Here is a 71146-nt window from a genome sequence, read left to right as displayed (position 1 = left end):
TTCTGTTTGGTTCCGCCATTCTGGCTTCTGAAGCGTTCTGGGGAAATTTGATTGGGGAGATTTTCTACCTGTGATGATAAGAACGGGGCAAGTACAATCTTTTGTTTTCTAGATCTGAGGTATTTTTTGAGTTTGCGATCTTTTTCTTCCGTTTGTAGCGCCTCGGCTAACCGCCGAGTTCTCGGATGAGTCGGATCGTTCTCAATCGCAAATTTTGGCATCAAGGATACACCCGCCCTGTGGCAGGGTCTCATAGCTGGGCAAAGCAGCACATGATGAATGGTCTCCCTTTGGGAGTGGCGCTTAAGCCATTCGTTTAATTACGCCAATGCGATCCGACCGACCGCCTCCGGTTACATTTGTTTTTTTTTTTTTTTTTTTTTTTTTATCCCAAAACCCAGTGAAAACCTCCTGGTCGCTTTTTATTGCTCAAACTGCAGAAAACTGTTCATTTCGATCGAAGTGTATTTACATCGTGGGGGGTGTTCACAAAAAACCGGTTTGATCCCAACGGGATTCGAACTGCGACCATCTCGCTTGCAAGCTTCTTCGGTAAATTCGTGTTCATCTTCCTACTGGCGCCTTAGCCGTCTCGGCTAACCTGTCTCTCTTCCCTTTCCCTACCTATCCGCCCAAGTGCACGTTTTGGGCTGCGTGCTTTACGTGTGCGTGTTCATTTGCGCGGCGCGCGCTTTTCATGGGGTACCCTCAGGGGCTGTGATCACATGCGCATGGATTTTGGTACTACTCACGGTCTGACCTGTTGTTGGTTGTTACAGCAGCGGCGTCGGGAATCCCCGACGGTCGTTCAGCAGATCCGGGTTCGGTTCCGGAAGTTGTCGTTCCTCGATGATCTCCCACGTGGTCCGGATGGACGTGTTGGACCCGACGGGATGACCTAAAGCGCGTTGGTGACGTCACGCTTCTTCCGGCACGTGGCGACTTGCCGGGTCTTTTTGCCACCGGGTGTGGACGGCGGGTTTCTCCGACGGACGTTCGAAACGGATGGGTTGTAGCGCAGCAGCAGATTTCGAAGACGCCGGATAGAGTACCTGGCCAACTAGTCTGTTGGGTTGGTGAGGTTAGAACACGCACATGGCACGACACACACAACACACGCATTTTACCTGGACTTGTTTCGCCAACAATCCACGATTCTACCTTGCCAAACTAACTAGCCTACTCTGTCGGTGATTTGTAGCACCTCACGATCTAAGGGAAAGGGTTTCGAAAAAAGTTAACACTGAACTTGGTCAAAACGTCACGTCCTCTAATTACCATCCAAACTCTAAACTAGCAATCACTCCCGCTCCTACCACGGTCGGTGACAAAGTGGACGAGTCAAAGTCAGGAACCCTCAGATGAGGTGCCAGAATCGAGACTTTGGCTATCGGAAACTACAAACCCGAAATTTCTTCGTTCTTTAGTTTTTACCAAATTTGTCTTCTTCTGTCGAATTGTTGAGTTTTTCAGATCAGTCCATAGCATGTTCCCTTCCCTCTTGATGTTTTGAAATCTAGCCATCCCGCTTGCCCTTTTTTCAGAAACCACGAAGTTTGCCCTTCGTGTATAGAAATCTCACGAGGCTAGGAAAAAAAGATTGTAAAAGTTCTGATTTTGTGAGTGCGCGTCGCGAGAGTACGGTGTCCGGTTTAGGACGGTAGCTCATAGTGAGTGAACGAATGGCTGAGTTCGCGAATGAACTCTGCCGTGAACTTGCGGGAGCTTTCGAAAGGGGAATTCATTTCCTAAACATTAATCAAGGGGTTCTTCGATCGATTTTTTCTGTAAAAGGGCACCTTATTACATCCTTCCCTACTAAATTTTCGAAAATTTGATTGGTTTGGAACTGAAATTGAAAAGGAGACGGAAGTCTCAGCGCAGAGGAAGAAGCTGTTCGAAGACGTGAAGAGGAACCTGGCGGCCGCGTATCAGCGCCACGCAAAGCAGTACAACCTGCGATCTAGCTCGAATTGCCCGAAGTACGCCGTGGGGGAAAAGGTCCTCAAGAAGACATTCGACCTGTCCGACAAAGGAGCAGGGTTTTGTAAGAAGCTGGCCCCTAAGTACGAGCCGTGCGTGGTGAAGAAGGTTCTGGGAAGTAACACCTACGAGTTGGAAACTGACGAGGGAAAAAGAATTGGAGTTTACTTCACAGACCAGCTAAAAAAGCTGAAATCTGCTGACTGATTTTGACGAAATTTGTAAATAGTATGACCCAACAAGCTATGTAACTTTTATCACCATTCAAAAGTGACCACAGATTCTAAAATGAACGAATTTTCAAAAATACCGTTAATGGGAAATTTTTAACCACAAAAATCCACCGATTTTGACTCCTGTCGAGGCAGATGATTTGATAATGGGAGGTTAATTCGATCAATTAAACCCTTGAACGCGGGAAAGCTTTTCATTCCACAAATAAGATTGAGTTAAGTCGATGACCGGCCCAGAGTAGTGAACTCGATTCATGACTGTTTAACGGGAGACTAAACGATGATATCGAATGAGTCGTGGCCTGAATCAGGCGAAAGAAGTAAAGCGAGTACCAAACGATCGTATTGACCGAACAGCATCGAAAATTCACGCCAAAACGACGGAATTTGTACAAATTTGTAAATATTTAGACATAATTTAGTTAGTAAAAGTATAGTTAGTAGTGTACCTAAGTTAATTCTAGTTTTAGTACTTATTCTATTGAATTTTGTTAGGAAACTTGAAAACTATTCACGGTTTTGCACAGGGGACAGTGTGCAGCTGTTTGTTGATTTTTCGAAGTTTTTCCATCTGATTATTTTTTTCCTTGTAAATATTTCTCATCCTTTTCCATTTTGTACATATTTTTCCATTTTGTATATTTTTTCCGATGAATTTTCTCCAGTGGTGGTCCAGGTTGATGTTCACCTAAAACTGACACATTCTGGCATTAGTTTTTTGTAAATATTGAGTGAATTGTGCTAATTAGTACTCAAATTACCTTGCTTTTCATTGAATTTTCCCTCGCAGTAAGTTTTTCCATCGGAGGTAAATAGTTGCTTCCATAATATCAGCATAATTTCTAATTGGTGTTGATTATGGTCGATGAAGTAGTTTTGTTTACGTAGAGCGGTTTGCTTTACCGATCTTTTCTCCTTTGCAGTTCTTCTGGATCGATCCTCTTTTGTAGTTGTAGGTAAACATTGTATTTTTTTTTTTTTTTCATTCGTGCCGCAAGTTCACGTTGCAGAGTGAGCGAAAGCTCTACTTTGCCGACAAGCATCTGCGCTATTTTTAGTATCATTCTTTTTGGTCCGCGTGTTCATCCAGGTTTTGTGGCCGCCTTCTGCAGCCTGCGCCTGAAAATAAAATAGAGAAAAATACCTTTTTTACAGCCAAACACAAGTAGCGACACATTAAATTTCACTTTCCTTTTCGATTTTCCACCAGTAGAGCAGTTTTTCCGAGCACAAAACCACTTTTTTCCGCGATAAAGACATTTTTTCCCGACACTTAAATTTTCATTACACGCACTTTGTTTACATCCCGTTGACTGGTAGACTGGTAACAGGGTGAACGTGAAAATGAACACTTGTTCATTCAGGATGGACGAGGGGTACGTCAATGCAGTTTTTTATGTTTGTTGTTTCATGAACAGTTTCGTAATTAATGCAAATTAATGTTAGAGATTGTTGTGAATTTGAGTTTTAAACTTCATGAAAACGGTTTTTTGGGGTTATCCCGAGGTAGTTTTCTGTTGCTTAGAACAGACCATTTTTTTTAAGACAAATTTTATGATGTTCTGTTTTCTTGGGAAATTTTCTTCTGAGGTTTGAACACTCGTTAAATTTGTCGGATAATTTTTTTTCACTTAAGGTGATAGTTTGAATAGAGCGACTCTTTGGTTTTTGGTGTTTATCACTGAGGTAGAAGGTCGTTGCTGATTTTTTTGGGTATGTTTTTATGGTGAGATTTTTTTTGATGATTGTTAGAATGTTTGCGATGCCAGCTACCAGGATACGTCAAAGTCAGTTCTCAATATGTTTTTTTTGGTTTTTTTTTTCAGTAAAAGATCACTTGATGATTAATTTTGTAAACAGTTTATTTTTTGAAGTTGCAGTTTTTTATATCATTTCCTCATGTAATATATTCTTTTTTAGCTCTTCTTTATTCTTGTACATATTTTTGCCGAAGTTTTGTAGATATTATTATAGTTTTATTTTAATGAATTTTATATGAAGTTTTGGATTTTCTTAGTAGCTTCTGCTGGAGACCGGAGTCTAAAAACGTTGATGGTCTAGTAGCAGGCGTAGTTTTTGAAATTACGTGCTGGAAACAGAGAGTGAGCCACTGGCGATGACCCTATATGACCCCGGAAGCGAAAGGTTATTCAGAAATTCAGATAAATTTCAGCTTCGAAAATTTGATTGGTTTTGGGTAAGAAATTTTCAATTTCAGTTCCAAACCAATCAAATTTTCGAAAATTTAGTAGGGAATGATGTAGCAGTACCATCAGTACAACCCTCTGCCGTAAGAACGGCAGACAGAAAAGATGAATTCGCCAATATTTTATCGTGCCATAATTATGGTTGGCTTATCTTCGCGCGCTACGCCTCGACCTAATTATGTCATGGGTTGAGCGCCACCCTTATGGGAGACTTGCAAAATACTTTGCCTTGACCTGTTATGAGATCCGCACAAGAAGGAAGAATCTTCAGATGCTAAAGTTTGCGACAAGAGCACTTTTTGACTCAAACGGGAGGTCGATGCACTCCAGTTCGGCAGTCAGAGATTGCAAATTCTTAAGAGATGCTTCGGCTAAACTCGCGCAATTATTGCAATTGTAATGTTGCTCGAGTTCTAGAGAACCGAAGTTGTTCTAAGTGCACCTCTACTGAGGGTTCTAGGACTTCGACTCGGTCACTTTTACCCTGATCGTGGAGGAAGCAGGAGTGGTCGAAGGACCGTTTTGGAATCGTTTTTAGGAAGTTAGTTTAAAGTCGTGGAAGTGTTTCAGTGGCAGAGGTTAATTCTGCGATTTTATTTCTAGAGCTCGCGGCTAGGTAGAGTTAGGAGTAGGGTAGTGGCGGAACCGTTTGAAACCCTGATACTCCAGGTAACGTGGTTAAATTGTGGTTACCTAGTGCGTTGGCTCATTTGTGGGGAATTGGTGGGCGATCTTCTCGGCACAGGTGGCGACCGGCATCATCCGTAGCAGAGCGACCACTCCAACCGACAACCCAGCGCTTCTGGACTCCATCAAGGGGTCAAAGTTCCGGGGTGAACCCCCAAGCAGCTCGTCCGTCAACATACGAGCTGGGCGGCGTCCGTCAACACACGCCGCGGTCGAACCCTCGACAACCAACCGACCGGACCGGGACGGCCTCGTGGAGGCCTAGGTCCACCGCCAAGTTCCCGCGCGCACCCGCGCCGTCGTCGCAACCGACGCTATCATCGCAGCATCCTAGCTGCACACCTGTGCGCCCCCGCACACCGGAAGTGATGCTGAGCACCCGCCGATAGTGCCAACCCGTCTGCTGTTAGCCGCCGGCGGAACCATCTCGCCGTAGCCGAAGCTGTAAGCGCGCCACCACCTGATCGCCGGATCGCCAACCAACACACGTAAATCCATGGTCGTGTAAGTACAAACCCTTTTTCGACATGCGCATGATCGATCGTTGGCCAGTTCTTTTTCAGCCAACCCTGTGGGCAACATAAGCCACCCCCATGTTATGTTGCGTGATCGCAAGCCCCCAGTGAATGAATTATAGCGACCCCGAATGAATTTCGCCCCCCAAGCCAACGCACACCCTAGCCAAGCAGTGCACTGCAAATGAACAGGTAGAGAGACAGGAAAACTCGAGTGGTACCGAGGTACCGTGTAGGACTAACATGCTGAAGATCTGCGGATCGAATCTCGTAGGGCCCGAAGTATTTTTTTGTAATTAAATAAAATTGTAGCTACGAAAATGCGAACCTGAATATACGATTTTTTGAGTTCCTAGAGTAATGTTGTGGTTTTTTCTAATGTTTTCTGAGGCATCTTTTCACGACTTTCGCGGTAGTTTTCTGTTTGGTTCCGCCATTCTGGCTTCTGAAGCGTTCTGGGGAAATTTGATTGGGGAGATTTTCTACCTGTGATGATAAGAACGGGGCAAGTACAATCTTTTGTTTTCTAGATCTGAGGTATTTTTTGAGTTTGCGATCTTTTCTTCCGTTTGTAGCGCCTCGGCTAACCGCCGAGTTCTCGGATGAGTCGGATCGTTCTCAATCGCAAATTTTGGCATCAAGGATACACCCGCCCTGTGGCAGGGTCTCATAGCTGGGCAAAGCAGCACATGATGAATGGTCTCCCTTTGGGAGTGGCGCTTAAGCCATTCGTTTAATTACGCCAATGCGATCCGACCGACCGCCTCCGGTTACAACACTAACCATTTGTGACGAGACCGTCGATGATGCGTTGCGCGAAAGTCGTCGCAAATACACGCCAAAACCGTCACGCTACCATCGCTACACTACGTTCGTCGCACGACGGTAGTCTTTGACGTTAAACGATGATGTTCATGCCGAATATCGTCGTTCCTGTGTTCCTGTACGGGAGTGTCGTTGTTGACAAAAGCTTCAGTTAAAGAGAGTGTGAGTGCACTGAGATAAGAGACCATCCATAAACCACGTGGACACTTCTTTGAAATCTCAGACTCCCCCCGCTCCTCGCCCCCTCGTGGACAAATTCCATACAAAACAAATATGTTTTGTATGGATCGTGGCCAATTGCTGAATTCCCCCTGGGCCCTTGGGAGGTGTCCACGTTGTTTATGGATGGTCCCTGACGGGATTGTCGAGAAACCACCTCAGGGGGGGGTGGTTGTTTTTTTGAAATTTGAAATTAAATATGTCTTTATTGAACTTTCTTATAATAATTACATTTCTTTTACATGCTAAGTGGTATGGCCTAATGCTCTTCATCTTTGTTGTATTTTTCGTTTTATTATTAACTGATGACATTTATTTTATTTACTTCAAATTGTTTTACATTATTGCATTGAATCGAATACATTTGCGTAAAAAAGAAAAAAATCACTTTAACAACTAATTCTAACTTAAAACTAAAAATAAATTCATTGAAATATTCAAAATCACTAGAACGAGTAAACTACGAACTGTGTTTTAAGATGAATGCTCCAAGCGTTCTTACTTGTTCCTGGCGAGTTTTGCAACCACGCAGTGTTGTTGTAATCTCGATGAAAATGTTCAGAAGTTCTTTCGGTGAAAACAAGTCACTGCTGCCTTCTCCCGTTGATGCTGGTTGGTTTTCCCTCGGTTGCTGACTGAAGCCTGGAGGTGTTGTATTCTCTGCAACTCTTTGCCGCTGATTCAACGGCAATGGCTGCAGATTTGGAACCACTCTAACAGATCCTGCTACTGGCGACGCCAAAGCAGGAAAATCCACGTCCGTGTATGCTGGTGGTGTTTTGCGACGATTTGGTTGGTGCCTCGTCGTCACTTGCTGCCGAATTTTTACAAACTCAGCACGTTTTGGGCAGCTCCGATTCTTGGTAGAATGGTCGCCGCCGCAATTGAAGCATTTCGCTTCGATGTTCTCGTTGATTGTTTCGCAAGCTTGAGTTTTGTGCTCACCTCCGCAGGTTGCACAACGACTCTTGATGAAACAGTTCCTTCCACCATGTCCAAACTGCAAGCAGTTCGAACATTGCGTCACGTCACGGTGCACTGGACGATAACGTTCCCAAGTCACGATGATGTTGAAAATTGCCCGAACTGCTTTCAGCTCAGACGGCGTTGTCGATCCTTTCTCGCGATGAACCAGGTACAGTTGATCACGATCAGGCCCGTGATACTGACGTAGCATGCTGAAGCCGCCACCAAATGTTTGGTGGCGCTGTTTCGGGAATAACATTTCAGAGGGTCACAAATCAAAATATAATAAATCTTATTTATTTTTATTTTTGGAAAAATAAATCCTGTAGCTGCTCAGAATGATTCTTTTCAAGAAAATAAACCAAAATGCCGCCAACAACAATATATGTTTTGCATCAGGTCTCAGGCAAAGCTTCCCAGCAGGTGTCTTTTTCAAATCCTCTGAAATTTCTTCCGCAAATTCTTATTTGGCAAATGAACTTACGGATCATCATGATGTTAATTTAAATCTATAATATGTGAGCTCAACCATGTTGTTGGGAAACCTTAAGAGCGAGTCCACGAACAGGGCATAGCCCATTGTTAGGGACGGGTCTAGCTCATTTCCCGAATAACATTTCCCGAATGCCATTTCCCCGAAAATCATTTCCCTAATTGGCCACATCCCCGAATACCACTTCCCTAATCAGCCTCATCCCCGAATGCCATTTCCCGAATATCATTTCCCTAATCGGCTATATCCCCGAATGCCATTTCCCTAATCGGCCATTTTCCCGAATGCCATTTCCCGAAGTGACACTTACGCCAATTGCCGTTTATTTAAATTTAAATTTTCATATCCCTAATCATCATTTTCACTAAAGCCTTTTTCCATGACTAGCAGTGAACCGGCTCCGTGGCTTAATGGTTACGGCTTCTGCCTCACAAGCAGAAGGTTCAGGGATCAAATCCCGGTCGGTACCTTTGAAATTTGGAATCAGGAATTTGAACTTTGAATATGAACAAAAACGAAATTGAATCCGGTGGGATTCAAACTCACACCTTTGGATTGGTGGTCTGGGACGCTAAGCAGTCAGCCATCAGAAGGTTTACACTCTAGCAGTGAATTGGTCCGTAGTGTTGAAACATGTTATCTTCTCATATTAAATACGCGCTGATCCCTGATTTGCCTGACGGGATTGGAAGTCTAAATATAGATCGAGTTTCCTTCAGATGCTTGCTTCTATGTTTAGGCGGGGCCGAACAATGCCCAGCGACCTCGGAATTGGACCGCAAGGAGCTCTGTCATTCTGAAACGGGTCGTTGGAAGCAGCGCGAGGGTTATCAACACCTAATACCCGGGACTGAGATAAGTTGTATCAGCATTCGGCATATACAAAGTCTGATACAAACTATACTTTCCCATAATTTCGCTACCGGTTAGCGGGTATTGGATTGGACCACACACACACACACACAGCCTTTTTCCATGACTAGCAGTTATTTTCTTTCTCAATTTTACCGAACAAACAGTTTTTTCGGGTATGCTGTTGATTAAATGTTGTAAATTGGGTAGTAAAGCCCTTTGTCAATTTTTATGAACAACGGTATGAAACATGATTAAAAACCATTTCTGATACGGTTTTTTTTTTCATTTTTATGCAAATAAAAAGTAATTGGCCAGACAACATTTTTTCGATGGATCAACTATGGTCCCCTTGGCACGAGCTGTCAAGTAGAAGCTTTTCTGCCAAGAAGGGCCGTGAAGTGAATTTTTAAAAATTGAATTGAAAATCCATTTTAAATCCTTTGCGGTCATTCAAAGTTTCATTTTACTTAGAAAAATAAGCCTTATCGTTGTGAACAATAATATCACAAATTTAAGCTTAATTTTAGGACCCAATTACAGTCCAGACTCGATTATCTGAAGCCTCGATTATCCGAATTTCGATTATCCGAATTTCGATTCGAAGGTTTGTATGGGACTTCGAATAATCGAAACAAGAACAAAATTTTGTTTTCGTTTTTTTTTTCTTTTTCTTGTTTTAAACATCAAATTTGAGTACTGCAACCCCATTTTAGTCAAATTTGAATAGTTGATTGCCTATTAAATGATAAAATGCTTTTTTCAATATTTCAACACCGCCATATTGGCCTTGGATTTAAAAGTTCTAAATCACTTTAACGTAGTTTAGGGGACATACGCTCGATAATAAAAAATTAGGCATCAAAAAAAATTTTTTTTTCGTGATTCGATTATCCGAAGTTTTGATTCTCCGAAGTAAAATTTTTCCGAAGCCTTCGGATAATCAAGTCTGGACTGTTGTAGCCGTTGCGATTCGATCGGTTGCAAACGGTGCAGCTTATGCGCCACTCCCGTGAGGGAGACTGCCCGCCATGTTAAATTTGCCCGGTTTGAGACTCTCGAAGAGGTGCTCGGTTGAACTTCTTCCCAGGGAAGAAGCAAGATCGAATCGGCCAGCGTACCAAAGTGACCCACAAGAACGGTACGGAAAGCTCAGCCTCCCGAAAAAGCTCCTCAGCAATCCGCCAGTATAGGACCCCCCGTGCCCGTATGAATCATCATGGGTAGTACCGACACCCGCCACCAGAGAACTTCACGAAGCATGGGAAATACGCAGAACTTTTGCATTGGGGAGGAAAGGACTGGGAACGGACCCTAAAGTGACGGAAGCAGCGCTCCGGATCGACCAGAAAAAACTAACACGTGAGCTCATTTTAACTGCAGGGACTTTTATTGAACTCCAAAATAATCACACAAATATTGCAGGTAGGAAATCAAAAAGATGCTCATTTTATTGGACTAGTCTAAGGTTTTGTATTTCATTCATTGTTTCGTCTTCAACGTCTACCTAACCATCTTCCTACTGTGTGCGTTTGCTCTCCCTACTTCTACTGTTTGTTCTTCTGTTACCCCGTGCTTTTGTGCTCAAACCTCTACCAAATCTTCAGCTCGTCAGCTGGAACAGCTGATCGCTGACGTCACCGGCAGTCAAGCGGACTGCGGCAGACAAAAGGCACTAGAGTGCGATGTCGTGGACGTGTGGGGCGAGTCAAAAAGGCCGTCACACTCCGAGCGCATGGCAACACGCGCTTAAACAAAATGGACGCCGTCCATCAAAATGGCGTCCGCTCTACGGCCGCAGCCGGAACGGAAAAACGTTCGTGACGCCTTCTGTGGCCGTCACCCTTCACCCGAAAACTAGAACGGACTGTGTTTGAAAAGGAAATGGGTGACCAGTTTGAGGTTAATGTTCGTGACAGTATGAAACCCACTGTGAAAATCATCAACATCAGTGAGGAGTTTAATGAAGACGAACTGAAGGCTACGCTTATTGAAGACAATGACGTTTTCCATGACTTGAAACATTTTAAGCTCCGTAAGTTTTACAGAAATGAAAAAAGAAGTTATGCACAGTTTACAGCCTTAGTAGAGTTAGATGCGACGACCTTTTTAAAGTGATGGAGTTGGAAAAATCTTTGTTGGATGGGATCGCTGCAGGGTTTTGACGGACTTGAGGTTCCAAGATGTTTCAAATGCTGTAAGTATAACCATAAAATTGCAGAGTGCAAAGCAGAGGTAGACACATGCCCCAAATGTAGCGGGAATCATCGAGGAAGGACTGTAAGTCAACTGTAGAGAAATGTGCTAACTGTGAAAGAGATCGTGTTGAGGGAATCTGGACGTTGAAACGGATCATGCTGTATGGAGTACCAACTGCCCAGTTTATCAAAGGTTTATTAAACGTCTTAATAAGCGGATTGATTACACTGCATAGCAACCAGACAAGCCACATGATGTATTGTATTTGAATATTGCGGGACTTCCAACGCATTTCGATGAGCTTCAGTTGTTAATTCAAAATCAAAAACCAAAGCTTGTAATTTTGACGGAGACGCATTTGACCGCTAGTCACGATCTTGCCCGGTTTGCGGTACCTTGTTTTGAAATGGTGAATTGTTTTTCTAAATCTCTTCATACCGGTGGAGTCTCGATGTACATCGACGATCGTTTGACTCATGAAATTGTATCGAATAAAACCGTTGGGGCAAACTGGTTTTTGTCGGTTGATATAAGCAACAGTAGTTTCAATGGAATTTTTGGCGGTGTTTATCACTCCAAGCAGCAGTGATAGGGACTTCGTTGAATGTTTCGAAAGTTGGCTGCAAGAAGTGGTTGTGGAGGACAAAACGAATGTAATTGCAGGAGATTTCAATATTCGTTGGGGGCAAGGTCCGTACTCTCTCGAGCTTAGAAATGCAACGGATGTAGCTGGATTAAAACAAAAAATAACAGAATATACTCGTAGCCACGGTGGAAGTAGATCGATAATTGATCTGGTGTTTTCTAATATAGATGAATGCGATGCCAGTGTTGTTGAGGAATTCAAAATTAGTGACCACGAAACAATCGGTGTGTGCGTCCCGGGTGCACTAGTTGTCAGTTTGCCAGATAACAAAAAGACGTTTGTGTCATGGAAGAAATATTCAAAATCTCGTTTACAAGCCTTGTTAAGAAGTGATGTCACCCTGCAAACTCAAGAAGTATCAGTGGATGCAAAAGCGAAAGTTTACAGCTCCTCGTTGGTGAAAGCAGTATCTGAATTGACGGAAGAACGAGTTGTGAGAGCGACTAGAAGCAACGCATGGTTTGGATCAAGTTTACAGATGCTGAAACAGCAGAGAGATGATGCATACAAGACGTACAAGCGGACAAGCAGTGAGGAATGCTGGCAACGGTATAAGATCCTGCGGAACCTTTACGTCAAAGAGCTACGTAATGCAAAAACGGCTCTGTAAGGCAAGAAATCGACCGGTGTAGTGGAGACTCTAAAAGGCTGTGGAAATGTTTAAAGTCGCTGATAACTCCAGGAGGCATGAAGAAATCATCAATTGTTTTTGAAGGTGATGAAGGTGGTTCCTGCTCTGATGAAATGACGGCAAGAAAGGTTAATAAGTTTTTTGTAAAAAGTGTTGAGGAAATCCACAAGTCAATACCAGCGCCTCAGTTACCAGAAGTTTCAAGTTTGCCTCCTCAAAATCTATTTGATTCATTCCAGCCAATCACGATGGAGAAGTTGATTGAGATAGTTGCGTCGCTAAAAAAATGCTCTGGTACTGAAAATATCACCAAACAAGTGCTGTTAGACTCATTGGGCATTGTTGGTGGTAAACTGTTGGAGATTGTTAATGTTTCACTACAACAAGGTGTTTTCCCGAAGGAATGGAAAAAATCTACTGTCATACCGATTCCAAAAGTTGCAAAATCGACAAAACCAGAAGATCATCGACCGATAAACATGCTGCCATTGTATGAAAAAGTGTTGGAAACTGTCGTGAAAGAACAGTTATTGGATTTCATAAACCGTGAAGAGATCTTGTTGACCGAACAGTCTGGTTTTCGTAAAAGCATTCCTGTGAATCAGCGTTGAACCTGTTGCTGCTTAAGTGGAAACAAGCTATTGAGAATAAAAGGACGATTCTTGCTGTTTTCGTAGACCTCAAGAGAGCGTTTGAGACAATCGATCGCCGTAAGCTCGTTGAAGTTTTACGACGCTATGGAATAGCAGGGAATGTACTCAAATGGTTTAGCAGTTACTTGGAAGAACGAACGCAAGTTACTTTGTTTAATGGTGTACTATCTCCAGAAGTTGCAGTTGACCTGGGTGTTCCACAGGGCAGTGTTTTGGGACCGTTGTTGTTTATATTGTATATGAACGATATCAAAAAAGCGTTACAAAGATCTGAAGTGAACATGTTTGCTGACGATACTGTAATTTACGTCACTGGAAGCTGTCGCGAAGAATGCTGTGAAATCCTGAATGCTGAGCTGAATGTGTTTGCTGACTGGTTAAAAGGAAGAAGCTCAAGTTGAACGTGTCGAAAACCAAGTGTATGCTGATAACTAACCAACGGAGGGACGACACTGACGGAACAGTTTACATAGATGGCGAAGTAGTCGAAAGGGTTGATGTGATTAAATATCTGGGTGTTATGTTAGACAACAAGTTGAACTTTGATGAGCACATCAACTATACGATTAGGAAAGCCGCTAGGAAACTGGGTATCATGTACAGGTTGAACAAGTACCTTTCTTTTGATAACAAGTTGATGATCTATAACACACTTATTGCTCCCCATTTCGACTACTGTGCCTCTATTTTGTTTACCGCAACACAGCAACAACAGAAACGTATGCAACTTCTTCAGAACAAGGTGATGCGTTTGATATTAGGATGTGAAAGACTAACACCAAGAAGTTTTATGCTTGACTGCCTACGATGGATGTCAGTTAGACAACGTGTAGAATACAATACTTTAGTTTTTATTTTTAGACTGACAAAAGGAATGGCTCCACAATACTTGACGGATACAATAGTTTATGGAAGTGATGTTCATCAACATTTTACTAGACAGGCGAGAGAAATTAGGTTGCTCAACTTCAAAATGACGTCTACGCAGAATTCACTTTTTTACAAAGGATATCGTTTGTTTAATATGTTACCTGAAGCAACAAGAAACTCGGACAATCTACGTGATTTTAAAAAGTTTTGTAAATCTTTTGTAAGGCAAAGACCACTGTTGTAAGTGACTGCAGAACATTGACTGAGGGTGGCTGTGACAGAGAGTGTATGGTTTAATTGTTTGTATGTTTGGATTATTGGTTTGTTTGTTTGCTCTCTTAATCGGTGCACGTCTCAGTGAATGAATGAAAAATACGTTGTTGGGCCGTATATAAGACATGCGTGTGGAATTAATTTACCAGTACCCAATGTTTAAAGCAACCTGACAAGTGTTGAGGATGGAAAAAGAGAGACAAGGATGGGCATACACGGAAGTTGAGTAAGATGATAGGATTGTCTCCAAAATTATCGAAAGATATCTGCTCATAATCCTTCCATACTACAAAAGATGTGTATGGGTAAGAGGTGGGCCATCCAGAGATAAATAAAGAAAACTAGAACGGACTCACCGGACTGCTGCTCCTGTTACTTGTTGATGCTGCTGCTGCTGTTCTTTACCGCGTGCTCGCGGACGGCGCGGACGACGCTGCCGATTCGACTTCGATGAAGTTGCGCGGGCCAGGACTTGGCTTTCCGGGCCAGCACGTGGGCGGATGGACCGCCTCCAGACGAGATGTTGACGGCTCGTCTCTTCCGGCGATGTAGTTTGTGCCGGGTCAAAACTTGTCCCACACTCGATGCGGGGCGGTGGTGGACGTGCGCTCGATCTCCTTCTGGTGCTGCTTGGCTGGTAGGGCGAAAGGAAGCGAAGCCAACGAACTTCGCAACGGATTAGCACATGCACGGGGATAATCGCACGGGGTAACGGGTTTTTTACCTGATCTCTAGCTAGGCCGCACTAGGGCTCACTTCTTCGCACACACTATCGCACACAATTCTAGCTTCGACGAGATCTAGGGGGGGGGGAGAAGTTAGAATTTAAAGCCTAACCGGAAACACTACCACGCCACTTTCAAACCTCAGGACTGGACAGGGGAACCCGGGATAAAAGTCCGCGCACTCCACACTTCACAAAGGTCTGGGACAAAGTGAACGAGTACTAGGTCCCTCAGAACGGGGAAAGTGGCCCCAGACGTACTTTTGGCACGTCGTTTCCCGGAGATTGCCTCGGGCTTCTTCGGATCTTTAAAGATCTGAGTTCCCGTCTCACTCTAGCGGTCGGCAATGGCTCTGACCGTCCCTTTCCGTCTTCCCGAAGGATTCAACATATGAGCAACCTCCGCGAGATTCTCTCTCCAGGTCTTAAACTGGTAGCGAAAATTACCAACGATCGTGAGGGCTAACATCACCTACATTGATTACCGTGGTAACGGAGATCAAATTACATTTACAGACGAACGGAAAAACCAAAATAAATAAATAAATAAATGCTAACAAGTGCAACTGTTACATCACTCCATGCTTAAATTACGAAAATTCAGTTTAAAAAAACTGAATTTTCGTAAGGGGAAATCTTACGAAAAACAAGGAGGAACCAAAAAAAACAAATTAATACTACAAATATATTTACATTTCACTAAAAACAATTTGCGAAAGATTCTTCAACAGTTCGGGGTCATATATGATCATCGGTTACAAGTAACCTCCATCTCTATTTCCAAGTCATGATCCATCACAGAAAATGCTTGTTACTGACCATCAACGTCTTCACTCCGGTCTCCAGCGAACGTTCAGAAATCCTCAACAAAATGCTAGTGCAAAAATTTTATAACCTAACCATGGATACTTTCTTTTTCGGTCATTTACTTCACAGGCTAACATCTCTAAATTTCTCCCAGAAAAACAACTTGTTTGAACCGTCCAGGACTAGCAGTTCGACTATGACTAGTGGTTGACATTCCTCATTCATTCATCCTAACATTCAAATCTCAATCAATACCCCAAACTAAAATATACTTTCAAATAAATAATATTCCATATTTAATGAAAATACAACCTAAAGTCTCCATACTTTATGTTCCCGAAATAACACTGGCTCATTAGGACTCAGAATCTACCCCAATCATTACGTTGAGCAAATGAAACTTCGTCCTAATTCACCGAAATCATCTGTTCTGCAGAGTTTAGGCCCACCCCAAAGCTTTACTTCAGGCAAATTTGTCCTTCACTCTAACAGAACGCAGCCTAATTAAAATATCTATATTGAATTTCCACCCCAGAATCGTCTCTGGTCACCCGAAATTCAAAAAGACAGCAGAAATTCGCCACAAGGGTTCTCCCAAATAAACACTGAAAAAAAATCACTCTCCCTAACTAACTGGAACTGTCAAACCAAAAGCTTCGTCAAAAAGCTTCGCCGAGGACGTCAAACGAAAACGTAAACAAACGTGGTGCTGTCCGTGATTTAACTCGCGGTGTGATTTTGCCAAAGAATGTGCTCTAAATGTGCCAAAATGTTGTGAAAAGTGCCTGCTTGTTCCAGAAACAACTTTACCGGATGCTAATTTACGGGGGGAGTATTCAACTTCTCCAATCTGTCCAAAAAATAAGGTGCTTTGTGTATTTATTTGCAGAAGCTGCGTCGTGGGACCAAAACAACTCTGGGTGCTGAAGGCTGACGGAAATTTACTAATTATGCTGAAGGCTGAATCAATTATGCTGCTGAACTACAAAATCATGTGCGGAAGGCCAAAATTACTGCTGAATGGAGAATTATGTTGCGGAAGGCTGAAAATTACGACGGAAATATGTTGCTGAAGGCTGAATGTGCTGTGACGTCATCAACTTCGTTTCTGATTGGAAGCTGCGACGACTTCTAATTGGAAAACCTAACCTACTCAACACGACGACATTTATGCTGCGCGATGCTGAATTATGCTTCCTGACTACTCCAGTCATCTCAGGTTCCCGAAAAAAATATGCTCCAGACGACATAACTGAAGACAACATACATCATCGACCATGCTACGACAACATCACTTCGTGGGACTCAACATAAACATAATCTACAGAGATCCAAGAAGAAACTAACACTAACGATAAGTACTCACATGTAGTTTTTATAAGATTAGGCGCGACTAACAATTAACCAGTTTTATTTACATCAGGTAGGGTATTTGCTCCCATCCTTGATCCTATTCCTATCCTAAATCTAATTTTTGTCTCGTTGGACGGTCTGTTTACGATGTCCGAGATCGCGATTGACTAGTTCGAGGGGGTTCGTGGTAGTTATGCTCTAATTCTTCGTTTTAGTCGCCAGTAGTTTATGTTATTGTGGGACGCTCAACTCTTTGATCGAGGAGACTGGAAAGTTAGAGGTTTTTTGAGATCTTGTTGCTTTCGATTGGGTGAAAGGGACATAGCTGGTTGGGTCATAGTTTGCCTAGCATATTTCGTCGACAGTCAGCAGGTTCGAGCATAGATCTTTATGTTGGCTAGGGGAGTTGATCTTTCGGTCTCGTCCGCAGAGCTCATAAATCATCTGTACTCTCATCTGAAGCTGGACAGGTGTTGCATGTAGTTGTAGTTGTTGATGCCTAAAAAGTGTTTTTGAGCATAATTTATGCTTGGTTGCCTCTCTAACGGTTAGAGGGTACATAGCTCGAGAAACTAAATTTGAAAATCCTAAATTGCAAAATCCTAACTGAACCTGATCGATTCTAACCGCGGTGTTAGTCGACCGAACGCGAGGGAGGTTGGTGAAGCTTTTTAAGGTACTTGCAGTTGAAAACGCCCAGACGTTTACCTTTTTCGTCTTCTAGTTCGTAGCAGTGTTCGCCCACTACCCTTTTGACCAGTGCAGGAACGTATTTAGGCGCAAGTTTGGCACAGTAACCTTTACCCTTGTCGGAAAGTTCGGTGTTCTTCTTCAGAACCTTCTCGTTGACCGTGTACTGCGGACACTTCGCGTTTGACCTGAGGTTGTAGTACTTCGAGTGCCGCTCGAAGGCCTTCTTGAGGTTCTCCTTGACGTCGGCGTACAGTTTCTCCCTCTCAGCGTTGTTCAGACTCCCACTATCAATCGACGTGTCCCTCATGCAACGGTACTCTCTTCCGTCCGAGACCATGTTACGCCCGAACAGGACAAAGTAGGGCGTGTACTTCGTCGCGTCATGCACCGAGTTCCGGATGGCGTTGGCGATCGTCTGGATGTTGTTCGCCCAATCCTTATGGTCCTTCTTGATTGTGGCCCGGATGGCGGTTGTTATCACCCGGTTTGCTCTCTCCGAATCGTTGATCTGTGGATGGTAACTCGGCGTTCTCCAGTGGGTTACGTGATATCGACTCAGCAGATCTTGGAACAGTTTGGACGTGAATTGTGTCCCGTTATCTGTGAGGATTACTTCCGGAACCCCGAACAGCAAAAACAGCATGTTTTCAACGAACGGAACGAGCGAATCCGCCGTGGCTTGTCGAAATGGTTGTACTAGTACGAACTTGCTGAACACGTCTGTTAGTACCAGCAGACAGGTGCTTCTCCCTTTCCCCGATGCCGGAAGCGGTCCAACGTAGTCCATCGTCACAAATTGCCACGGGTATTCCGCAATCTTCCGCTGCACTTTCAGTGGAGCTGTGGTGTTGACGTTGGTCGCTTTGCTGGTTTGACAGACGAGACAATCCTGGCAGAAACGTTTCGTTTCGGTGTTCATCAACGGCCAGAAATATCTTTCCCGAAGCGCGGCCAGAGTCTTCTCGAACCCGAGGTGAGCGGTTCCGTGAGTTTTCCGGAGAATCTCTTCTCGTTCCGACTTCGGCGGGTAGACTTTCCAGCAGAAACGACTATCCTCGACCTTTCCCTTGTTCTTGACGAACTTGTAAACGCTGCCGTCGACTACTCGGAAGTCCGTGTAGGCCTGCGGGTCCATCGTGATCTGCTTGACCAGGTCCTGGTACTCCGGATCGACTTGCGCTACGCTGATGGCATCTAACGAGCGAGACAAACAATCTGCGGTGATGTTTTGCTTCCCCTTTCGATACTCCAACTCGATATCGTACGATTGGATCTTAAGAGCCCACCTGAGCAGCTTAGAGTTACCAGACTCGACACCTATCGTGAACAGCCAGAGAAGGCTACGCGCGTCCGTGACGACTTTGAAACGGCTTCCTTCCACGTAGTGCCGGAAGTGCTCGATCGCGAGCAGAACGCCTAGGCATTCCTTCTCCACGCTGGCGTATCGCTTCTGGGTGCTGCTTAACTTTTTACTGAAGTAAGCGATGATTCGCGGCTCGCCATCCAGCTTCTGGATCAGCGCGGCTCCGACAGCATTATCAAATGCGTCTGACTCGATCACAAACGGCTCGGCAAAATTCGGGTTGGCCAGGATCGGTGCCGACACCAGTGCGGCTTTCAATTCTTGGAATCCTTCTTCCGCGGCTTCCGTCCACTGGAACTTGTTCTTCTCCTTCCGTAGCAGGTCCGAAATCGGCGCGACGATCTTGCTGTAATTGGAAATGAACCGTTGGTAAAAGCCCGCCAGGCCGAGCAGACGGCGAATGTCCTTTACGCTCTTCGGGCGGCTGTAGTTCAGGATCGGATCGATCCGCTTGCTGTCGATCGCGACGCCCTGTCCGGTTAACAAATACCCCAAATAGTTCACCTGCTTCTTGCAAAACTGAGACTTGTCGAGCGAAATCGTCAGGTTCGCCTTTGTCAAACGTTCCGCCACGATCCCCAGCAACCGAAAGTGCTCGGACAGGTCTTTGGTCGCCACCACAATATCGTCCAAGTAGACAAATACATGGGGCTCCAGATCGAACCCAATGACCTTATCCATCAGTCTGCACATCGTGAATGGAGCGTTCGTGAGTCCGAATGGACACACCTTGAAGCGGAACAGTCCCTTTGACGTCCGGAACGCCGTGAAGTCGCGACAATCTTCCTTGAGCGGTATCTGGAAGTACGCGTCTTTAAGGTCGATTACGGAGAAGTAGCACGCACTCTGCAACCGATGGAATATCCCTTTCATGTCGCGCATCGGGTAGGAATCCTTCTTCGTCATGGCATTGATCCTCCTCGAGTCCAAACAAACCCTTAGCTTACCATTCGACTTGCGGACGGGAACCAATGGGTTCGCCCACACACTCGTGCACTCCTCGATGGCATCCATCTTCCTGTAGCGCTCGATCTCCTTATCCATTTCCGCTTGGATGGAAGGTGAGCAGCGGTAGAGCGGCATTCGACGAGGTTTCGCGTCCTCTCGAAGTACGATCTCGTGCTGCAGAAGCGCTGTTCTTCCCAGACGACCTTCCGTTGTACACGGGAATGTCCTGATGACGTCGGCCAGACTTCCTCTCTCTGCTTCCGTCAGGTCATGCTCGGTCTTGATCGTTTCCGGCGTGGTCACCGACGGTTCTGGCAGGTCGATGCCCGGAATGTCAAGGGAATCGTCCGGTGGTGGTTGCTCGATGACCGGAAGTGCTTCGACCGGATGTATGAAGAAGTGGAACAACTCTTCCGGAACGTCCTGACTTCCTGCGGTGATCTCAGCGATCTCTTCTAGTCCCGTTTCACCCTGCATCATCGGTTTAATCCCGAAGGTTGTCCAGAAGTTGATGCCTAGGATGAAGCTTCTTGTGATTTCCGGTACAATTACTACTGCTACGACTTTCGTCACGTTTCGAAACGTAACCGGCATGTTGACGTACCCCACGCATGAGTACTGTGTGTGGTCAGCGGTACAGATTCGAATCGGTGACGGGAGAATCTTCAATCCGTAACGATCAGCTACGTCTCTCGAATTGGTAACGCTTACGCTGGCCCCCGAGTCTAACAGGGCCTCAAATTCAGTTTCGAACACACGGATTTTCACGTGTGGACACAGGTTGGTGTGAATTTTGATCTCCAGTAGGTTCTGAAAAGGGTCGTAAAAAGGTGTAGAACTGGGAACATTGTTCTGGCTTGGAATGCTCGAGTTCCCGTTGTGGCACTCCGAGTTCAGTTTCCCGGATTTTGTCCGGACTGAGGGTGTTGATTTCCTGGACCTTGTGTTGTCTGAGCAGTCTGTGCGGGCGCGCTCCTTCTTGGGTGGACGTTGCAGGTCGCAGCAACTGTCCCTGCATTTCCACACACGTAACAGAACGTCGTCTTCTCTGCTTGACACTGTCTCCAGAAATGTCCGTGCTGTCTGCAGTTCCAACACAACGGAAGTCTAGTTGTTTCCTGTGACGGATTGCCTCTGTACCCCTCAGCGGGACGGTCCCGTCTCCACGACCGGTTCTCCGGTTGCCGCTGGTTCCGTCTATCGATGGCATTCAGCTCTTCTTCGCTATCCGTTTCCGGTTGATCTGCCTCAAGATTGTTGACACCGTGACGCGGATTAAGAGAAGGATCATTAGCGTCGATGCGTTGACACAATGCTGCGAGCAGGTCCTTGCTGTCTATGTTGAAGTACAATAACTTAGAACGGTAACGTTGTTGCATGTTCTCATAAATTATGTGGAACATCCTTCTTTCCGACAACGGTTTCGTCAGAAGTTTGTTCAAACGCTCGATGTCCGACAGAAAAGCTGAGAACTTTTCTCCTCTCTGTTGTTTGCGATCCGTGATCCGTTGACGGATACTCTGATTCTCGTTTGGATTACCGAACCGGAAGCGAATTTTCGTTTCGAAGGTCAGCCAATCCCAATCCTCCTCGTAGTAGGTGAAGAACCAATCTGATGCCTCGCCTCTTAGTAGTAGATGGATGTGACTAAGCATACTACTCTCAGAGATCGAGTTCATCATGGCCAATCTTTTCACCTTGAGGATGAAGTCTTCCAACGTGGTCGAGCGCGGTTCCCCAGAGAAAAAAATGTTCCATTTCTCAATCCGTCTGTCGTACTGCTCCGTTCGGCGGCGTCTGGTCCTTCCAAATGGTATGAAATTCCCTTGAACGTCATCGCCATCATCTTCAGAGTCGTCATCCTCATCTCCGTGGTCATCGTAGCCACCGTGACTTCCGGAAGCTTCATTTCCAAACGGCGGTCGATGCAAGCGCAAAGTCAGTCCCAATGGCTGCGACTGGTTATTCTGCGCGTTCTGCGGTTGGAATTGATTACCCTGCGACGGCGTTTGGTTCCCATTGACCGTGTTGTCTTGCCCCGTTGGTTGCGAACGGTTGTTCTGTCCTGAGAGACCAAACTGGTTACCCTGCTCCTGTTGTGGCCACTGGTACAACTGGGGAGTTTGGTTTGAAGGTGGTGGAACTCCGCGGTTCTGCTGGGGGTTCGATCTCGGCCACTGATACAACTGGGGAGTTTGGTTTGGAGGTGGTGGAACTCCGCGGTTCTGCTGGGGGTTCGACCATTTGTTCGATATCGGCCACTGGTACGACTGAGAGGTTTGGTTTGATGGATTTGGAGGGAGTGGTAAACCTTGGCTGAACTGCGGGTTCTGTCGACTGTCCGGCAATGGCGGCGGTTCCTGGTTCTGCGCCGACGGTTGAAACTGGTCCAGTGGAGGTTCGGTCTGTCGCGAAGGTACTGTTTGAGGATTAGTTGCCTTCTTCCGTAACTCAGCTAAGTTGATATTCTGCAAGCGATCGGTTAATTCCCTACACGTCTGCCTAAGTTCCTTGTTATCCTTGCGCATTTGTTCCATTTCGGCTTGTAATTGTTCCCTAGATGGAACGATACCAAGACGTTTACTTGTGGGAACTTTGGGAATCGTACCAGTGTAACTTGGGTTGACTCGGACTGGACTAAGGTCGATCCCAAAATCGCCAAAGGTCAAGTTGTGCTGATTCTGGCCACTCCCATTCAAGTCCCCAAGCAAGTCATTCACCGTATTAACGATAGGGTTCGATTGTACGCTGGTATTCTGGCCAGCAGTTCGGTTGGCCGACAGGTTCCCCGACTGGTTCTGTTCCACCGGAAGAGCAGCTGCTCCTTCATCCTGGTGTACTTCCTCGCTAATCGGCTGTAACTGAACCCCAACGTGCTTCAAAAGATCACAAATATCCTGTACTAAAACATCCCTCATTTCCTTCGTTTGAGGCGTAATCTGGCTGTTTTTAGTACGCAGATAGTAATACTTAAGACGTGAGATTAGCTTTGGATCCTTTTTCTCTCGTAGGGCTAGTTCAATCTTAGACAACCGCGAAAGAATGAAGTCGTAGTCCTGTTCGATCGTGTAAATTGACAGATATTCGCGTTTTTCTTGACTGTCTTCATGGTAATGTTTTTGCAAAATTTCATATTTAGTCTCTGTGTCTAAGTTAAGCGCATCATCGAGACTTCTCACTCTTAATTCAAAGTCCACCTCATCGTTGAGCAGATGTTTCGCGTAAGGAAATTTGAAACTCATTTTGTATCTATTTTGTTATTGTAATAAATCTCCCTAAAAACGAAACTAGACAAACTTGCAATCAACTACTACTATTACACAAGCACTCTGTAATCAGGACAGTTAATAAATACCACATATACTGTAATAAATAATCATAAATAAATAAATAAATAAATCTAATAAATAACAACGATAATGAATTCCACAAATAGATCTGCCTGAATGACCTCAGTTTCCGAAATAATTTCCCAAAATAATCTCTTTTTCGAATCTTTTCGATCAGAACTCCAAAATTAATAATTCCCAAAACAAATCATCATTAAATCATTTTTTTTTATCGTTTAGTTATCTCATTTTTCGTTAGACCACAGCATGTGTAACTTTCTATCATTAATTCTCCTAAAAACTCTCACGCTTGCCATGCAAATAAATTAACACAGTAACTCCAAAAGAACATTATTAACTCCAAAATAACAAGTTTTACTCCAAATCAGTACGAAATTCAACGAATTTTACGTTGGGCGCCAAAATGTAGCCGTTGCGATTCGATCGGTTGCAAACGGTGCAGCTTATGCGCCACTCCCGTGAGGGAGACTGCCCGCCATGTTAAATTTGCCCGGTTTGAGACTCTCGAAGAGGTGCTCGGTTGAACTTCTTCCCAGGGAAGAAGCAAGATCGAATCGGCCAGCGTACCAAAGTGACCCACAAGAACGGTACGGAAAGCTCAGCCTCCCGAAAAAGCTCCTCAGCAATCCGCCAGTATAGGACCCCCCGTGCCCGTATGAATCATCATGGGTAGTACCGACACCCGCCACCAGAGAACTTCACGAAGCATGGGAAATACGCAGAACTTTTGCATTGGGGAGGAAAGGACTGGGAACGGACCCTAAAGTGACGGAAGCAGCGCTCCGGATCGACCAGAAAAACTAACACGTGAGCTCATTTTAACTGCAGGGACTTTTATTGAACTCCAAAATAATCACACAAATATTGCAGGTAGGAAATCAAAAAGATGCTCATTTTATTGGACTAGTCTAAGGTTTTGTATTTCATTCATTGTTTCGTCTTCAACGTCTACCTAACCATCTTCCTACTGTGTGCGTTTGCTCTCCCTACTTCTACTGTTTGTTCTTCTGTTACCCCGTGCTTTTGTGCTCAAACCTCTACCAAATCTTCAGCTCGTCAGCTGGAACAGCTGATCGCTGACGTCACCGGCAGTCAAGCGGACTGCGGCAGACAAAAGGCACTAGAGTGCGATGTCGTGGACGTGTGGGGCGAGTCAAAAAGGCCGTCACACTCCGAGCGCATGGCAACACGCGCTTAAACAAAATGGACGCCGTCCATCAAAATGGCGTCCGCTCTACGGCCGCAGCCGGAACGGAAAAACGTTCGTGACGCCTTCTGTGGCCGTCACCCTTCACCCGAAAACTAGAACGGACTCACCGGACTGCTGCTCCTGTTACTTGTTGATGCTGCTGCTGCTGTTCTTTACCGCGTGCTCGCGGACGGCGCGGACGACGCTGCCGATTCGACTTCGATGAAGTTGCGCGGGCCAGGACTTGGCTTTCCGGGCCAGCACGTGGGCGGATGGACCGCCTCCAGACGAGATGTTGACGGCTCGTCTCTTCCGGCGATGTAGTTTGTGCCGGGTCAAAACTTGTCCCACACTCGATGCGGGGCGGTGGTGGACGTGCGCTCGATCTCCTTCTGGTGCTGCTTGGCTGGTAGGGCGAAAGGAAGCGAAGCCAACGAACTTCGCAACGGATTAGCACATGCACGGGGATAATCGCACGGGGTAACGGGTTTTTACCTGATCTCTAGCTAGGCCGCACTAGGGCTCACTTCTTCGCACACACTATCGCACACAATTCTAGCTTCGACGAGATCTAGGGGGGGAGAAGTTAGAATTTAAAGCCTAACCGGAAACACTACCACGCCACTTTCAAACCTCAGGACTGGACAGGGGAACCCGGGATAAAAGTCCGCGCACTCCACACTTCACAAAGGTCTGGGACAAAGTGAACGAGTACTAGGTCCCTCAGAACGGGGAAAGTGGCCCCAGACGTACTTTTGGCACGTCGTTTCCCGGAGATTGCCTCGGGCTTCTTCGGATCTTTAAAGATCTGAGTTCCCGTCTCACTCTAGCGGTCGGCAATGGCTCTGACCGTCCCTTTCCGTCTTCCCGAAGGATTCAACATATGAGCAACCTCCGCGAGATTCTCTCCAGGTCTTAAACTGGTAGCGAAAATTACCAACGATCGTGAGGGCTAACATCACCTACATTGATTACCGTGGTAACGGAGATCAAATTACATTTACAGACGAACGGAAAAACCAAAATAAATAAATAAATAAATGCTAACAAGTGCAACTGTTACACTGTACTAGATTTTTTTGTTCAATTAACATTTGTATTCAACCGCATAATTAGATGTTGTTTTTGGGAAATTTGTCTTTTTTGAATTTTGTCAAAGAACCCAAAATCGGACAAATAGGTACCGTAATCTGGGGTGAATCGGGACTACAGTCTGAATAGGGACAGCAGTTTTAGAGCACTTAAAGCATTTGAATTTGGAAATGGATGTACACATTTTGTTGGCCTGAGTCTGTTCTAACCGAAACCAACCAGAAAAATCAAAATACTGTGCTCCAACATGGTTAAAACTGCTGTCCCAATTCGCCCCATGTGTCCCGATTGAACCCAGTTTACGGTACATAAGGCTGGTACAAATTTTATTTAGAGTTTTTGTTGGTAATACTTTTCGCCAAATCCCAAACCAGCAATGTGAATAAAATGATCAGTGTGAACGGGGTATGTTTTTTGAATCATAAAAAATAACAAAACTTCTATTGCATTATTATTATCATGTCTATAAGAAAAAAGTTTTTGTTTTGAGAATATATGTATAAAAAAAAGTCTGTAACAATATTCATTGTATTTGAATTTGTATTGAATCCCCCCTAAAATGCTACGTCTGTTCTGAATGAAGCCAAAAAGAAAGTTGATCATTCAAGGCCAATACGAACCTTTAAATATGTTGTTTGAAGTGATAAAAATTGTCATCATTTTTTTTCTTTAAAAATGCTATTTCCCCGAACGCGGTCAAGCGGAAATGCCCGGTGCCCTGGAGCGCGCGGAAAATGGCATTCGGGGATGTGGACGATTAGGGGAAATGGGAAATTCGGGTAAATGGAATTCGGGGAAATGACTATTAGGGGAAGTTTTTCGGGGAAGTGGCATTCGGGGAAATGTCCCTTCGGTAATATGGGTTTCGGGGAAATGTCATTGATTCTTAAGGACGTTGCTCACCAATCTGCCTGAAATTCAGGGGTTGTTTGAACTTATATAACTAACATCTGGGCTAAATATGAGCATTCTAGCTCAATGGAAATTGGAAAAATCTGGACACAACTTTTGAACTTTTAAATACCTAAAATAATTAAAATATCTGCAATTAATTTTAACCCTCCAATACAGAAAAGATGATCATGATTTAGTATTCACTACCATACAGTTTCGAGGAAGCATGGTACATTTTACCACATTTGCGTTTACAAGAAAGCATGTTTTTGAGTCAAACAAACCAACTTCTGCCCCGTGGTTTGAATGTGTTGGTAAATTTTCGATCAGAAAGCCTTTTATGAACAGCTGTTTTTAGACATAAAAGTTCAAATTTAGAAACTATTTTTGTTGTTTTGTGTCTATTCTAACTGAAACCATTAAAAATATTCAAATATTGTGCAAAAACATTGCTTAAATCACTTCCCAATTCACCTCATGTGTCCCGATTTGCCCCGGATAATGGTACACATTTAATTTCATTTTAACTAACGAAACAGAAATAAAGAAAAAAAAAATCGTCCTTTCGATTTTGCGCCCTTTTTGTCGTGTTACTCCCCATAATTTTGACACTAGACACCAAAACTTTGGTACTTTTTAGGCTTCAGTGACTGATTGCGCTGCATTGAAATTTACAGTCCACATTTTTCCCAGTGTACCCACACTAACACATTGTAAACCCCAAACCCATCACACCTCAAAACTATGACACTTTGACACTGAAATACACAAGTAAAACCGTTCTTGCACCGAGCAGACGTGTTCCCTTTATTCGCTCGAAACCACGAAAGAATTCGCGAAGTCCGACCAGTGAAAAATTCCCCCGAACATTTTGGTCCTATCGGAACCGGATAAGGACATTTCGCGATTCGGAAGTGACTCGGTTACGCGGATCGGTCGCGAGTGCAAGAAAAGTTCTCGAATTTGCATCACGTGCAAAGCGTGCCGCCATTTTGTACCGTCGCGTCGGTGGTGTGCACAAAGGAGACGTGTGGAAGAAGTGCGAGGCTTCTAGAAGCACGAAAAGTAAATCTGCACCGTGTGCGGAAATTGTCCCGGATCGGCGCTACGCCACCGGACGCATAAAAAGTGAAGTGTTTAAGACGCACCAAGTGCGGAAGATCGCCACGCGGTCATCTACCGGATTGCCGCTACGCCACCGGTCTGGAAGAAAATAGTGACGCACCAAGTGCGTAGGTCGCCAAGCGGTCGTTTTCGCCCAGATTGGCGCCGCGCCATTGGTAGGAAAAAGTGAAGTATTGAAGTGTCGCACCAAGTGCGGTTTGATCGCCACGCGGTCGAGTGTCCCGGACTGGCGCTTCGCCACCGGAAGTGAAAAGAGAAAAAGCTCCGTGCTTGCGAGTTCGTCGAGCGAAAGAAGAGAGGAAAAGCTCCGTGCTTGCGAGTTCGTCGAGCGAAAGAAGAAAAAAAAGTGTGAGGTTATACGTAACCTAAAGTGAGAGTGCAAATGAAGAAAAAGCTAAATGAGTGAACAACAAAAGAAAGTAAAAGAAGAAATCAGTGCTACTCCAAGAGTAACGAGAAGTGTAACAAGGAAAAATCTGCTAGCGGCGTTAACGGGATCGGGCGCCGATCGTGAGGACGCTGTCACGACAGTTGAAAAAGCTGTACAGTTTCCAGAGCCGTTGCTACCTGCCGGAAGCGCCGTGCTGAGTATTGCCGAACAAAAGGAGTTGGATCGGCTGAAAAAGGAACGGGAAAAAATGGAGCGCAACTTGGAGAACCTGAGCGATCGTGTGGACACGATTAAGCAGAAGTTGTTCCGCATGAAGGAGGCGCTCGGGACGATGGACAATGTGCACTACCTCAACCTACAGTTGCAAACACTGCAGCGCTGCAACGAGGAATTCGACACGCTGCACAGCGAAATCGTCGCTCTCGTCAAGAAGGAAGACAAAGTTAAGTGGAACCAGGAGTACCTGAACTTCGAAGCCCTACACGGTGAGTTGTACGTGAACGTGCAGACAAAGATCGCCAATCTCCAGAAAGCTGATTCGAACCGGGCTTTGACATTGAACGCCAGCGCGTCAGAGTTCCTCCCGAGAACGCAAGTAGTACAAAACGTCCCCCACCTGAACGTGCCGTTGCCTTCCTTCGACGGAGCCCCAGAGAATTGGTACGCATTCAAATGCATGTTCCAAACAGTGATGGGTCGGTACCCCAACGAATCGCCAGCGATTAAACTGTACCACCTGAAAAACTCTCTGGTAGGGCGCGCTGCGGGCAAGATTGATCAAGACGTGATCAATAATAACGACTACGAGTCGGCATGGCAACTGTTGGAAGACACATACGAAGACGAGCGCCTAATCATCGATACCCACATCGATGCGTTGCTGGATCTTCCAAAGCTGACACGAGAGAACGGTGACGAGATGCGAAAACTGGTGGAGACTTGCACGAAGCATGTGGACGCCCTCAAGAATCGTGAACTGCCGGTGGAGGGCCTGTCGGAGATGATTCTCGTCAACCTGATCAGCAAGCGATTGGATCGAGAGAGCCGAAAGCTGTGGGAGACGTCGCTAGTTCGTGGGGATCTTCCGTCTTTCGATGACCTAATCGACTTCCTCAAGGATCGGAGCCGAGTTCTCCAAAGGTTGCCGAGCAACGCCAGCACGAGCCAGTCACAAGCGGCACCGAGAGCCCCTGGTCAGCAGCAGGTAGTGGCGAAGCCCAGGCAGACGAAGCTGTTCGTGCAAACCAACAAGGAGTCTTGTCCGTGCTGTTCGAGCTCGCACCCCGTCTTCAAGTGTCCCGAGTTCAGGAAGCTGCCTGTTGGTGAGCGGTTTGAGAAGGTGAAGAAGGCAGGTATGTGCTACAACTGTCTTAAACCTCAACATCGTGCCGACGCCTGCGCATCAACTCAGCACTGTAAGACCTGTGGCAAGCCGCACCACAGCCTCCTCCACAGCGAGCGCCCCGAAAATCCCAAGAAGCATACCGAACCAGACCAGCCGAAGAACCCAGTGGACGCAGAGAAGCAAGAAGAAACACCAGCTGCTCCCGAGCAGCGCACAGTGAGTTGCTGCACGCAAACGCAAGCGGCCCAGAAGCAGATCTTCCTGTCTACTGCGAAAATCGTGGTGTTTGGTTCCGGCAATGCGACTACGACCTGTAGAGCGTTGCTTGACTGCTGTTCCGAGTCCAACATCATCACGGAGAGGTTGGCCAGAAAGCTGAACATGCAGATGCTGGAGATGAAACCCCCGATCACGATCTGCGGACTGAACGGGATGAAAACGACGGCGAACAAGATCGTCCAGACGAAGGTGTCGTCGCGAGTCGGCGATTTCACTGCCGTGCTCGACTTCATCGTAACGCCCTCGATCACCGAGTTACCAACAGGTAAGGTAGAAACCCATACTTGGCCCCTCCCTGCTGGCATTGAGCTAGCTGACCCCACATTCAATGTTCCTGACGACGTCGACGTGATAATCGGCGCTGAGCTGTTCTACGACGTCCTGAAGAAGGGACGTGTGAAGATCGGCGGTGACTTCCCGACACTAGCCGAAACAGCATTCGGGTGGGTCGTCAGCGGTCCTGCGCGGACCAAGCTACCAGCTGGGCAGAGAAGAGTCTGCCAACTAGCCACCACGTTCGAGGACGTCAACCGTACTCTCTCCAAGTTTTGGGAGTTGGAGTCAGGGTACTTCTCCAGCAAGATGACCGTGACGGAACGTGCGGTGGAGAAGCATTTCGAGGAGACGCACTGCCGCAACGCCGAAGGACGGTACGTTGTCCGACTACCGTTCAACGAACTCAAGAGTCAACTGGGCGACTCGTACGAGAACGCCAAGCGTCGATTTGGGAGGCTGATGGTTGGCCTTACCAAGAACCCATCCAAGCGAGAAGCCTACACGCAGTTCATGAAGGAGTACGTGGCGTTGGGCCACATGAAGGAAGTGAACCACAGCCCGGAGGAGGGCTACTTCCTACCGCACCACGCGGTCTACAAGGAGGCCAGCTCAACGACAAAGGTTCGAGTGGTCTTCGACGCCTCGGCGGCGACGACAACGGGCGTGTCCTCAACGACACCCAGCTGGTGGGCCCGACGGTGCAGAGCGACCTGGTAACGATCATGCTGCGCTTCTGTACGCATCAGGTAGTGCTCACAGCGGACGTACCTAAGATGTACCGACAGGTACAAGTGCACCCTGACGATCGAAAGTACCAGCGAATTCTGTGGCTCAACGACGCAAACGAGATGGCTACTTTTGAACTAGCAACAGTCACCTACGGCTGTTCGAGCGCGCCGTACCTCGCCACGAAGGCGTTGACGCAGCTGGCCTCGGACGAGGCGGACAAGTTCCCGAAAGCGGTTCGAGTAGTCAAGGAGGATAGCTACATCGACGACTTTCTCACCGGCGGAAAACGGCGGCTGACGTCGTCGAGATCTACGAGCAGCTGAAGGACATGCTGAGTCGAGGTGGATTCGGTGTGCACAAATTCTGCTCCAACAGCGCCGAAGTCCTGAAGCACATCCCGGCCGAGCTCCAGGAGAAGCTGGTAGACTTCGAAACTTCCGAGATCAACGACACGATCAAGACGCTTGGGCTGATCTGGAATCCGAACTACGACTACTTCACCTTCAACGTTCCACACCTGGTGCTCAAGGGAAGTCGGCCCACAAAGAAGATCGTGCTCTCGGAAATTGGAAAGCTCTTTGACCCACTTGGTTTTCTGGGACCGGTGGTAACGAAGGCGAAACTGATGATGCAAAAGCTTTGGGAGCTAAAACTTGGTTGGGACACCGAGTTGCCGGACGAACAGATGCAGCGGTGGTTGGTGTTTCGCGAACAACTCGTGCTTGTGCGGAATATCAAGAAGAGGAGATGCGTCATCCCGGCTGACGCCAAGAAGTTGGAGCTGCTTGATACTGCGACGCCTCGAAGGCGGCGTACGGAGCGGTCTTGTACGTCAAGAGCGAGCTCAAACACGGCACGATCAACATTCAACCGGTGTGCAGCAAGTCACGCGTCGCCCCACTGAAACCCACGACGATCCCTCGACTCGAAGCATGCGGAATGGTGGTGCTGGCAGAGCTGACACACAAGACGCTGGGAGCCCTGAACGTGAAGTTCGACAGAGTGCGCCTTTTCTCCGACTCCATGATCTGTCTGAACTGGCTGAAAAAGTCCCCGGCGCAACTGAACGAGTTCGTGTGCAACCGAGTGGCCACAATCGTCGAACTGACCCAGAACTACGAGTGGGGATTCGTCCGATCGGAGAACAACCCCGCTGATTCGTTGTCACGAGGCCTGGACCCCGAGGAACTGATCGACGACGAGCTTTGGTGGGACTGCGACCCAAACCAGCGACAGCCCAGTGACACCAGCGAAGCCGAGGTTCCTGAACTGGCTGATGAAGATCTCCCGGAGCTGCGCAGTGCGAAGGTCGTCCTTGCTGTAACCGTGGAGAAGCCGTGCACCAACTTTAATCGCCTCAGCAACATCAACCGACTGTACCGCGCGTGGGCTTACGTGTGGCGGTTTATTGAGATCACCCGATCGAAGAAAAGGAATCCTCCCAGCAATCCGTTGACGGCGAGTGAGTTGTCCAGGGCAACCACAACCATCGTCAAGATCATCCAGCAGGAGGCATTCACGGAGGAGATCAAGCAACTGCGTACGGGACAAGCGAAGCGGAACAAGCTGTCGAGTCTTGCGCCCTTCCTAGATGGCGATGGCTTGATTCGAGTTGGCGGGCGATTGAAGTACTCGAACATTCCCTACGCCGGCAAGCACCAAATCCTGTTACCCGAAAAGCACCCGTTCGTCACTCTACTGGTTCGCCACCTGCACGAACTGAACCTGCACGTAGGACAAAACGCACTAGTATCGATGATCCGCCAGCAGTACTGGCCGATCAAAGTGAAGAACACGGTCAAGCGAGTCACCTTCGACTGTGTCATCTGCTTCAAGCACAGATCTCCACAAGTACACCAACCGATGGGTGAGCTGCCAAGCTACCGTGTGACACCCGCGCCAGTGTTTGCTTCGACCGGTGTGGATTTTGCTGGACCCTTCACACTGCGAGAGAGTGGCAGAAAGCCGAAGTTCTACAAAGCCTACGTAGCAGTGTTTGTGTGTATGGCGGTCAAGGCGGTGCATTTGGAGCTGTGCACGGATCTGCGGACGGAGACGTTCCTGGCAGCACTGCAGAGGTTCACCAGTCGACGAGGCCTCCCATCGAACCTGCACTCCGACAATGCCACGACATTCGTCGGTGCCAAAAACGAGTTGGCCGAACTGCGGGAACTGTTCGAGAACCAGGTGCACAAGGACAAGCTGGCCGACTTCTGCAGTTCGAAAGGCATCACCTGGCACTTCATCCCACCCCGTAGCCCTCACTTTGGCGGGATATGGGAGGCAGGAGTCAAAGCGATGAAGTACCTGCTCAAGCGCGTCGTGGGTGAAACACGACTCACCTACGAAGAGATGACGACATTCCTGGCCCAGGCTGAAGCAACAATGAACTCTCGTCCGATGTGCCCCCTCTCGGACGACCCAAACGATTTGCAGGCTTTGACGCCCTCCCACTTCCTGATCGGGCGACCGGCTCACGCCCTACCAGAGCCCTCGTACGAGCAGGAGAAGATCGGCAGGTTGTCCAGGTGGCAGCACGTGCAGTACATGAGAGAGCACTTTTGGAAGAGGTGGTCTGCGGACTATCTCCACACGTTGCAGCAGCGGCAGAAATGGAAGGACGGCGTGCTGGACATCAAGGTTGGAGCCTTGGTGTTACTGCGAGAAGAGAACATTCCACCCCAGCAGTGGAAGAAGGGCCGCATCACAGCCACACATCCCGGCGAGGACGGTGTGGTGCGTGTGGTCACCGTGAAGACGGCGAGCAGCGAGTACAAGCGGGCAGTGACCAGGATCTGCCTGTTTCCGGATGTTGACTCTAACGACCCAACGGGGAGTATGATTGCGCTGCATTGAAATTTACAGTCCACATTTTTCCCAGTGTACCCACACTAACACATTGTAAACCCCAAACCCATCACACCTCAAAACTATGACACTTTGACACTGAAATACACAAGTAAAACCGTTCTTGCACCGAGCAGACGTGTTCCCTTTATTCGCTCGAAACCACGAAAGAATTCGCGAAGTCCGACCAGTGAAAAATTCCCCCGAACAGTGACATTGTATACAGATGACAGCCGAAGCATCCCCGTGATTTTAACAATATTCGCTTCGCCGTGATCCCCGTGATTTTAACAATATTAAAGATGGAAAAACTCAAATTCAAATAGTAAATGCCAAAGTCCCTGAATGAAATTCCTGGCAACACCTATGATTCGAATTTTGATGATTACCAACACTAATGTCACTGATGCTGGTGTTAGTACGTGTGAAATCAAACGAAAATTTGCTCGCGAAAAACTTCGATTCGCAATTTTAGGACCACGATTTTCGCGGATTTCGCGAGTGTTGTGAATATTGGTGGTAATCATCCGGTTCTCCAGGCTGCAGTACGTCTAGGGATTGCAGTTTTATTGAGGTAAGGCTAATAAAACGGCATTTTGGAGCTGTTTGTTGGTGGCGAAAATTTTTTATGGCGAAAACAAAGTGCTGGAATAAAGGCTAAATTTATGGAAAATTTAAATTTGTTGACCTGTTAAAGCAAAATTTTGAATTGTCGAAAATGTGCCGTACACAGTGATTATAATATGATGCATGCTGCGTGCTTCTTATGGGAAGAATTTTTAATATTTCTGTAAGCGGTATAAGCAGCACCGACGGTAAAGCGCAGGCCGATAACCCCTCGTCACAAAGCAACTACATCTTCAGCCCTGGAGCTGACAAGCCGAGTCATCGACGATCGAATCGGCTAGCGAACGTCAGATGTCAGAAGCAACATCACTCAAAGTAGACCCGAATCGGCACCTGGTACATGTGGCTTTCTCCTTTAGGGATTTTGACGTAGACTACGTCTTTGTCGAAGGTACTGGGGTGCCATTCCAAAAAACCCGGGCCGAAGGCCCTGGTTAACTGCGTCATCCGTCAAACGCTTATATCTTCCTTTCCTCTAATCGAATCGACACGATTTATGTTCCATTCGATTCGAAAATTATTCAGCAATTTGCTATAAAACTTTCATTGTTGGCTAAATAGTTTAACAATTGAAACAATTGAATGTTTTAAAATGTTTTCAAAATGCAGAGATTTTGCAAGCAAAATGAGCGCTTCCCACTCACGGACGGGAATGTCAAGTACCTATTTTGAGGGGAAAATCATCCGAGCAACGCGACCGAGTGTCGGTCGCGAAAAAGGAGGGGAAGTAGTGGGCCGAATCATATATAAGAAAGTGCGCCAGTTTTCATTCCAACATTCACGTCTCAGACGTCGGACCGGCAACTGCAGCAGCAGCAGGAAAGCTCAGCCCAGATCAGCAGCAGGAGAGAGACCAGAGCAGCAGCAGCAGGAGAGAGGGACCAGAACTGGAAAAGAAGTGCGCATCGCCTTCTCGTCGTCACCTTCAGCCAGTTGCCTCTCGATGGCCGGACCGTTTGGATCTTTCGTGGTTGCCGTGGTTCGGAGTTGCTTCACTCCCGGCCCTCGTCCCACCCGGGACGAGGCATCAACAAGATGAGGCGCGCGCCTGCTGCCTTCCGCCGAAAAGCCTCTCGTGGGTCAAGCCGTGGTTGTGAAACAATCAGGACATCCAACTAGCTCGTCGCATTGGCGGTGAGCGCTTCTGAAAGAGTTCATCTTGTCCAATTCTAAACTATTGAAAGAGTTGCCCTCATCCCTCGTTCCACCGGGGACGAGGCAGCGAGCTAATTTAAATTTAAATTTCAGGAACAAATTTTGGTCTTCGGGGGCGACGGAATGCACAGCTTTCTGAGGCTGCTTTCGCCCCCAACCTCTCTGCCCTCCCCCCATTCTGCTCTTAGCATTCTTGCAAAAATTCATCTAATGCTCTCGTTTATCTTCAAAATCAATAATTATGTATTGATTCATGCCTAGAAATGCTAAAAGTTTATTAATCTTTTAAATCATATTGAAAATTTCAAATAATTACATTTTTTCGAAAGTGTCGAAAGTTAAACAATTTGCTACCCGATTTGATTCTCACCAAACGCACACATAAACTTTACGTAGTCTACGCCATTCCGGTTATGTCTGTGACATAACTACTTTGACTTTTTTGTTTAATTTAATTACCTTTGCAGCAATTAGGAATAACCCAGACCAGCTCAGGTTACTGTTGCAATGTGCAAACAACGAATGATACACGCGAGTGGAGACAAATAATTAAGCATTTATTGTAGTTCGTTAAATTTATTAAAAGTTATGCGTGTGTCTTCTTGAGCTCGCGGATTATGACAACCGGTTTCCGGTCGTGGATGTCAACAGGATGACGACAAGTGTCGCTCATCCAGGGTCGCATCCAGGGTTGTTCCTAGGGTCCAACACCTCCCTTTTAGGTGTAGAAGTACGGGTTGTACCTCTCCGGCATACGACGAATCCTAGTGGACCGGCGAAGAACCGACGGTGGTCGAACCCTGGCCCGACGTTGCGGTGGTGCAGGCGGCACCTGCTGTTCATCCTCGGCTACTACTGGATCCTCGATGATCTGGAAGTCCTCGAGCAGGATGTGCAGAGGTAGCTTGACCTCCGACTCAGCTTCTTCCGGATAGACCTCGACTTTTGAGCCCCCCCGAGCACGGAGTTGGTTCGTGTGAGACCTGATGAGCCGCTTCTTGTCTTCCAGCCAGATGTTGTACATCACGTTGCCAACGCGTTCGATTACTGTGCCAGTTTGCCAGACCAGCTTGCCGTGAACGAATGTGCTTGCGTGAACCGAATCGCCTTTGCCAAATTCACGCTTTCGTGCCCCGTGCCGTTTGTTGAACTGCTCTTCTTGCCGCTGGTTCCTCTGCAGCGCAGCCCGGTGTTCCGACGGTGGTTTGAGCAGGTCCAAAGTTGTGCGATGCTTCCTCCCCATCAAGACTTCAGCAGGTGACAGTCCATCAGGTGCTGACTTGTTAGGAGTGGCACGGTAGGCTGACAAAAAGATTTGCAGCGAACGTCCAATGTCATGCCCAGCTCCTGGCATGATCTTCCTCAGACTCCTTTTTAGCGTATCCACAAACCTTTCGGCCTGCCCGTTTGACTGGGGATGATACGGGGCTGTGCGGATGTGGATGATGCCGAGCGATTCGCAGAATTCCTTGAAGAGCGAGCTAGTAAACTGCGTACCGTTGTCAGAAACAATCGTCTCTGGGAGCCCGTAGCGAGCGAACGTTTCGAAAAGCAGATCGATTGTTGTCCTCGCTGTGATGGTTGGTGTCTTGAATATTTCAGGCCACTTGCTGTACGAGTCCACTATCACCAGAAAGTAGTGACCCTCGACAGGACCAGCGAAATCCACGTGGAGGCGCTGCCAGGATGCTCTGCTAGGGGCCACGACGACAGCAGAGTTTTGGTGGGGGCCTTGGCCACCGCAGCGCAGGCGTGACACGAACGAACGAAGTCGTCCACGTCTTGATCCACACCTGGCCAGTACACGTGACTTCGCATCACCTTCTTCATGCGTTCTTGACCTGGGTGTCCTCGATGGAGAGCCTTGAGCACCTGCTGCTGGTACTGCTGGGGAACAACAACGCGGTCAGCCAGCATGAGACACCCTTGAACAACGGAGAGAGCGTCTTTTCGCGCGTAGAACGGGCGAAGTTCAGCATCGACCAGCTTGATTGCCCCGGGCCAGCGAGATTGGACATGCTTGATGACGTCTTGCAGTAGCTTGTCGTTGCTTGTGGCCACTTGTAGGTGCTTGAAGGTTACTGGCAGGATGTTGAGTGCTTCGTCCATGGCCGCTGCAAGTTCGTCCTCGAGCTGGATTGCGGCGATCACAAAATCCTCGTCCGGTTTGATCCGCGCGTCCATCAGTCTCGAGAGCATGTCAGCATAGCCAAAGTCTTGCGTTGAGATGTGCTCGATGTCAAACTCGTAGGACAGCAGGATCAGCGCCCATCGCTGAAGACGGTTGGAGGTGTGAACCGGGATTCCCTTCTTGGACCCGAACACGGCGACCAGCGGCTTGTGGTCGGTGTGAAGTGTGAACCTCCGTCCCCAGATGAAGCGATGAAACTTGGTAACACCGAAGATCAGCGCCAAAGCCTCCTTCTCAACTTGACCGTAGTTCTGCTCGGCCGACGTCAACGTCCGGGACGCGTGACACACCACCTTGATCGAGCCGTCATCGTATCGATGCATTAAGCACGCGTCGACACCGTAGTTGGACGCGTCAGCGGCGACGATAGTTTCCAGCTCAGGGTTGTAGTGCGCCAAAAGCAGGTCCGACCGGAGCAGGTTCTTGAATTGCTCGAACGACTCCTGGCAGCTTTCGTTCCAGTCCCACTTGGCATCCTTGCGCAGCAGAGCATCGAGTGGGTGTCGGAGGTCGTGCATGTTGCGAACAAACTTTCCGTAGAAATTGATCGCACCGAGGAAGGAACGCAAACTGCTGACATCATGCGGGGGTGGCATGCGGCAGATGGTGGACGTCTTGGACGGGTCCGGCCTGATTCCTCGGTTGTTGACGATGAATCCCAAATAGGTGATCTCCGGCATGAAAAACGAGCATTTCTCGATGCGCAGGGTGAAACCCCACTCTTGGATGCGTTCCAGGACCTTCAGCAAACGTGAGCGGTGTTCTTCTGGTGTTCTGCCATGGACGAGCACATCGTCGAGGTAAACCTCCACTCCGGCGAGGCCAGCGACCATCGACTCGACGATCTTCTGGAAGGCGCCAGGGGCTGACTTGACACCGGGCGACAAGCGGTTGAACTCGAACAGGCCCAGGTGAGTGTTGATCGTCAGGTACTGTCTGGACTCCTTCTCGACGGGCACCTGCAGGTACGCGTCCGACAGGTCGATGTGCGTGAAGATCTTGCTACCCGTAAGCTTGGCAAAAATCTCCTCGGGCAATGGCAGCGGATGTTGGTTTGGCTGGATGAGGCTGTTTAGTCCAGTCGAGTAGTCCGCGCACACTCGCACTTTGTTTGGCTCACCGTTGACGGACTTCTTCTTGACGGCAACGATGGGGGCAGCCCAGTCCGAAAACTCCACCGGCGAGATGATGTCCAGCTTCTGGAGGCGTTCTAGCTCGGTTTGGATCGGCTGCAGGGCGGCAAACGGCACGGGTCTTTTGGCACGGAACACTGGCTGAACGTCTGGCAAAACGTAAAGTTTCACTTCAGCCTTCTTGCAGCATCCGAGTGAGTCGGAAAACAGCTGCGAGAACGAGGCTTTCAGCCACTCCACGTTGTCCTTCGATGATGTCACCAGGTTGCAAATCGTGCTCAAGGGGACATCCCACAGGTTGAAGAGATCGATGAAGTCGAGGCCTAAAAGGTTCAGATCGTTAATGTTGGTCACGTAAACTTTACCTGAACGATGCACTCCTTTCAGCGTGACGTCACAGACGATCTCGCCGATCAGGTCCAGCGGCTGTCCGGAAGCAGTCCGAGCTTGCTGCGACGGTGGCTCCATTGGTGGTCGTCCGATGCGGTTCCAGCTGGCTTCCGTGAGGACGGTGATGTCGGAAGCACAGTCCAACTGGAGTTGAAGCTCGACGTGATTAATCACCACGGTCACAAACTTTCGGTTGCGGTGAACAGCTAGCTGTCTCACGTAGATCCCCCTGGTGTGCACTGGCTGGCTGGACTTCTCGCGACGCTTTTTACCTGGATTCGACCGCACACACTGGCAGTACCCGTCCTTGTGACCGTCCCGGTTGCAATCCCGGCAGAGATGGTTCAAGTACTGGCAAAACTCCACGTAGTGCAGCTCGCCACACTTCCAGCACGGTGTTCGTGGTTTGTTATTGTTTTTGCTGCTGCCACCACGACTGTTGCTGCTAATGTGTGGGTTGTTGTTGTTGGAGTTGTGTGGGGAGCGCGATCGTGTTGCAGCGGACTTCTGATCAGCTGATGAGTGTCGTGTGCTGTCAGAACGGCCGTGGGTGATCGCATTCACCGATGACTTGTCACTTGAGACCTCCACAATAGACGCATCTTTGCGGAGATTGATGATGCGATGACATTCAGCAGTGAGGTTGTCCAGGGTCATGTTCGCGTTTCCTTCCAGCTTCGCCAGCAGAGATGTACGAATCTCAGCGTCCTGCTTGTTGTGTAGGCCACACACGAATATGAGGCACTTGAATGCGTCGACGCTGCACTGGGCCACACCGAAATCCTCGCAGCAGCGGTTCACCTGCCCGGCGTACGACTGGAAGTCGACCGAGGCCCTCTTGGTCAGCGTGAGGCAGTGGTACCGCTTGGAGAAGAGAGAGACGTGAGCGCCGAACAGCTTCGTCAGGTTGTCCACAGTTTCGCTGAACTTGTAATCCCTCGTCATCTTCGGCAGAATGTGGTTCATGTACTCTGCGTGGGTGGCGTCGCTGAGTTTACGAAGCAGGAGACGAACACGGGCAGCATCGTCCAAACCGGCAGCGTCACACTTCAGGGTATCCTCATGGCGGGCGTACCAGTTCTCGAATGTGAGGTTAGATTCCGGATCGTAGTGGAACTCCGTCATGGAGTTGGCAAGAGCTTCCATACGAGCATCCGTCGTCGACGTACCAGGCGCGGGCGTCGTCGTTGGTGCCGTCCGGGACATGGCCAGTTCGGTGATGAGCTTCTGCTGCGACTCCATCAGCTGCTGGAACATCGCCTTAAACTCCTTGTCCATCGTGCTGCGCGTTCGTTTCGCGGGTGAAATTGCGGGGTAATTTCACTTTCCTCGTCGCCAAAATGTTGCAATGCGCAAACAACGAATGATACACGCGAGTGGAGACAAATAATTAAGCATTTATTGTAGTTCGTTAAATTTATTAAAAGTTATGCGTGTGTCTTCTTGAGCTCGCGGATTATGACAACCGGTTTCCGGTCGTGGATGTCAACAGGATGACGACAAGTGTCGCTCATCCAGGGTCGCATCCAGGGTTGTTCCTAGGGGTCCAACAGTTACAATTAAGGCCAGCGTGTTTACCGGGCAATTCGAGGCGCGGATAGAAGAACCGCTCGCACGATAGGGTAAATTTTCTTACTCCAAGTACCCGATAAGATTATACCTAATTGATACTAACACTAGAATTGTAAATTTAGATTGCCACAAATTCCCTCCCAACTGGTCCGCATATGCTCCATTCAACCGGATCTCGGAATCGACTCTAGCTAATCTAGTGCTCTGTTGAATCCAACAAATATTTTGAATGTTTCGCTATTTCCACGATCGTTAATAGGGCACACCTCGGTTTATGCCATCGACCTGCACGAGGGTACGAGGGAAAACTAGATGTGAGTTCTAAACCTATACTAAATCTAAAACGGATCTAATAAAATAAATTTTACAGCTTTGAGCTGCGCCAGATCAACCGCTGCTTCAAGGAGTTTGTACTCATCCCAACAATTTCTAAAACGTTCTATATTTCCACTGTTTAGGGTGGAACAAAAAAGCATTATTTTTAGGGTGGAACGGGACAGTTTTTCTACCATGTTTTTTCGCCATATTTGATGATGGCACGTTACACCTTAACATAAGGGGTTTGCTTGTAACCACCACGACCCACTGAGAATTTTGGCTCGAGCCTCGACTCGATTCAGTCTCGATCTCGAGCTCGAGCCAAAATTCTCAGTGGGGAGTTATCGCAATTCTACGAAAAAAAGTTTTGAAAAAGTTACATTTTGCGTTTCTCTTTGTTTCGTTGTTCGTGTCTGTCGCGGGGAGGCTTGTAAAATGTCGACCAAAAAAAACTACCGTCACATGCAAGCAGACCGTCGACGCAACACGGACAAAGAGAATGTCGCGACAACCGTCATGCAACATCTTCGATTCGCACGTCACCACTACGGTCACGACTAATTGCTTCGCATGAACGTCGCGCGACGATCACAGCTACCCTCTGTGAAGTTCATAGGAATGACCATCATGTGCGACCATCATAGCACAGTATGGGTATACAAAATGGTGATTTTTCACCACGGAACATACCCGCTTAGCTTCAGTGTTTATGGTTGACTACTCTGCTGTTATGTTAGGATGTTCTGGGTCATCCAAGAACTTCCTGGAGTTAAGATCTGTAGGTCTACCGCCGTAACAAGCTAGAGGTCGGAGATTTTTGTGCATGGATCATACCCGCATAGCATCAGTGAATATGGTAGACTACTCTGCTGTTATGTTGGGATAATCTGGGTCATCCAAGGATCTGTATGATCTGTAGGTCTACCGCCGTAACAAGCAAGAGGTCGGCAATTTAGGACTATGGATCATACCCGCATAGCATCAGTGAGTATGGTAGACTACTTTGCTGTTTTGTTAGGATGTTCTGGATCATCATCATCCAAGAACTCCATGGAGTTATGATCTGTAGGTCTACCGCCATAATCAGCAAGAGGTTGGCAATTTTGGACCATGGATCATACCCGCATAGCATCAGTGAGTATGGTAGACTATTCAGCTGTTATGCACAGAAGATCTGTCGTCCAAGAAATTTCTGGAGTTATGATCTGTGGGTCTAACTTCGTAACAAGCAAGTGGTCGGTAATTTTTTACACGGATCATACCACAGAGGTCGCCGGTTAAACTCCCACGGCGGGGTATTCGACGCCTTCGCTCCGTGCCATACCTTCGTACATTTAGGAACCCAGGGTGGCGAAGTTCTTGTAGTGGTTGGTACTAGCAATAGTGGCCGACAGCTGTAAAGTCAACTTCGGGTATGATCCTTGGTCCAAAATCTCCGACCTCTTAAGGTTAAGATTTTTTATTTTACCCTAAGCAAAGGGCAACGCTTCTTTGTGTAAATATGGGTATTCGGCGCTACCCATGCCATACTCTAGTACACTTAGGAGCCCAGGGCGGCGAAGTCCTTGTAGTTAAAAAGGAAGACACTAGTGGTTGGTACTAGCAATGGTGGCCGACAGCTATAAAGTCAACTTCGTTTAAGGGCAACGCGATTTCTTAATTTATCATGCTAATTCTTCAAGCCGAATGAGTACAGAAATTAACAGTGCGAGGAAAAAGCTACCGCACATCTGGCGCGCCGGTGAATCGAACCCCCCCTCTTGCTTGTTTCGGCGGTAGACCTACAGATTGGATGACCCAGAACAACCCAACATAACAGCAGAGTAGTCTACCATACTCACTTATGCTATGCGGGTATGATCCGTAGTCTACCATATTCACTGATGCTATGCGGGTATAATCCATGCACAAAAATCTTCGACATCTAGCTTGTTACGGCGGTAGACCTACAGATCATAACTCCAGGAAGTTCTTGGATGACCCTGAAACTTCCTAACATAACAGCAGAGTAGTCAACCATAAACACTGAAGACTCACCGGTCTTAACTCCAAGAAGTTCTCGGATGACCCATAACATCTAAGAACACATTGATATAATGTTCAGCACCAAGACCCAGGTAAGTTCTTCTTGATTTGCTGCTAATTTTTTTTTTCAAATTTACGCGATACCAACAACCACCCCCCATTCCTTTGTGGACCACCGATCAGTGAGGCACTCCTGGATATTAGCTCCTGAAAAGTGCTTAAAAAGTGCAAAAATGCCTCACGGCAAGAAATAGAGGCGGTCCTCACCAGCAGGATCGGCAGATTTGAAGAAGCTAAAGAATGCCGAAGCGCTACCTGCAAAGCCAGACAGTTTGAGCAAGGACGCTCAAAATTCGTCTGGAAGCCAGTTCGCTACCTTCCTTGTGGACGTGAGCGAGAAGGAAGAATTTGAACGACGGGAAAAGTTGCCACCCATTTTTGTGAAAACATCGTCATCGGATTCGGTGCGAAAGTGGCTGACCGGGTTTATCAAATCTGGTGCTTTAAGAGCTTCCATTCGCTTGTGTGCTGATGGACTCAAAATTCTGCTACCTAGCAGAAAGGATTACAACTACGTTCGGGATTTCCTGAACAACACAAAGATTGAATACTACAGTCATGACGATCCAGGTAAACGCCCCATGAAACAGGTCCTCCGAGGCCTGTACGACATGGATGTGAGTGTGCTGAAAGAAGAGCTCAAAACTCTTAAGTTGAACGTGATCGAAGTCCTCAAGATGACGAGACACAACAAGGACATTTAGTATCGTGAAAAATCACGGGGATGCTTCGGCTGTCATCTGTATACAATGTCGAAACGAAACTAAACGAAACTATTGGCACTACGCCCCCCGGGGCATGGCCTTCCTCTAACGTGGGATTTCTGCTCCAGCGCCTCTGACGAGACAGGAGAAACCGGGACCGACGTTTTACTTCACCATCCGATAGAAGCTCAGTGGATAAGGCGGGAATCGAACCCGCGTCTCATAGCATCATCGGGATCGGCAGCCGAAGCCGCTACCCCTGCGCCACGAGACCCACCGTATACAATGTCACTGAAGCCTAAAAAGTACCAAAGTTTTGGTGTCTAGTGTCAAAATTATGGGGAGTAACATGACGAAAAGGGCGCAAAATCGAAAGGACGATTTTTTTTTTCTTTATTTCTGTTTCGTTAGTTAAAATGAAATTAAATGTGTACCATTATCCGGGGCAAATCGGGACACATGGGGTGAATTGGGAAGTGATTTAAGCAATGTTTTTGCACAATATTTGAATATTTTTTAATGGTTTCAGTTAGAATAGACACAAAACAACAAAAATAGTTTCTAAATTTGAACTTTTATGTCTAAAAACAGCTGTTCATAAAAGGCTTTCTGGTCGAAAATTTAGCAACACATTCAAACCACGGGGCAGAAGTTGGTTTGTTTGACTCAAAAACATGCTTTCTTGTAAACGCAAATGTGGTAAAATGTACCATGCTTCCTCGAAACTGTATGGTAGCGAATACTAAATCATGATCATCTTTTCTGTATTGGAGGGTTAAAGTTGCAGATATTTTAATTATTTTAGGTATTTAAAAGTTCAAAAGTTGTGTCCAGATTTTTCCAATTTCCATTGAGCTAGAATGCTCATATTTAGCCCAGATGTTAGTTATATAAGTTCAAACAACCCCTGAATTTCAGGCAGATTGGTGAGCTCCACAACGTCCCTAACAATGGGCTATGCCCTGTTCGTGGACTCTTAAGGTTTCCCAACAACATGGTTGAGCTCACATATTGGTTTAACCGCCTCAAATTATAGATTTAAATTGACATCATGATGATCCGTAAGTTCATTTGCCAAATAAGAATTTGCGGAAGAAATTTCAGAGGATTTGAAAAAGACACCTGCTGGGAAGCTTTGCCTGAGACCTGATCTAGGACCTGATGCTAAACATATATTGTTGTTGGCGGCATTTTTGGTTTATTTTCATGAAAAGAATCATTCTGAGCAGCTACAGGATTGATTTTTCCAAAAAAAAATAAAAATAAATAAGATTTATTATATTTTGATTTGTGACCCTCTGAAATGTTATTCCCGAAACAGCGCCACCAAACATTTGGTGGCGGCTTCAGCAAGCTACGTCAGTATCACTAGAGATCCTAAATAGGGGAGACTGGACGAAGTGAATTTGACGTACCCAAACAAACGCGAGTTTGACGTATCCAAACGTGCATTTGCCTTTGCGCCCAGCAAAACTTATCAGTGTTGCCAAGCTCAAAACATACGTTGCCAGATCGATTTAGCAAGCTTAGACCAGTCTCCCTATTTAGGGTCTCTAAGTATCACGGGCCTGGTTAAAATGGATTAAAAACGTTTGACTCTTGTTGTAATTTATTAAAAAGACTATTATCCGGAATAAAACCATAATAATCAATTAAAAAGAACTCATAACAAAAGTTTTTTTTCTCAAAATTCTAACGTGCTTGGCAACACTTTTCTTTGACACGCCACGCCATCTGACCATCTGACAGTTCGATTTGTTTGCATTCTGCCAGCTGTGCTACCGTGCAAAATACATACCGTTTCATTTTGTTTACAAATTTGCTGTTTTTTACGAAGGCGGAACTGCTACCAGAACCGACTCGGAAAATCAAGACCAAGCCACCGCCGTAAAACCACGTCCGGTTCTTCTCTTTCGAACCAGTGATGAGAGTGTTGGTCGCGGAGTTTTTTGTGTTCAGAAGTTAGTGGTAAGATTGTTAAGAAGTTGCTATTATAGTTCATGTTGATTATTTTTCTCTCAATTCACATTCCCACAGGAAAACAGACTCAAGTGAAAACTCAGGAATGTTGGTTCTTCGTGGACACCGTGCTGGTCTAGGTGCTGCGGACCACGTATCGGAAGAGTTCCTGCTGGATTCACTGAAAGCGAACGCAATCAATCATGTTTGGAGAAGTGGCGTTTGAAGCAAGGCCAGAGATTTGGCAATAAAAGTAACGATTTATTCATAGGTTAACTATTTCAACAACTTGTTTTACTTTTTTAGCACTGCTCCGGCTCTACTGGCAATAAAATGTAAACGGCTTACCGTGGAACTGACCCTTCCAGATAAAAGCCACGGGCAACACACGAATCCTACACTTTTGAAACCTCACATTTAATCGTTACGGCAAGCCGCTGCGCACCAAGTGCTGGCTCATTTGGTACAGTTTGGCAGTTGCGGCCGCCTTCTCGATGACCTTAGAATCAAGCTTAATCTCTTTCAACGAAATCACGCGTTACGTGGCAGTGAAGTGGACCGGGAATACTTCGTCGTCGGATCCGGAATCATCGTTATGAAACCAAAGCTCTCTTCGAAACTGGTCAAAAGATGTCAGTCTTGGAAAAAATACATAAAATAAAATCAGCTGACAGCGATTCTAATCAAGAATAATGTTAAAATTTCATGTTTCTATCTGTGTTAGAATAAAGTTTATATTCTCTAAGAAAAAAAAACAGTTTAAAAGTTCAAATTGATGAGAGAAGAAATCGCAATCATGTTTTATTTAAGACGCGACGCAAGTACCAATAAAAACTGTTTTTTTGTTGTTTACGATTGAGCTAAAATTATTTTACATTGCAATTGGTTTAAAATTATGTTCAAATCATTGTTGGGGAAGATGACTAACAAATACAAAATAGTCATCCCATCTCCACAAGACGAACGAATAACGAAGAATGAATTACAATAACAAAGACGATGAGAACAGACTAAAATCGTGGGTCATGCATGTTGACATCTATCGCATGACAACAATAGTTGTCATCGATGAGCCCAGCAGGTATGCACTGGCAGTGTTGCCAGGGCACTGTTCCAGTTGTCCCAACATCTCCCCCTTTAAGTGTTGTTGCGGTTGAGTCACTGGAGCGATCCTCGGAGATCGAAGAACGTCAGTACTGCTGCTTCACAGGGTTGCTTGGAGATGTGGTTGCTGCTACCAGATGACGTTGATGCAGATCCGGATTACGGCCGGACCAGAAGCGACAATGACGGCCCTTGAAGAGCGCAACTCGGCTGTGCTGCACGGACGTCATCGGAGCTTGTGATGGAAATGACGTTGATCTTCGGGCGACGAGCAGTTATTTCAGCGACACCTGCTGTTGGTTGGCCGTGCCGCGACCTAGAACTTCACCACGGTCGCGCCTCGGCTGAGGGACCGCACGTTGATTCGATGAAGTTCGACTGCTGCTAATGAGTGGATCAGATGTGGATGTTGTTGTTGTTGCATGCGAAGAGTCCGATCACAAACTGCAGCATTTGTTTTCAGTGCCTCTTTTCCTCCTCTTTCGATTTTTTTTATGCAGAATCTCATGGACGGTTGAAGTGCACTGACCCGGCTTACCTTGATGTGAGCCGGATTGATGATGGTGCTATGATGCACTGTTGTGACGTCATCGGGTGCCTTCGACACGTGGGATGCATGTTGCACGTGTCCTTTGCAGAGCCGCTTAATGACGTCAGCACACCCAACCTTACCGTCGACGGCGAGAGTGTTGATGAACGCCATCGGACTTGTTGGATGATGCGCCGGGATGATGTGTTCCGGCTGAACGCCCTGCTTCACCCTTGTTTCCGTGCAGTCTCCGCGGGTTGAACTGCAAGCGGAACGGTCGACTGCGCCGGCGGGACCTTCGGTGGAGGACCCTGCTCGTGCCACTTGGTGCTCCTCGCAAGGCTGCTGGCATCGCTGCGGACTCATCGGTTGCTGCTGGAACCGCTTTGGAGGGCCACACTTGTGCGATTGTTGTTGACGCCGTTGCTCGAGGATGATGTGGAGCTGGCAGGTCACGAGCTGGTGCTGGAGAAGTTGGTGGAGGAGCTGCGGAATGATGTTCATCGGCAGCGGCTGCTGCGCCGTTTTGACAGGCCGATCGTGCTGGTCATCCTCGACGAACGCGATGGCCGTCTCCTCCATCGCTCTTTCCTTCCCCGCGTGGAAGCGCGATTTTGCCCGGACTTTTTGCTGCTCACCGGTGCAAAACACGAACCCATCCTCGTCGCCAATGTTACGACGCGTCCCGCGGATGTAGAAGTGACCGGCTGGTCACATTAAAACACGCCATAAACAGAAATAAACTATTTATTAAAACTGGGAGAGAACTCCCATCTCCACAAGACGAACGAATAACGAAGAATGAATTACAATAACAAAGACGATGACAACAGACTAAAATCGTGGGTCATGCATGTTGACATCTATCGCATGACAACAATAGTTGTCATCGATGAGCCCAGCAGGTATGCACTGGCAGTGTTGCCAGGGCACTGTTCCAGTTGTCCCAACATTAACACTCAAATTGTCTTCACGTTTCACTTTAATATATATCAAATTTTTTGTGATTGTCTGCTCTACAACTTTGCAGAACATTGTTGCACTCTGCAAAATAACCCTGCAAAGTTAGAAAAAACACGAAACCCTGCATAACCCTGCAAAATGAAAAATGTTGTTCTAAATGAAAAAATTACCCTTGACAATGTAAATTCGAAAAGCACATTAGATTTCCCTTAAAATTACATGTTCCAAATTTGTTTACAGTTGAGTAACGGAAAATGGCAGAGTTTTTAAAACTTTTTAAGTGGGTCCGGTGGCGCAGTGGTTAGCGTGGTAGCCTCTGAACCCCAGTATGGCCTGGGTTCAATCCCAGACGGACACGGTGGCATTTTTCGAGACGAGATTTGCCTGATCACGCCTTCTATCGGGTGGGGAAGTAAAACGTCGTTCCATTAGCGTAAAAGAGGTTTTGAGTGACTCACCCACATAACCTTCGGACGCCTAGAAATGAGTAGAAACTTGCAACAGAGCCCACAAAATACCCGGGGTCGTTAAAGTGGATTACTTTGCTTTTTAACGGTACACATCAACCATAGCTTTTGCACCCAGATTTCTGTTACAGACATTTTAGTATCTTCAATACTACGGGAACTATCGATATAATTTTTATTCATCCCTAAATTACTGTCTTCGTAGTTATTTGCAACAAAGTTTGACCATTTTTACAATCAGATTCTTGCAGGATTGGGTCCGTAAGTTTGACAATTTTGGAATAAGAAGACAACAATTTCCTTGGTTGCTGTGCACCCTTAAAAGTGTTTTTTTTTATGAAAAATACGTTTTTTCGGAATTCTGAGTGCGCCACCAAATCGAGCGTATAATTTTACATAAAAGACCGTTTGACACCACATTTTTATCTCATCACCGTTTCAGGCTGCAAATTATTGGAAAACACCTCTTTTTTCGCATGTCCAAGAATGAAAGGGGTCGTACCGCCCCTCCGTCACGAGATATAAAAAAAGGTGCAGGTGGTTATGTTATACATGACCAGTATGACAAAGAACTTAGCAGAAAAGCTTTTAAAATTAAGCAATTTTGTCAGATAAAATCAAAACATTATTGGATTTATATTTTCGTTTAATTTCTCTTTAAGCTCCGTATTAAAAAAGGTGCAGGTGGTTATGTTCTACATGACCAATATGACAAAGAACTTTGTACAAAACTCCTGAAAAATATTCTATTTTATTTTATATTTTTAAAACATTGCCTATGTCTTTAATCCTAAATAATTTATTCCTATAAAATGTTTTCAATCTTTGGCGCCTCTGTGGAAATAAATTTCCAAAACAAGTATGGTTCGGAAAATGTCCAATCAAAATGGTAATTTTCATGTCCAGTATCAAAAACCATGAATTTTGGTACCCATATTGCCCCAAGTCGAATAGTTCGATTAATGTCCCCCCGATAGAACCTTCCCGAGGGCAATTGCCACTCCGGGTGTGGCCAATCCGGTCAAAATGGCCATTTTCATTACCAGTTTCAAAAATCATGAATTTTGATACCCATATTGGCCCAAGTCGTATGGTTCGAATAATGTCCCCCCGGTAGAACCTTCCCGAGGGCACTGGCCACTCCGGGTGTGGTCAATATCCTATAAATGTGGTCCCAAGCCCATTGCCCCAAATCATTCTGGTCCGGTGACCGTCCTTACAATCTTCATAAGAACAGAATTCCTCCCAATTTAGTGCACAAACTGTGTCTTTCAATGTGTGCGTGTGTGTGTGTGAGCAATAAAATTACCAACGTGGATCCGCTTTTGTCGAAACCTCGTAAGGCACTGAATTTTCTGAGGCTATCTGTTAGCTTAAATAGTTCGCATGAAATGTGGCAACAGTGGTGCAACATTCTCGCGTGACAGTTCCACGTAAACAGGAGAGGAGGCAAAATTTGCACCATGTTGCCACATTTCATGCGAACTATTTAAGCTAACAGATAGCCTCAGAAAAATTCAGTGCCTTACGAGGTTTCGACAAAAGCGGATCCGTTGGTAATTTTGCTCACACACACGCATTGAAACACAGTTTGTGCACTAAATTGGGAGGTGGGTACCAGTTGTGATTTGGGGCAATGGCTGGGCCACATAGGTAACCATGCCGAGAAGGACGATGTCGACGGGCCAATATGAGTATCAAAAGAATATGGTTTGAAACTGGTAATAATGGCCATTGCTGGTTAACCACCAAATGTCGGGAAGCCATGGGACATTAATCGAACCATGACGGGCCAATATGGTATCAAAATTCATGGTTTTTGAAACTGGTAGTGAAAATGGCCATTTTGACTGGATTGGCCACACCCGGAGTGGCCAGTGCCCTCGCGAAGGTTCTACCGTGGGGACATTAATCGAACCATACGACTTGGGGCAATATGGGTATCAAAATTCATGGTTTTTGAAACTGGTAATGAAAATGGCCATTTTGACCGGATTAGCCACACCCGGAGTGGCAATTGCCCTGGGGAAGGTTCTACCGGGGGGGAGATTAATCGAACCATACGATTTGGGGCAATATGGGTATCAAAATTCATGGTTTTTGAAACTTGTAATGAAAATGGCCATTTTGACCGGATTGGCCACACCCGGAGTGGTCAGTGCCCTGGGAAAGGTTCTACCAGGGGGACATTAATCGAACCATACGACTTGGGGCAATATGGGAATCCAAATTCATGGTTTTTGAAACTGGTAATGAAAATGACAATTTTGACCGGATTGGCCACACCCGGATTGGCCACACCCGTAGTTGCCAAACCATGAATTTTGATACCCATATTGCCCTAAGTCGTATGGTTCGATTAATGTCCCCCGGTAGAACCTTCCGAGGGCACTGGCCACTCCGGTGTGTAATCCAGTCAAAATGGCCATTTTCATTACCAGATTAAAAACCATGAATTTTGATACCCATATGGTTCGATTAATGTCCCCACGGTAGAACCTTCCCGAGGGCACTGGCCACTCCGGGTGTGGCCAATCCAGTCAAAATTGCCGTTTTCATTACCAGTTTCAAAACCATGAATTTTGATACCCATATTGCCCAAGTCGTATGGTTCGATTAATGTTCCCACGGTAGAACCTTCCCGAGCACTGGCCACTCCGGTATAATCCAGTCAAAATGGCCATTTTCATTACCAGTTTCAAAACCATGAATTTTGATACCCATATTGCCCAAATTTGTATGGTTCCGTAAATGTCCTTCCGGTAGAACCTTCCCTCAGGGCAATGGCCACTCGGGTGTGGCCAATCCAGTCAAAATGGCCATTTTCATTACCAGTATCAAAAACCATGAATTTTGATACCCATATTGCCCAAATTTGTATGGTTCCGTAAATGTCCTCCCGGTAGAACCTTCCCGAGGGCACTGGCCACTCCGGGTGTGGCCAATCCAGTCAAAATGGCCATTTTCATTACCAGTTTCAAAAACCATGAATTTTGATACCCATATTGCCCCAAGTCGTATGGTTCCGTAAATGTCCTCCCGGTAGGACCTTCCCTCAGGGCAATGGCCACTCCGGGTGTGGCCAATCCAGTCAAAATGGCCATTTTCATTACCAGTTTCAAAAACCATGAATTTTGATACCCATATTGCCCCAAGTCGTATGGTTCGATTAATGTCCCCCCGGTAGAACCTTCCCGAGGGCACTGGCCACTCCGGGTGTGGCCAATCCAGTCAAAATGGCCATTTTCATTACCAGTTTCAAAAACCATGAATTTTGATACCCATATTGCCCAAATTTGTATGGTTCCGTAAATGTCCTCCCGGTAGAACCTTCCCTCAGGGCAATGGCCACTCCGGGTGTGGCCAATCCTGCCAAAATGGTCATTTTCATTACCAGTATCAAAAACCATGAATTTTGATACCCATATTGCCCAAATTTGTATGGTTCCGTAAATGTCCTCCCGGTAGAACCTTCCCTCAGGGCAATGGCCACTCCGGGTGAGGCCAATCCTGCCAAAATGGTCATTTTCATTACCAGTATCAAAAACCATGAATTTTGATACCCATATTGCCCAAATTTGTATGGTTCCGTAAATGTCCTCCCGGTAGAACCTTCCCTCAGGGCAATGGCCACTCCGGGTGTGGCCAATCCTGCCAAAATGGTCATTTTCATTACCAGTATCAAAAACCATGAATTTTGATACCCATATTGCCCAAATTTGTATGGTTCCGTAAATGTCCTCCCGGTAGAACCTTCCCTCAGGGCAATGGCCACTCCGGGTGTGGCCAATCCAGTCAAAATGGCCATTTTCATTACCAGTATCAAAAACCATGAATTTTGATACCCATATTGCCCAAATTTGTATGGTTCCGTAAATGTCCTCCCGGTAGAACCTTCCCTCAGGGCAATGGCCACTCCGGGTGTGGCCAATCCTGCCAAAATGGTCATTTTCATTACCAGTATCAAAAACCATGAATTTTGATACCCATATTGCCCAAATTTGTATGGTTCCGTAAATGTCCTCCCGGTAGAACCTTCCCTCAGGGCACTGGCCACTCCGGGTGTGGCCAATCCAGTCAAAATGGCCATTTTCATTACCAGTTTCAAAAACCATGAACTTGATACCCATATTGCCCAAATTTGTATGGTTCCGTAAATGTCCTCCCGGTAGAACCTTCCCTCAGGGCAATGGCCACTCCGGGTGTGGCCAATCCTGCCAAAATGGTCATTTTCATTACCAGTATCAAAAACCATGAATTTTGATACCCATATTGCCCAAATTTGTATGGTTCCGTAAATGTCCTCCCGGTAGAACCTTCCCTCAGGGCAATGGCCACTCCGGGTGTGGCCAATCCAGTCAAAATGGCCATTTTCATTACCAGTTTCAAAAACCATGAATTTTGATACCCATATTGCCCCAAGTCGTATGGTTCCGTAAATGTCCTCCCGGTAGGACCTTCCCTCAGGGCAATGGCCACTCCGGGTGTGGCCAATCCAGTCAAAATGGCCATTTTCATTACCAGTTTCAAAAACCATGAATTTTGATACCCATATTGCCCCAAGTCGTATGGTTCGATTAATGTCCCCACGGTAGAACCTTTCCGAGGGCACTGGCCACTCCGGGTGTGGCCAATCCAGTCAAAATGGCCATTTTCATTACCAGTTTCAAAAACCATGAATTTTGATACCCATATTGCCCAAATTTGTATGGTTCCGTAAATGTCCTCCCGGTAGGACCTTCCCTCAGGGCAATGGCCACTCGGGTGTGGCCAATCCTGCCAAAATGGTCATTTTCATTACCAGTATCAAAACCATGAATTTTGATACCCATATTGCCCAAATTTGTATGGTTCCGTAAATGTCCTCCCGGTAGGACCTTCCTCAGGGCAATGGCCACTCCGGGTGTGGCCAATCCTGCCAAAATGGTCATTTTCATTACCAGTATCAAAAACCATGAATTTTGATACCCATACTGCCCAAATTTGTATGGTTCCGTAAATGTCCTCCCGGTAGAACCTTCCCTCAGGGCAATGGCCACTCCGGTGTGGCCAATCCAGTCAAAATGGCCATTTTCATTACCAGTTTCAAAAACCATGAATTTTGATACCCATATTGCCCCAAGTCGTATGGTTCGATTAATGTCCCCACGGTAGAACCTTTCCGAGGGCACTGGCCACTCCGGGTGTGGCCAATCCAGTCAAAATGGCCATTTTCATTACCAGTTTCAAAAACCATGAATTTTGATACCCATATTGCCCAAATTTGTATGGTTCCGTAAATGTCCTTCCGGTAGAACCTTCCCTCAGGGCAATGGCCACTCCGGGTGTGGCCAATCCAGTCAAAATGGCCATTTTCATTACCAGTATCAAAAACCATGAATTTTGATACCCATATTGCCCAAATTTGTATGGTTCCGTAAATGTCCTCCCGGTAGAACCTTCCCGAGGGCACTGGCCACTCCGGGTGTGGCCAATCCAGTCAAAATGGCCATTTTCATTACCAGTTTCAAAAACCATGAATTTTGATACCCATATTGCCCCAAGTCGTATGGTTCGATTAATGTCCCCACGGTAGAACCTTTCCGAGGGCACTGGCCACTCCGGGTGTGGCCAATCCAGTCAAAATGGCCATTTTCATTACCAGTTTCAAAAACCATGAATTTTGATACCCATATTGCCCAAATTTGTATGGTTCCGTAAATGTCCTTCCGGTAGAACCTTCCTCAGGGCAATGGCCACTCCGGGTGTGGCCAATCCTGACAAAATGGTCATTTTCATTACCAGTATCAAAAACCATGAATTTTGATACCCATATTGCCCAAATTTGTATGGTTCCGTAAATGTCCTCCCGGTAGGACCTTCCTCAGGGCAATGGCCACTCCGGTGTGGCCAATCCTGCCAAAATGGTCATTTTCATTACCAGTATCAAAAACCATGAATTTTGATACCCATATTGCCCAAATTTGTATGGTTCCGTAAATGTCCTCCCGGTAGAACCTTCCTACAGGGCACTAGCCACTCCGGGTGTGGCCGATATCCTACCAAATTGTTCCCAATAATTTCGGTATTCCGGTGACCGTTCTGGCTACCATCAATAACTTCTTGGACCTCCTCTCAAGTTCATGCACCACCTGCGTGTGTGTGTGAGCAATAAAATTCCCAACGTAAGGTCCGTCTTTGATGAAAGTCTGATGGACACTAAATCCTCCAGAGGCTAACTTTTAGCTTAAATAGTTTTCACGGCATCTACGCAACAGAAACAGAATGTCACGCCGAGGGCTTGCGACGGTAACGCTACATTTTCGAAAAATTTTGCATTGACACCGCAGATAGAGCTTTAAGACAAAGTCCTTTGTCAAAAACCATGATATCTCTATAATTCGATGTTTGTCCCCCAATCGGAACAATCGTGAGGTAGCGGGCTCCAGATTGTTGCCACCTTTTACGAAATGGCCAGTATTGTAAACCATGAGTTGTGATACCCATATTGCCAAAACTCGTTGGTTCAAAAGATGTCTTCCCGGGAAAACTTTCCTTTGGAGCACCGGCCACTGCAGCTTTTGGTCAACTTTTTCTAAATTGCCATTTTCATTACCAATATCAAAAACCATGAAATTTGATACCAATATTGCCCAAAATCGTATGGTTCGGTAAATGTCCTACCGGGAGAACCTCCCTGAGGGCACCGGCCACTCCAGGTTGTGGCCAATACTGTCAAAATGGCCATTTTCATCACCAGTATCAAAATCCAAGAAGTTTGATACCCATGTTGTCCAGTCTCGTATGGCCTTCCATCGGAACACCCTGAGGAATCTGGCCACCTGGGTCTTGTGGCCAGAATAATCCGGTGGCTCTCAATTATTCTGGCTGGCCTGCCTACGTTTGGTCTGCTCCTAGCTCTGGGCTACCCGGTCCGCGGGGACAGGTGAAGGGTCCCCGCGGGAGCTGAGCTGAGGCTACCGGGCGGGTTGCAGTCGGCGGATAGCTGTATGCTCTTGCATGTTTACACTGCTGAGCACCCGGACCAACAGCGGGAAGTCGATCAGGACGTGGTGGAATCCAACTTGGGCAATGTTGTTGTTGTTGTTTTCCTACAAAAAGCCACACCAGTCCGTTACATAAATCCTTCCGACAAAGCGAATGAATGCCGCTTTAAACGTTCAAAGGCCCACACTTCACAAACCCAAATCCAAGATGTGCAGCGATCCGTGTCGAGGGATTCATGGCTAGGAGGGTTTAAAACAGCCTAGTCGCTAACGGTAGCCTGTGGGGCAACAGGGCGCACCCCACAGTATTGTAGCCCTTACCGCGTTATGGCAGGGCAATGGCGCGGCGGACGGTGTATTTCCTAGCGACTCGTGGGATGAACCAGCAATGTTGAAAAATTTAAATAAAATCATAAACGATGGTTCCGAGGCATCTGATGCATTGGTTGCAGAAGTAAGTCCGGTGGAAAACGCGGAGTCTGGGGGGACCTCCTCCCAGCCCGCCTTAGTAGAACCGGCCGTCGCGATGGCACTCTGGCTTGAGAAATCAAAACAGGGCCAGCCGATCGGACCCGTAGTTCCCGCGTTCTCTTTTGGAACGCCGCGGGAATACGACGATGAATCCGCTAAGGAGTCCTCCAAGAGGAAATTCGCTAGAGAGTCAATCGAGGAGATTCCCAAGCGTGTTAGGTGGGGGGTCAAAGATATGACCAAAACGGATCGTAGGAGGAGGAGAGTTCCTGCCACCGTAGACAGTGTTGAAATACGCGCGCGAGCGCATGTTGAGCTAAGCGACCTACTTATGGTAAACAGTCGGACTAACGTCCACTACACCATTGAGGAAGTCGACAGGCTAAACGATTTCATACAAAACGCCGGCAACATCCGGAACGACATCACAAGATCAGGGTTGTCGCTCTCGGTGCTGGCGCGTCATGCGGAGGAGCTCTGGAAGGAGCTGCGATCGAAGTACAACGCCCTCGTTGAGGAGGCTAGTGCGGAGAAAGCGGCGAGGTTGTTGTTGGAGCAAAGGGTGATGGCCCTGGAAGTCCATAACGACTCTCATCCTTCCATTGAAGTAGAGGATCAGGTAACCCATAGCGAATTCCAAGCGCTACGGGAGCAGAACGCGGCGCTCCAAGCCACGGTGGAGGAATTATCCAAAACCATCACGGAGCTCGCATCTGCTAAGTCTGCATCCGAACAAGCTGCGCTCAACAGCGAAGTGTCCGCACTCCGCGAGCAGAACCTGGCGCTCACCGCCAAGGTTGCAGCTCTGAGAGAGACGGCCGTCACACAACCTCCGAGTGAGTCTCAATCAGAGGCCGAAGCGACCCTTTCGTTAGAGCTTGCGAAGGCACAGCAGGAAATCCTCTCCCTGCGCGAAGACCTGAAGAGCCTGAAGGAGGAAACGGCCGAGAGGGAATTGGAATCGAAGTCTGGAAAGAACAAGAGCAAAAACCAAGGAAGACAGAAGCCAAAGCAGGCGAAGGGTGGCGCTAAGAACGCAAATCCCAAACCTGCAGTTCCAAAAACGCCCCCAGGTAGCAAGGAGGATGTCACCAGCCCCGAAGGGGCGTCCCAAGGTGGCTCCCGGGCGACAGGAGCGTCGAAGGAAATGCTAATGACGACTTCACGGTTGTGAATCGAAGGAAACCCGGTCAAGCATAAGCCCCGGTTGAGGAACGAGGCTATAGCGATTAAGGCTGACGAGCAAAGTTACGCGAGCCTGTTGCGGAACATGCGCTCGAATGACGACTTTAAGGACCTGGGGGAGGCTACCAAGTCGGTAAGGCGAACTCGCCGGAACGAGCTTCTCCTCATCCTCAAAAAGGGTGTGAAGCCCAGTTCCGAGTACGCTCGACTGGTTGCCGAGAGTGTTGGAAGTGACGAAATCAAGGTCCGGTCTCTCTGTCCCGAAACCACTCTCCAGTGTAAGAACTTGGATGAGACGGTGACAGCTGAAGACCTCCTTGACGCCATAACAACACAGTGCCTTACGGGTACCCTCTCGGCACCCGTCCAACTGAGGAAGTACAATCAAGGCACGCAGACGGCTACCTTCAAGTTACCAGCGAAAATCGCGGCCATGGTGCTTAAGGTGGGTAAGATCAAAGTTAACTGGTCAGTATGTCCGGTGTCTGCGATCGAACGGCCAACCGTATGCTTCAGATGTCTTGAGTACGGCCACAAGTCGTGGGCCTGCAAGGCCCCGACCGCAGTAAGCTGTGCAGACGATGCGGAGCCGAAGGCCATCAGTCGAAGGGCTGTACAGCTAAGGCGAAGTGTCTAATATGCACGGGGGACGGGAGCAACCATACTACGGGAAGCTATACCTGTCCTAGCTTCAGAAGCGCGTTCGATAAGCTGAGACCGTGCAAGTGATACAGTTAAATCTCAATCACTGCGAAACGGCTCAGCAGCTGCTCTTCCAGACGGTGGCCGAGAAGAAGTGTGATGTAGCGCTTCTATCGGAACCTTATCGGATTCCAGAGGGGAACAGGAATTGGTTGAGCGACCCACCCAAGGCTGCGGCTGTCTGGGTGACGGGTCAGTTCCCAATTTAGGAGCTAGTAGCAGCAGAGGAGGGCTTCGTGATCGCTAAGGTTAACGGAGTCTTCTACTGCAGCTGCTACGCTCCTCCGAGGTGGTCTATAGACAGGTTCGACAGAATGCTGGATAGACTGACGGATGCGCTTACAGGCAAAAGCCCTGCAGTGGTGGCTGGCGACTTCAACGCGTGGTCCACACAGTGGGGTAGCCGCGAGTCAAACCGCAGAGGCCAGGACCTACTCGAGGCACTAGCCAGGCTAAACGTTGATCTAGCCAACGAGGGATCTGCGAGCACGTTCCGTAGGAACGGAGTCTCGTCGATTGTTGACGTTACTTTCTGTAGTCCCAGCCTTCTGGCAAGCATGGACTGGAAAGTGGACGAGGGCTACACTCACAGCGATCATCAAGCGGTAACGTTTCGGATCTGCCGTGTGGCCCCACGTCCTGCACAACCGGAACCGCACCAGGTGTGCCGGTGGAAGACATCGACCCTGACGAAAGAGGTCTTTGTTGAAGCGCTGAGAAGAGAAAGTGCCACTCGGGACATTCTAGAACTCGACTGCGACGGACTAATGACCATCCTAGTGGGCGCCTGTGATGCAGCAATGCCGAGGCAAGCAAAGCCACGAAACGCGCGGACCCCAGTTTACTGGTGGAATGACGATATAGCGGCCATACGTGCGGCCTGTCTGAGGGCCCGGAGGAAACTCCAACGAGCTCGCTTCGACGAGCAGAGGGAAGCCAGGCGGGTGATCTACAAAATCGCTAAAGCTACCTTATGCAAGGCAATAAAGTAGAGCAAGAGGAACTGCTTCGGCAACCTCTGTCAGGAAGCCAACAATGCACCATGGGGTAACGCCTATCGGATTGTTATGGCTAAGCTAAAGAGTGGCGCGGTTGCCATTGATCGTTCACCTGAAATGATGTCACGAATCATTGACGGGTTGTTTCCTCACCACGAGGTTCAGCCCTGGCCAACGGGGTTGACGGAAGATGAATCCAGCATCACGAATGAGGAACTTATCAAAGCCGCATCAGCCCTCAAAGCGAATAAGGCACCGGGGCCCGATGGGATCCCCAACCAGGTCCTTAAACTGGCGATAGAGGAAAACCCGGACATGTTCAGGTCGGCTCTCCAGAAGTGCATGGACTCGGGGATCTTTCCGGATCGGTGGAAGCGACAAAGGCTAGTCCTGTTGCCGAAGCCGGGGAAGCCACCCGGCGACCCATCCGCGTATAGGCCCATTTGTCTCATAGACACCGCTGGCAAGTTGCTTGAGAGAGTTATTCTGAACAGACTAACGATCTATTTAGAGAGGGGTCTTTCGGACCAACAATTTGGCTTTAGGAAAGGGAGGTCCACGGTCGACGCGATCAGAGCTGTCCTCGAGAAAGCCAAGATTGCCGTTGAACCAAAGCGTCGAGAGATGCGCTTCTGTGCCATCATCACTCTAGACGTCAAGAATGCTTTCAATAGCGCTAGTTGGGACGCCATTGCGAGATCCCTCCATAGATTTAGTGTCCCCAACTACCTGTGCAAGTTGCTCAAAAGCTACTTCGAAAACCGAGTCCTTCTCTATGAGACGGACGAGGGTCTTCGCGAACTGATCATCACGGCGGGGGTCCCACAAGGCTCCTTGATCGGTCCTGGGTTGTGGAATGGTATGTACGACGGGGTGCTGACTCTACAGTTTCCGACGGGCGTTAGCATAGTTGGCTTTGCCGACGACATCGTCCTGATGGTGCTTGGTGAGTCGCAGCTCCAAGTCGAGGTACGAGCAACCGAAGCAATACGGACAATCGAAGAATGGATGGGTCTTCACCATCTAGGGCTGGCGCATCAAAAGACTGAGGTGGTTGCCGTGAACAACTTCAAGTCTGCACAGTGCATTAACGTCAGGGCAGGAAACTGTACAATCGACTCCAAGAGATCATTACTATACCTGGGTATCCGGGTGGATGATAAATTGAGCTTTAACAGTCATATTGCGCATGTCTGTGAGAAAGCAATGAAAGCGATAGCATCCCTATCTCGCATGATGGGGAATAGCTCGGCGGTCAAGAGTAGTAAAAGGCGTCTGCTGGCGAGCGTAGTTACCTCCGTTCTCCGCTTTGGAGCGCCGGCATGGGGCGCCGCCCTGGAAGCAAAGACTAACCTCCAGAAGGTTACGAGCGTCTACAGGCTGCTTTGCCTTAGGGTATGCAGCGCGTACCGCACCGCATCAGCAGAGGCAGCCTGCGTTCTAGCTAGCATGGTTCCGATTGGACTACTTGTCCGAGAAGCCATGCGATGCTACGAGCTAAGAAGGGTAGAGGGCCACCGGGCTTCGGCCAGGATAGCCCCTATGGCTGAATGGCAAAGAAGCTGGGATGACTCGACCAAAGGGCGATGGACATATCGCATGATACCCAACCTGGCGAGGTGGGTAAACAGGACGCATGGAGAAATCAATTTCTACCTGACCCAAGTCCTATCGGGGCACGGGTGTTTCAGACAGTACCTACACAGATTCGGACATGCAACCTCACCCAACTGTCCGAACTGTACGGGTACCGTTGAAACGGTGGAACACGTGGTATTTGACTGCCCACGGTTCCAGAGGAGTCGAGAGATCTTGTTGCTGGGTTGTGGCATGGACACAACGCCAGATAACTTGATAGACAGAATGTGTCTTAGTGAGGAAGCGTGGGTGCAGCTTCCAGAGCCATAACTCAGATTATGCTCAAATTACAGAGGAAGTGGCGTACGGACCAACGTGCGTCCCGGAACGAAGGGTCTTTACCCAGTAGTTCCGTTCGAGAGGGTACGGGATGAGAAGGATTCAACTCCATCTCATAAAGAAGGCACACGCACGTACAAATGTACGTACCAGCGGGTGTCCCGGACAAAGGGCTACGGGCCCAACCGTCCGTCACGACGTGCGCTTATTTAGCGCTGCCCCTCCCTGAAGTAATGTCGAAAGACAGTTCCGGGGAGGCTTGAAGGCCTACCGTGATAAAGTGGCGTTTTTTAGTGAGTCGGACTCAACTCCAACCTCACACGATGTCTGCAGACAGATTTTTCGTCCTATTGAAACAAAAAAAGCTCTGGGCTAGCTGCTTTTCGTCCAACTGCTTCTGGGCCTTCAGGCCATCTGCTTCCAGGTCAAGGTTGTTGTTTACTCCTCGGCGTCCAACGATAGAATGATTTCCCAGGGTTGACCAAGCGGACTTATATTGGCTTAGAATGGAGACGGATGTCCCGCCCCTTTGCGCCGGTTATCCCATTCCTACGTCATTCGCTTTTTGATGCACTGGTGGGAATGGGAAGTCGTAAAGGCAGCATTTTTGCCAACGATTTTCATTCCATCGTCATCGTTCGGACCGATAACATCGTAGCAGCAGCAGCAGCAGCAGCAGCGGAAAAATCAACGACTGGAGGAAATCAAGAGCGAGCTCCGAGAAGAAGAAACACGCCAGCGTGTGCGTGAAATTGCTGCCAAAACGACGTCGAAGGAGAAAACAAGGCCTACTTGGATGGACGCTCGAGAAGATGGCCACAAAATCAACTTCTGCTGCAATTTAACAAAATGGCGCTTTTCAGCGCCAACGAAAAATTCACGAAAGAGTTATGGTTTCAAATGATTCATGCACTGCTTTTTGTGCATTTTTAAAGTTTTTGACGCTTGGCGTTTAAATTAATTTAAATATTTCCCCCAAAATTTTCATTTTAAAAAAAATTAACGAATATTAACAATTTTCGCTTGCAAGTGTCAACGGTCAATCGATCGCAGTTGGCCTTGAACAAGCAAGCGCGTGCTTTGACCAACGCAAAAAATCTTTCCGCTCTCAGATTGGCTGTTTTGTTTTGCCGTGGAGCCGTGAAGGCAGCATTTTTGCCAACGATTTTCATTCCATCGTCATCGTTCGAACCGACAACATCGTAGCAGATGCTGCAGCAGCAGCAGCGGAAAAAATCAACGACTGGAGGAAATCAAGAGCGAGCTCCGAGAAGAAGAAACACGCCAGCGTGTGCGTGAAATTGCTGCCAAAACGACGTCGAAGGAGAAAAACAAGGCCTACTTGGATGGACGCTCGAGAAGATGGCCACAAGAATCAACTTCTGCTGCAATTTAACAAAATGGCGCTTTTCAGCGCCAACGAAAAATTCACGAAAGAGTTATGGTTTCAAATGATTCATGCACTGCTTTTTGTGCATTTTTAAAGCTTTTGACGCTTGGCGTTTAAATTAATTTAAATATTTGCACCAAAATTTCCATTTTAAAAAAAATTAACGAATATTAAAAATTTTCGCTTGCAAGTGTCAACGGTCAATCGATCGCAGTTGGCCTTGAACAAGCAAGCGCGTGCTTTGACCCACGCAAAAAATCTTTCCTCCAAAATTTTCATTTTAAAAAAACTTAACGAATATTAAAAATTTTCGCTTGCAAGTGTCCACGGTCAATCGATCGCAGTTGGCCTTGAACAAGCAAGCGCGTGCTTTGACCCACGCAAAAAATCTTTCCGCTCTCTGATTGGCTGTTTTGTTTTGCCGTGGAGTCGTGAAGGCAGCATTTTTGCCATCGATTTTCATTCCATCGTCATCGTTCGAACCGACAACATCGTAGCAGCAGCAGCAGCAGCAGCAGCGGAAAAAAATCAACGACTGGAGGAAATCAAGAGCGAGCTCCGAGAAGAAAAAACACGCCAGCGTGTGCGTGAAATTGCTGCCAAAACGACGTCGAAGGAGAAAAACAAGGCCTACTTGGATGGACGCTCGAGAAGATGGCCACAAGAATCAACTTCTGCTGCAATTTAACAAAATGGCACTTTTCAGCGCCAACGAAAAATTCACGAAAGAGTTATGGTTTTAAATGATTCATGCACTGCTTTTTGTGCATTTTTAAAGCTTTTGACGCTTGGCGTTTAAATTAATTTAAATATTTCCCCCAAAATTTTCATTTTAAAAAAAATTAACGAATATTAACAATTTTCGCTTGCAAGTGTCAACGGTCAATCGATCGCAGTTGGCCTTGAACAAGCAAGCGCGTGCTTTGACCCACGCAAAAAATCTTTCCTCCAAAATTTTCATTTTAAAAAAAACTTAACGAATATTAAAAATTTTTGCTTGCAAGTGTCCACGGTCAATCGATCGCAGTTGGCCTTGAACAAGAAAGCGTGTGCTTTGACCCACGCAAAAAATCTTTCCGCTCTCTGATTGGCTGTTTTGTTTTGCCGTGGAGTCGTGAAGGCAGCATTTTTGCCAACGATTTTCATTCCATCGTCATCGTTCGAACCGACAACATCGTAGCAGATGCAGCAGCAGCAGCAGCGGAAAAAAAATCAACGACTGGAGGAAATCAAGAGCGAGCTCCGAGAAGAAGAAACACGCCAGCGTGTGCGTGAAATTGCTGCCAAAACGACGTCGAAGGAGAAAAACGAGGCCTACTTGGATGGACGCTCGAGAAGATGGCCACAAAAATCAACTTCTGCTGCAATTTAACAAAATGGCGCTTTTCAGCGCCAACGAAAAATTCACGAAAGAGTTATGGTTTCAAATGATTCATGTACTGCTTATTGTGCATTTTTAAAGATTTTGACGCTTGGCGTTTAAATTAATTTAAATATTTGCCCCAAAATTTTCATTAACAAAATTTAACGAATATCAACAATTTTCGCTTGCAAGTGTCAAACGTCAAACGATCGCTGTTGGCCTTGAACAAGCAAGCGCGTGCTTTGACCCACGCAAAAAAATCTTTCCGCTCTCTGATTGGCTGTTTTGTTATACCATGGAGTCGTGAAGGCAGCATTTTTGCCAACGATTTTCATTCCATCGTCATCGTCAACGATCGCAGTTGAGCCTTGAACAATTGCTCAAAATCATATGGTTCGGTAAATGTCCTCCCGGGAGTACCTCCCTGAGGGAACCGGCCACTCCAAGTTGTGGCCAATACTGGCAAAATGGTATTTTTCATTACCAGTATTTAAAAACATGAATTTTGATACCCATATTGCCAAAAATCGTATGGTTCGGTAAATGTCCTCCCGAGCGAACCTCCCTGAGGGCACCGGCCACTCCAGATTGTGGTCAATACTGTCAAAATGGTCATTTTCATTACCAGTATTGAAAAACATGAATTTTGATACCAATATTGCCCAAAATCGTATCGTTCGGTAAATGTCCTCCCGGGAGAACTTCCCTTAGGGCACCGGCCACTCCAGGTTGTGGCCAATACTGTCAAAATGGCCATTTTCATTACCAGTATTGAAAAACATGAATTTTGATACCAATATTGCCCAACATCGTATGGTTCGGTAAATGTCCTCCCGGGAGAACCTCCCTGAGGGCACCGGCCACTCCAGGTTGTGGCCAATACTGTCAAAATGGCCATTTTCATTACCAGTATTGAAAACCAAGAAGTTTGATACCCATATTGCCCAAAATCGTATGGTTCGGTAAATGTCCTTTCGGGAGAACTTCCCTGAGGGCACCGGCCACTTCAGGTTGTGGCCAATACTGTCAAAATGGCCATTTTCATTACCAGTATTGAAAACCAAGAAGTTTGATACCCATATTGCCCAAAATCGTATGGTTCTGTTAATGTCCTCCCGGGAGAACCTCCCTGAGGGCACCGGCCACTCCAGGTTGTGGCCAATACTGTCAAAATGGTCATTTTCATCACCAGTATCAAAATCCAAGAAGTTTGATACCCATATTGTCCCGTCTCGTATGGCCTTCCATCGGAACACCCCTGAGGGTTCTGGCCACTCCGTGTCTTGTGGCCAGAATATTCCGGCTGGCCTGCCTCCGCTTGGGCTGCTCCTTGCTCTAGGCCAGCTGCTTTTCGGCCATCTGCTTCCAGGTCCAGGTTGTTGTTCACTTCTCGGCGTCCAGCGATAGAATGATTTTCTTGGGCTGATCGAGCGGGGTTTATATTGGCTCGAAATGGTGACGGATGCCCCGCCTTTTTGTGCCGGTTATCCCAAACCTCATCATTCGCTTTTTGTTTCAACTGTGTGGAAAATTCCACGCAACAGTGCCTTGTTGCGTCGCAGACCTCTTCCCCAGTACCAAGCATGCAACATTTTCGCAACGCGCGACATTTTTCGGTTTTCTGGATTGACACCTCACCAGAATAGAGCCCTTAGGACAAAGTTCTTTGTCAAAAACGGACCTCGGATTCGTGATTAGGGACAAAAGTTACCTCTTAGGACAAAGTTTCACGCAAATCGAAGAGGGGTCGGGGCAACTTTTCCCGATTTCGTGTGAGTTGGTAGATTACCTATGTATAATATTACATCAGGAATTGATGATTTTTCATCAGTTTCTGGTGAATTTTCATTAGGTTCACATTTTTACACTTTTTTTAGGTTAAATTATCCAAAAAAGTGGTAATATTCAACCAATCAATTTTCAACATTCCGAAATTCCCACATGAAAACTGTACTCATGCATATTATTGCGATATGGGAGGATACAGATGTTGGCATAACCTGGGATAGTAATCATTTTCAATTCTATGAAGTTTGATTTATCGGATGATAGGGTTTCTAGCATATTCCACAAGTGTCCTCAAGTGGCAATCGGAAACCGATTCCGAAGTGACCAGATGAGTTCAAAGGACGTTAACATAACCTCAGATGGGAAGAATGTTCAATTTCATGATGTTTGATACGTCGGATGATAGGGTTTATTACATATTTAGAGAGTGTCACCAAGTGGCCACCGGTAACCGATTCCGGAGAGACCAGATAAGTTCAAAGGACGTTAGCATGACCTCAGATGGTCATAACCTGTCATAACTAGCAATTTGAAAATGAAGTTTGATACGTCGGATGATAGGGTTCATTGCATATTCCGATAGTGTCCCTCACAGAAAAAAAAATCATGGTAAAATTACATCTGGGAAGGGGTACATCTTTTATGTCAAAAAAATGTGTAATTTTACCTCTGAAAATGTGTAAATTTACCACTTTTCTGTTGTAATGTCACTTTTTCAGTCTAAATTGAGGTAAAATTACATCATAAAAGAGGTAATATTCAACCTTCCAAAATTACACCTTCCAAATTTACACAATTTTTTTCTGTGCTCAGTGGCTACCGGTAACTGGTTCCGGAGTGACCAGGTTGGATCAGAAGACATCGGCATGATCTCAGATGGTCATAACTTTCAATTTCATGAAGTTTGATATGTCGGATGATAGGTTTCATTGCATATTCCGATAGTGTCCCCAAGTGGCCACTGGTAACCGGTTTCGGTGTACCCAGGTTGGGTCAGGGGACATCGGCATGATCTCAGATGGTCATAACTTGCAATTTTAAGTTTGAAGTTTGATAGGGACCATCCACAAACCACGTGGACACTTTTTGAAATCCCCCTTCGTGGACAATTGTCCATACAAAAACTTTTTTTTGTATGGAGCGTGGACAATCGCCATACCCCCCCCCCCCTCACTCTAAGTGTCCACGTGATTTATGGATGGTCCCATATGCCGGGTCCGGTGGTTTAGTGGTTAGCGTGGTAGCCTCTAAACCCCAGTATGGCCTGGGTTCAATCCCAGACGGAGCCGGTGGCATTTTTCGAGACGAGATTTGCCTGATCATGCCTTCTATCGGATGGGGAAGTAAAACGTCGGTCCATTTGTGTAAAAGAGGCTATGGGTGACTCACCACACATAATCTTCGGACGCCTAGAAATGAGCAGAAACTTGCAACAGAGCCCACAAAAGACCCGGGGGTCGTTAAAGTGGATTGCTTTGCTTTTTTTTTGCCATATGCAACATGGCGGGTTTCTAGCGTGACAATTATTGGAACCGTTTTAGTGGTACCCTGGAACCGGTTCCGGATTGGCCACAGTTGGCCAGAACCGATACCAAAAGTCAAGGGTAGTATGTAGTATTAGGGTGTAATATCAAAATCGATTTTCCAGCACAGCATTTTTTCAGTTCCTTTTGGGGTCCTAAATAACTCCCCAAAGTTTGGGAACGATTGATTTAGTCCTCACTTTGCGCAAAGCGATTCAATTTTCCATATAAATTTGTATGGGAAAATATTTTTTTGAATTTTAATATTTTAAAAGTCCAAGTTTCACGCAGAGCTAAAACCGGATTCATATTCGGATGCTCTGGAAGGTGCTCTACAACTTTCCCGAAGAGAGTATGGTGCTAACTTGCTCCTGAAAGGAGATACAGCGTCCTCAAAACTCGTCTAAAACGTGATTTTCGAGCAAAAAACACGTTTTAGAGCATCTTTCACAGTATTGGAATATGAATCCGGTTTAAGTGCAGCGTGATGCGCAAAATTTATAAATATCAAAATCCAAAAAAAATTGTTTTCCCCATACAAATTCCCATAGAAAATTGAATCGCTTTGCGCAAAGTGAGGACTAAACCAATCGTTCCCAAACTTTGGAGAGTTGTTAAGGACCCCAAAAGGAACTAAAAAGTTGCTGTGCTCATTAGATTTGGACAATTTTATTTTTTCCATACAACCATATTACACCCTAATGTAGTATCCTTCTGCAATGATTTGCAAAATAATCAGTTTCAAAAGAATGGTCCGTGTGACGGTTTTATGTCAAAAACTGCAAAAATCAAGTTTTCCGGAAGTTCCGGGTTACCGGAACCGGTGGCCACTATGTACCAATTATTTTTCTGGGGCTTAAAATTCAGGTTATTATCTGTCGAATGCAACCGGTTGGTGGTCCTCAAAGTAGGGGCTACAAAAAGGACTTTTTTCGGTTATACACTCAACCCCCGGTGGTTGGTCACTTTTTCGTTTGACACTTTTTTAGTTTGTACCCCGTTGGTTGGTCAAAGTCAAACTAAAAAGGGACGAACTGTCACTTATACAAGGCACTCACGCACACTATCAAAACAAACGTTTGGTAGTGTGTGTGAACTCCGTGTAAAAAGGGTGTCAAACTAAAAAGTGACCCCGTTCGTTTGACAACACTTAGTGTCAAACCATCGGGGTTTGAGTGTAGCAGGTACCCGGTGGCTATGGTGTCCAAAACCGGTTCTGTAGACATAGACATCTGAACGCGCCGAAATCAGGTTTGAGCAAATTTTGAGAGTCAGTGCAGATTATGCTCTAGTACAACAGCACAAAAACAAACAGCATAACACAAATACAAACAGAAACGGAAAATCCAGTGAGTGCCTGGAGTTTAGAGTTTAAATAAATAGCTTTGGCCAGCATTCACTATTTAGTCCGTCCATATAACTGACCGCGAATAAATCTGACGACTTTGAGAATAAATGTTTTCTGTACAACCCGCGAGTTTAATTAATGACGAAAGATTCGATTTTGCATGGCACCGGGATTCTGACGCTAGTATGTGCGCAAACATATTTTCGTCCTTCGAGCCGGATCCGTAAGGTTCCGGTTCCCCTGGTGCCTGCAAATCGATTAGAAAAATGACAGTTCAGGTGTGTTCGTTGTGCATCGCGATGGCGTTGAAGTCGGCGCAGAACAATCTCCAGCTGGAATTCACGGAGAAGAAGATTCCGCCATCATCCGCCGCAGTACAGCATGGCGCCGGACTCGCTGTGTCCATCGCGCACTGCAGTACCTGGAAACCCGCCGCAGAAAACCACTTTCCCGAGGAAAAACCGCCGAAAACTCGCGAAATCGTCCCGCTCAGTGCTCGTGCAGTGCATTTTTGTAAACATTTTGCACCTAACAGTTCAGTTCCGTCCAGTCAGTGAAGTTGCTCAGTGCCCAAACCAAAATCTGCCGTCGGTTTGGCAAAAATCTGCGCACGAACCGTCCGCAAAGTGCCGTAAAACCGTGAAACATCCGCCACAAAATCGTGTGCCTAAAATCGGATCCAGCCGCAAAGCACTAGGGACGGCGCTGTTTTGATCGGACGGGTCGGAATTGCCGTCCCACCTCAGCTGCCAGTTAAGTACCGTAACATTTCTGTTTTCTTTAAGAAACTTAGCGGCTTTTCCGTCAGGTACTCGGCGAGGATCCTCTGCAGCAGAAACAGCGTGTAATTTACACCTGCATGCTAATCTGCGAGCCTTCAGTCGCGCCACTACGGCGCTCTCGTTCAATCCCGTACGGCGGTCGCCAGCCGTGGGAATCATCAGTTCATCGGTCAGCGCTCCACTTCACTCTCTGCTAAATTCAGTCCGGCACAGCGGTTGGAATTCGTTTATGCATCCATCCTGTCGGCTTCCACGGAGGAAGTCGAATCAGTTCGTCCTGTTTCCTGTGAACACTTTGCTGTGGCGGGTAGTTACGTCTACCGCATCTAGGCTGCCATTTACGGACCAGGTCACACGCTGGTGACCACTACTGACGTCTCTAACGAGACAACATCCCCACATTGTGGACTATTCGGACGGCCACTTCTGGCCAATTTCAGGACATCGGACCACCTGTCACGACAGGTCGCAGCCTCAGCGATATGAGGTCCGGGCGTTGTCACAGCTTACACAGCGTCCTGGGTACAACAGTCAGCTGCAACTCCTCTGAGCGTTCGCGGAGATTTTGCATTTCAGTGCGTATCAGCTGTAAAGCACTAAACAGTTTCAGAACGCAACGTCCTGAAGTCAGACAACAGACCACAGACAAGGAACAGCAGCAGGATAGATGGACAAGACAGGAACAGAAGCAAGAACCGATTGAATCAGCATGGACACGGACTGCACACCCGGTGCAGCGATACGGATCGAGGAGCGCGGCACACTGACCGACGCATCAACCGACGAAGAAGCACTGCCTTGGATCACGGTGAGCGGCGCACAGGCCGCAAGTACGACGATGGAATTGTTGAGACAGTCCAGCAACAGCAGTAATCTAACGGTGGCTCAAGGGTCACAATTGACAACGGCGGGCGGCAGACTTGGCGCCAACACAAGCAGATCACGATGTACGGCACACTGGTCGTCGACACAACCAGCTGACTACGTCGGGCGGCACCGAAGCCGCAAACCCGAACAACCGAGCACGGAGTAGTTTGCAAATGCAGAAACCAAAAACAAACCACATTCTTCAATTAAGTGCATTTGGGTCAACTAAACCAACAACAATGTTTATCTCTCTTTGCGGCCAGCTATTGTTTTATCCGTTTTATCGTTTAAGTTTTATTAAAAGGTTACCTGTTGTCTCTGAATTGGCAAAACAGTTCCAACTGTCAAAGTCAAAGTGAAATAAATAGCGAGATTAAAAATGTTGCATGAGAAAATTGGTCGGCTTCAAATACAAAATTATCCAAACACTATTTATAAAATGTGGACATTCATGTCAAACAGTCACTCAAATTTCAAAGCAAGATATTGAAAAGTAAATCAGAAAGGACTTAAAATGATAAAGATAAGGAAATCATATCTTATCTTTATCATTTTAAGTCCTTTCTGATGATTTCATGAATTATTAAAATTATTTTCACATAAAACATTTTTTTTTTTTACATGAAAACAAAAGTAAAAAACTGGAACTTACGAGCAGTTGATCCCAAATTTTTGGATTGTATTGAACACATTCACCAGTCGTTTAACAATCACACATTTTCAAAAATCTTTTACTACGTAACGCCAAAAATGAATTTTGGACCCCATCCCTCTCGTAACAAAATTCCTAAACAAGTTCTAAAAATTTGGTATGTCCATGAACGCAGGGCTGAGCTGTACGATTTTGAACTAGTTAGTCGCTATTGGCGGGTTTAGGGTGCCAATGTTCCTGGCGCGGGCGCTTTTCCTCGTAGGGCGCCTGTATTTGTACAAGGGGCGCCAAGTGATGAGCGGGGGGGGGGGCTATTCGTT

General features: G+C 46.8%; 4 protein-coding genes and 2 long non-coding RNA genes across 6 annotated transcripts; 3 read left to right on the top strand and 3 right to left on the bottom strand.

The window, feature by feature from the left end:
* Window positions 1-362: 362 nt before the first annotated feature.
* LOC119770508 lies at window positions 363-4615 on the bottom strand. The gene is made up of 2 exons (XR_005278862.1): window positions 1128-4615; window positions 363-1065 (listed from the first exon to the last, which is right to left on the bottom strand). It is a non-coding gene; the product is annotated as an uncharacterized LOC119770508 (long non-coding RNA).
* Window positions 4616-4774: 159 nt separating this feature from the next.
* Window positions 4775-5932, top strand: LOC119770506. Its single transcript, XR_005278858.1, has 3 exons — window positions 4775-4964; window positions 5027-5092; window positions 5169-5932. It is a non-coding gene; the product is annotated as an uncharacterized LOC119770506 (long non-coding RNA).
* Window positions 5933-27316: 21384 nt separating this feature from the next.
* On the top strand, window positions 27317-30798 carry LOC119769120. Its single transcript, XM_038261020.1, has 2 exons — window positions 27317-27730; window positions 27928-30798. The coding sequence occupies exon 2, from the start codon at window positions 28189-28191 to the stop codon at window positions 30796-30798; it is 2610 nt and encodes an 869-aa protein (XP_038116948.1). The 5' UTR covers window positions 27317-27730; window positions 27928-28188.
* A 340-nt stretch (window positions 30799-31138) lies between these two features.
* LOC119769119 lies at window positions 31139-33666 on the top strand. Its single transcript, XM_038261019.1, has 2 exons — window positions 31139-31534; window positions 31618-33666. The coding sequence occupies exons 1-2, from the start codon at window positions 31139-31141 to the stop codon at window positions 33664-33666; spliced, it is 2445 nt and encodes an 814-aa protein (XP_038116947.1).
* A 2491-nt stretch (window positions 33667-36157) lies between these two features.
* Window positions 36158-36682, bottom strand: LOC119769118 (uncharacterized protein K02A2.6-like). The gene has a single exon (XM_038261018.1). The coding sequence runs from the start codon at window positions 36680-36682 to the stop codon at window positions 36158-36160; it is 525 nt and encodes a 174-aa protein (XP_038116946.1).
* Window positions 36683-37060: 378 nt separating this feature from the next.
* LOC119770497 (uncharacterized protein K02A2.6-like) lies at window positions 37061-40508 on the bottom strand. The gene is made up of 2 exons (XM_038265493.1): window positions 39144-40508; window positions 37061-39086 (listed from the first exon to the last, which is right to left on the bottom strand). The coding sequence occupies exons 1-2, from the start codon at window positions 40429-40431 to the stop codon at window positions 37066-37068; spliced, it is 3309 nt and encodes a 1102-aa protein (XP_038121421.1). The 5' UTR covers window positions 40432-40508; the 3' UTR covers window positions 37061-37065.
* Window positions 40509-71146: the final 30638 nt, after the last annotated feature.

This window comes from Culex quinquefasciatus, chromosome 3, assembly GCF_015732765.1.
Source record: "Culex quinquefasciatus strain JHB chromosome 3, VPISU_Cqui_1.0_pri_paternal, whole genome shotgun sequence".
Taxonomy (NCBI): domain Eukaryota; kingdom Metazoa; phylum Arthropoda; class Insecta; order Diptera; family Culicidae; genus Culex; species Culex quinquefasciatus.
Note: the sequence above shows the minus strand (reverse complement) of the source record. Positions and strands in the feature narration are given on the sequence as shown.

Coding starts and splice junctions, on each gene's coding strand:
- LOC119769120 (XM_038261020.1), top strand. CDS start 28,189: ATGAGTGAACAACAAAAGAAAGTAAAAGAAGAAATCAGTGCTACTCCA.
- LOC119769119 (XM_038261019.1), top strand. CDS start 31,139: ATGCTGAGTCGAGGTGGATTCGGTGTGCACAAATTCTGCTCCAACAGC. Junction 31,535..31,617: donor TTCGCGAACAACTCGTGCTT/GTGCGGAATATC, acceptor GACGCCTCGAAG/GCGGCGTACGGAGCGGTCTT.
- LOC119769118 (XM_038261018.1), bottom strand. CDS start 36,682: ATGGGGAGGAAGCATCGCACAACTTTGGACCTGCTCAAACCACCGTCG.
- LOC119770497 (XM_038265493.1), bottom strand. CDS start 40,431: ATGGACAAGGAGTTTAAGGCGATGTTCCAGCAGCTGATGGAGTCGCAG. Junction 39,087..39,143: donor CTGTGACGTCACGCTGAAAG/GAGTGCATCGTT, acceptor TGAACCTTTTAG/GCCTCGACTTCATCGATCTC.